At 34.7% G+C, this 72,089-nt stretch overlaps 4 protein-coding genes and 1 pseudogene across 5 annotated transcripts; 2 read left to right on the top strand and 3 right to left on the bottom strand.

Moving 5' to 3' along the window:
* Window positions 1–30,765: 30,765 nt before the first annotated feature.
* LOC146956901 (large ribosomal subunit protein uL6m pseudogene) lies at window positions 30,766–33,149 on the bottom strand (annotated as a pseudogene). Its single transcript, XR_015021440.1, has 2 exons — window positions 33,002–33,149; window positions 30,766–31,475 (listed from the first exon to the last, which is right to left on the bottom strand). The product of XR_015021440.1 is annotated as a large ribosomal subunit protein uL6m pseudogene (transcript).
* A 1,003-nt stretch (window positions 33,150–34,152) lies between these two features.
* On the top strand, window positions 34,153–35,829 carry LOC146956900 (uncharacterized). The gene has a single exon (XM_085749826.1). It carries the CDS (start codon window positions 34,153–34,155, stop codon window positions 35,827–35,829), a length of 1,677 nt encoding a protein of 558 aa, XP_085605952.1.
* Window positions 35,830–44,266: 8,437 nt separating this feature from the next.
* LOC146956899 (aluminum-activated malate transporter 10-like) lies at window positions 44,267–47,179 on the bottom strand. Its single transcript, XM_085721865.1, has 6 exons — window positions 46,861–47,179; window positions 46,194–46,334; window positions 45,805–46,077; window positions 45,468–45,574; window positions 45,223–45,366; window positions 44,267–45,061 (listed from the first exon to the last, which is right to left on the bottom strand). The coding sequence occupies exons 1-6, from the start codon at window positions 47,177–47,179 to the stop codon at window positions 44,597–44,599; spliced, it is 1,449 nt and encodes a 482-aa protein (XP_085577991.1). The 3' UTR covers window positions 44,267–44,596.
* Window positions 47,180–62,855: 15,676 nt separating this feature from the next.
* LOC146956898 (aluminum-activated malate transporter 10-like) lies at window positions 62,856–65,893 on the bottom strand. The gene is made up of 6 exons (XM_085732490.1): window positions 65,465–65,893; window positions 65,145–65,285; window positions 64,349–64,621; window positions 63,976–64,079; window positions 63,696–63,839; window positions 62,856–63,539 (listed from the first exon to the last, which is right to left on the bottom strand). The coding sequence occupies exons 1-6, from the start codon at window positions 65,763–65,765 to the stop codon at window positions 63,078–63,080; spliced, it is 1,425 nt and encodes a 474-aa protein (XP_085588616.1). The 5' UTR covers window positions 65,766–65,893; the 3' UTR covers window positions 62,856–63,077.
* A 1,479-nt stretch (window positions 65,894–67,372) lies between these two features.
* LOC146956897 (uncharacterized) lies at window positions 67,373–67,819 on the top strand. The gene has a single exon (XM_085749817.1). It carries the CDS (start codon window positions 67,373–67,375, stop codon window positions 67,817–67,819), a length of 447 nt encoding a protein of 148 aa, XP_085605943.1.
* Window positions 67,820–72,089: the final 4,270 nt, after the last annotated feature.

Genomic DNA, 72,089 nt, shown 5'->3' with positions numbered 1-72,089 from the left:
CTCTATTTTTTTACATTGTCTTCAACCATCAGACATCAGTCAAACAAAGAAACATTATCTTCAACCTCCATCATCCACCACCACCAACAATGATTTTAATCTCTTCTCCATCTAGATCCGTCCTGCTCTCATTCACCTTTCCGTAACTTCGTTTTCCTCATCATCGAGAACTGTTAGGGCAGCAGGTGGACTTCATCACCAATTGAAACTTTTCCAATTCTGCTCATACTCACAACCATCGTCGTCGACTAGTTGTGGTAGAGGTCGTTTTTTCGCTGCGAAACCACCACACCGGAGTGCGGCGGAGGAAGACGTGGCAATGGAAGTTCAACACATGCTCCATATTTTTTCTTCATGTGCTACTTTTTGTTTTTCTTGTTCTTTTCGACTGGTATCTTCTCCTTTGAGACAGTAATAATTCATAAAAAGTTGTGAAAGATATGGGTAACAATTACCTTGTGGTATTATAATTTTTAGACATTTCAATTTAATTTTTGATACTCCAACCACAAATGGTGTTTTGCAGAATCTGGCAAAATAAGGGGTTCATACTTCATACTATAATAGCTTGTAGTTTCATGGAGATTGATGAAAGTGAAGTTGAAGACAAAGTGAAAAAAGATATAGTGTTGAGAGACCATAATAAAATATGTGCTACTCTTTAATCTAATGGCTAAAATTTATTTTCCCATGGTGGAAAAATCTTTCCCTCACCCACCCTAAATGCCACCTTTACAAAGGCTGGTTTAGTCATTGAACCAAATTATTGTTGAAAAATGCAGGATATCTCTTCTCATTTACTGCACTTTAATTTTTATCATTAAAGTTCAATCATTTTTTTTTTGAATAAAGTTAAATCATTTTCTATCTGCAAAATAGAAAATATTGCCGCAACTTTAATTCAACACAGTCCCAACAATTTCTAGGAAGAAAATCACTAAATCACACGGTAATCAAACAAATATTTTCACTAATTTCTATGAGGATGGTTTTTTTCACAGATTCTACATAGCTTTTTCTGGGTTGAAATTGAGAAATTCAACTAGCTTCATCTTACATAAACCAATAAATTCATCCACAAACCAAATATCCATCTGAAACCCAGAATGAATCTCCAAATCCAGAAAAGAAATCTGCCACAAACTCAATACTCATCTTCATCCCACAAATCCCCATATCCGGATTCAAAGCAAACTATATAGTCATCATCAAATCAAGAAATCCCTAAAGCATGAAATTCTCAATTGCTACATGTCTCCAGTTTATTTAAACTTTGAAGTTGGAAATGTCTATTAGAAGGGAAGAAGAAGAGCAATAAGCGATGAATTGAAACTTGTTTAATGAAAAATTAAAACTTATGATGTGTGTGGACATGGTGTTTTTGCTGTGCGGTACCTCCAGATCTACCCGGACTTCAAAACACGGTTTGATTTCCAAGTCTCCAGCAAGAAATGAAATGGTCACGTAAAACAGCATACACTGTTTCAATTGGGGGATTCTGCGGATCTAAGTTTCAAAGAAGGAAAACAATGATTTGATTAATTTGAATTCCTTAATTGCCCCTGTAATATAAATAGCAACAATATTTAAGTGAAATTATTGTCATAATTATTTAATTGCTTTTTAGTGAAATTATTGTAAAAAAAAAAATTATTTGCTCTCTTACCGTAAGAGACCTATTAAGGTCAAACACGGTAAACGGCGCCAATGATTACGTGTATGTATGGTTCTACTTTTAAAGTGACCATAATTAATTTTGGAGGTGTAAAATTGATTCTAACATGTTTGGCTGTTTTAGAGTAAAATTGATTCTATCTCCAAAATTTATTCTACTTGAAAATATAATTTATAGTTTTTTATTATAGAATTGATTTCCACACACATACTTATAGTTAAACTCACTTCTAAATGAATTTATCTAAATACAAATCAAATCACTTTTAGTCATAATTACTTTTAACGAAAATCATATCAATTGCACAAAATCAATTATATCAAAATCAATTTTCCCGATGCACAACCATACAAGCTACATTTTACCGATATAATGTGCTTAAAAAAAAGAGTTCATTACTCTCTAATTTGTGAACTAGACCACAAATATTTTAATGAATAAATTATGAGTTGCAACCCATTTTTTTTGTTGTACTTGTAGCACGTATAGTTGCTAACACGTTTTGCTTGAAGAATGACATAATACATTTAGTGTAAGATATTGGGTGATAGACATACACTGTCTTTAGAGAGAAATTAGGGAAGCATTGACAGCAATAAACCATGTTTACTCACTACTTGTTGGATATAGAAAGGTTTAACGTGGAAAAGAATATGTTATGTGAACAACATGAAAGGGATATTTTTATTGAATGATAATCATCATATTTATACATAAAGAAAAGCCTAAAATAATGCATAAAGAAACTACTATTTGAAAACTAAATGCCTAAAAACTGGTAACAAATAGAGCATATCAGAGAGTTCCTAACAATAACATAAAAAGATAATGGATCCTAAAAATTAGGATCTTAAAACAGTAGTTTCATAGTCATCCAGTCAACACTCCTCCTTGACTCTGAAACTGCATACACCAAGCATTTGTGTCAAGAATTCATATCTAACTTTGTCATATCCTTCTGGTTCCATGACAGCAACGTTGCACCTTTGGTAGATGTCTGAAAGTGATCTAGTTCCTCTAACAGTTTCATCATCAACATCTTCATTCTCCTCCTGAAATTCAAACTTCTCACAATCTTCCCAATTCCAACTATTTGACTCAAGAAATTTGACATCTCTGTTAACAATTACTTTGTTGCTTTGTGGAAGATAGATTCTATAGACTTTTGAAGATGAGCTATAGCCTACAAAAATTTCAGGTTCTGCTTTCTTCTTGATTTGTTCAAGGACAGCATCCAAGTTTAAAGATCTCTTCTTTGTCGTAGTTTTTGCAGTAGAGTTAGGCTTGCTTTTAAAACTGCTAATAACGTTATTGGACACTCCTTTATTCATTTGTTCCCATATGGCATCAACTTGTGCTTTTACTTCAGTAACATCCTGTTTTGGTTCCAGGCTTTCCCCTGGAACAGGTTCTTTGATAGATTTTGCAGAGTTTCCATTGATTGTATCGACGGAACTCATCACTCCCGCAGAGTTCACGATAGATGGATGGTGGAGGAACGCAACACCAACCTGAATCCTTCCTTCCTTGTTTACAGCAGCATGTTGTTCCTCATTTATCAAATCCAAGGCAAAGCTCTTGCCTTTCATTTGAACATTGACCATTTCTATGTTGTTTGCATCTTTAATCACACATTTTTTATCCTCAAACAACACCTTATAACCATTCTCTAGCAGTTGAGTAACACTCAAAAGGTTTTGATTAATTTTAGGAACATATAAGACATCAGAAATTAGTTTCAAACCTGAAAGGCTTTCAATTGCAACCGTTCCCTTGCCTTTTACTTCGATAAGTGCGCCATTTCCAATTCTGACTTTGGAAATAGTTGTCTCGTCCAGATCATTAAAGAGCTCACGATCATAAGTCATGTGGTTTGTGCAACCACTATATATAAGCCAACTCTCTCGAGTGGTGTTGGTGGCAAAGCATGATGCTACAAAGAGTTGCTCCTCCAAAGTTCTTCAACAACCTTAGCTTCTCCCTGATGTTGAGCCTTGCATATTCTTTCCACATGTCCTAACTGACCACACTTGTGACATTTTACGTCTGGTCTCCACCAACATCTGTCTGGTGTATGGTTATTTTTTTTGCAGTATGGACATGGTGAAAAGAGACTTGTATTGCTGCTCTGGTTTCTTTTCTCATTCCTTCCACCATTGTAGTTCTTTAATTTAGCTTGTAATGCTCCTTCTACTGAACCTTCAGACCTTATCATTCTTCTTTGTTCTTGGGCTTGCATAGCATTTACAAGCTCTGCCACGGTAAGCTTTAACATGTCCTTGGTATTTTCCAAGGAAGTGATAGTTGCTTCAAATCTTTCCGGGACAGTCACGAGAATTTTCTGAACTATTCTTGAATCAGATAATTCAGAACCAAGCAATCTTACTTTGTTAGCAATGCTAATAAGTTTATTTGCATACTCTTTAATTGTTTCAGACTCCTTCATCTTTTGCATCTCAAATTCTCGGATCAAATTAAGTGCTTGCATCCCCCTAATTCTTTCATCTCCTTCATATTCAGTTTTGAGGAAATTCCATATTTCAAATGCTGATTTGATGGTCATAATTCTGGTGAAGATTTCTTCTGAGACAGCAGCAAACAAAGTAGCCCTTGCTTTTGACTTTCTTGTTTTCCTTTCCTTGTGATTTTTTATCTGAGCCATTGTTGGATTGTCTGACAAAGGAAGAACTTCGTAGTCCTCCTCAACAGCTTCCCAGAGGTCATTTGCCTCTAAATACGCCTCCATCCTTGCTGCCCATATATGATAGTTTTCACCATCAAACACAGGTAATGGTAGGGCTTTGTAGGATGTTTCAGAATCCATCTGTTTGATGAATTGAAAATAGTGTTTAAGCTCTTATGTTTATTCTCAATTACTGATTTGAACTTTATTAAATTTGTATGTTCATACTCACAAAATCAGTTTCCATCATCATTTTTTAATATCAACAATGAAACTTAAACAAATATATTTTGGATAGTACTAATAACCCACTTACGCCTCTCTTTCTCTCCGCAGTCATAATATTTCATCACATTCACTGCCACAGAAAAAATAGCAACAACAGAAAACCAATGACACTAAAAAAAACTAATACATGAGTTGTTGAGAAGACCTTTCTCAATTAAAAATTCTTAAATATTTTGTTCAATAAACAATTGAATTCATAAAAATTATCTGGTTCTTATTCAGTTTTTTTAAGATAAACAAGTGCTTATTTAAGTTTTTTTTTTTTTTGAGAGAAATGATAAAAATAAGAACTAAATATATTTAAGTTGACAAAGGATAAAAATACATTATCATACAACAAATATATTTAAGAACTGAATGTAAACCCAGTTTGGTGAATCCCAAACTAAAACCTTGTCACTTGTCAGTAATGATAATCCACCCCAGCAGGTGCACAAAAAACAAGACTTGTTTGTTGTTGCTTGGATGACAAGGCAAACTTGGATTATCTTTGATCTTCTTAAGCTGGAGGAAGGTTGAGATCCAAATCCAAAGAGACATTCGTTTTTTCTGCAGGTGGTTCTTCATCTTCTTTGTCTGGTTCCAAAGCCATTGGTGTTAATGAGGTCGCCTCCACCGGTGCAGGGTGGAAGTTCATATGGCCACCAAGTGCCTGGCCAGATGTGAATTTAGAACCACAAATAGAGCACCCATAAACGTTGGATTTGTTGTTGTTGTTGTTGTTGTTGGTAGTGGTGGTGGAGGTGGTGTTGGTGTTGTTGTTGTGACCTTTTCTATGAGCTTTTCTAGGCTTCTTGTGAACTTTTCTATGGCCTCCAAGTGCTTGAAATGAAGTGAATGTTTTGTTGCATGTTTTGCATGTATACACATTGTAACGTGCACTTTCTCTTGTTCTTGTTCCTCCTTCTCTAGTAGAAGAATAAGCAATGATGGAGAAAGGGATAGGAGATTGTGGGGGGTTTATAACCTTTTGAGTTATATTCACTTTGGTGACATTAATGGTGTGTTCTGTAGAGTTTAGTGAGAGTTGTTGTTCGTGAGATGCTTCCATGTTGATTTGGGTTTGGATTAAGAGAGGAGTTGCAATTTATAGAGATAAGAACAAACTAATTAATAATTTTTTCATATGAAATTTATTCTCACACAATTCCATATAACTTTTAAGATGGTTGTAAAGCATTATGCTCACTTTACTTTGCGTTCGAAAAGTCTGTTTTTCCGTGATTATAGTGCGTGGTGAACACAAAAATTCGGCTTGCAAGAGGTGGAACGCGTGGTGTATGACTTTTAATCGTGATTCCCGACACAATGTTAGAAAGTTACTCTCAAATGTTTTTCATGATGAGAGTACGTGGTGTACAAGAAACTACGTCTGCCAGAGGTGGATCGCGTGGTGGATGAATTTCAATTGTGATTCCCGATACATTGTTAGAAAGTTACTCTCAAAACGATAAATGTTCTAATCAAAGACGTGTCTGTTATAAGATTCACATGAACTTAAAAAGATTGCAAGAGTCATACACACATTTACACAATTATTAATTGATATTGTTTTGAAGTGCAATATATAACAAATAAATGAGCAGTAAAATATAGAAAATTTAATATGATTATTAGGTTATGTAAATTTTGATATAAAAATAAATTGTAAGGTATACTATTGAATTTCTTATCAGTGTGAGAAAACAATCTCTATAAGTTGGAGTTAAGTAAAGGCAAAGGTATGCTTAAATATCTATAAAAGAAAAAAAATACTATATGAGAATGAAGTTTAATGTGTGAATATAATAATATCAATAGTAGTAGTCCAAAAGAAACCAAAGGAAAAGCCGATAATCATTACGGCTTAGGCTATGGTAGGAGACCTGTATAGGTCTCTTACCGTGAGAGAGCATCTTTTTTTTTGTTTCCTTTGCAAAATGAATATGGACCCTAGGATGTAGTTTATTTAATTGAATGGTGGTGATTTACATCATAGGTGACCTGTTAAATTTTTAATGTTGGAAAATACTGTAGATTTACTGGTATCATTTACAAAGGGTGGCATTTAGGGTGGGTGAAGGAAAGATTTTCCCACCATGGGAAAATAGATGTTGGCCATTAGATTAAAGAGGAGCATATACTTTATTATGGTCTGTCAACACTCTATTTTTTTACATTGTCTTCAACCATCAGACATCAGTCAAACAAAGAAACATTATCTTCAACCTCCATCATCCACCACCACCAACAATGATTTTAATCTCTTCTCCATCTAGATCCGTCCTGCTCTCATTCACCTTTCCGTAACTTCGTTTTCCTCATCATCGAGAACTGTTAGGGCAGCAGGTGGACTTCATCACCAATTGAAACTTTCCCAATTCTGCTCATACTCACAACCATCGTCGTCGACTAGTTGTGGTAGAGGTCGTTTTTTCGCTGCGAAACCACCACACCGGAGTGCGGCGGAGGAAGACGTGGCAATGGAAGTTCAACACATGCTCCATATTTTTTCTTCATGTGCTACTTTTTGTTTTTCTTGTTCTTTTCGACTGGTATCTTCTCCTTTGAGACAGTAATAATTCATAAAAAGTTGTGAAAGATATGGGTAACAATTACCTTGTGGTATTATAATTTTTAGACATTTCAATTTAATTTTTGATACTCCAACCACAAATGGTGTTTTGCAGAATCTGGCAAAATAAGGGGTTCATACTTCATACTATAATAGCTTGTAATTTCATGGAGATTGATGAAAGTGAAGTTGAAGACAAAGTGAAAAAAGATATAGTGTTGAGAGACCATAATAAAATATGTGCTACTCTTTAATCTAATGGCTAAAATTTATTTTCCCATGCTGGAAAAATCTTTCCCTCACCCACCCTAAATGCCACCTTTACAAAGGCTGGTTTAGTCATTGAACCAAATTATTGTTGAAAAATGCAGGATATCTCTTCTCATTTACTGCACTTTAATTTTTATCATTAAAGTTCAATCATTTTTTTTTTGAATAAAGTTAAATCATTTTCTATCTGCAAAATAGAAAATATTGCCGCAACTTTAATTCAACACAGTCCCAACAATTTCTAGGAAGAAAATCACTAAATCACACGGTAATCAAACAAATATTTTCACTAATTTCTATGAGGATGGTTTTTTTCACAGATTCTACATAGCTTTTTCTGGGTTGAAATTGAGAAATTCAACTAGCTTCATCTTACATAAACCAATAAATTCATCCACAAACCAAATATCCATCTGAAACCCAGAATGAATCTCCAAATCCAGAAAAGAAATCTGCCACAAACTCAATACTCATCTTCATCCCACAAATCCCCATATCCGGATTCAAAGCAAACTATATAGTCATCATCAAATCAAGAAATCCCTAAAGCATGAAATTCTCAATTGCTACATGTCTCCAGTTTATTTAAACTTTAAAGTTGGAAATGTCTATTAGAAGGGAAGAAGAAGAGCAATAAGCGATGAATTGAAACTTGTTTAATGAAAAATTAAAACTTATGATGTGTGTGGACATGGTGTTTTTGCTGTGCGGTACCTCCAGATCTACCCGGACTTCAAAACACGGTTTGATTTCCAAGTCTCCAGCAAGAAATGAAATGGTCACGTAAAACAGCATACACTGTTTCAATTGGGGGATTCTGCGGATCTAAGTTTCAAAGAAGGAAAACAATGATTTGATTAATTTGAATTCCTTAATTGCCCCTGTAATATAAATAGCAACAATATTTAAGTGAAATTATTGTCATAATTATTTAATTGCTTTTTAGTGAAATTATTGTAAAAAAAAAATTTTATTTGCTCTCTTACCGTAAGAGACCTATTAAGGTCAAACACGGTAAACGGCGCCAATGATTACGTGTATGTATGGTTCTACTTTTAAAGTGACCATAATTAATTTTGGAGGTGTAAAATTGATTCTAACATGTTTGGCTGTTTTAGAGTAAAATTGATTCTATCTCCAAAATTTATTCTACTTGAAAATATAATTTATAGTTTTTTATTATAGAATTGATTTCCACACACATACTTATAGTTAAACTCACTTCTAAATGAATTTATCTAAATACAAATCAAATCACTTTTAGTCATAATTACTTTTAACGAAAATCATATCAATTGCACAAAATCAATTATATCAAAATCAATTTTCCCGATGCACAACCATACAAGCTACATTTTACCGATATAATGTGCTTAAAAAAGAGAGTTCATTACTCTCTAATTTGTGAACTAGACCACAAATATTTTAATGAATAAATTATGAGTTGCAACCCATTTTTTTTGTTGTACTTGTAGCACGTATAGTTGCTAACACGTTTTGCTTGAAGAATGACATAATACATTTAGTGTAAGATATTGGGTGATAGACATACACTGTCTTTAGAGAGAAATTAGGGAAGCATTGACAGCAATAAACCATGTTTACTCACTACTTGTTGGATATAGAAAGGTTTAACGTGGAAAAGAATATGTTATGTGAACAACATGAAAGGGATATTTTTATTGAATGATAATCATCATATTTATACATAAAGAAAAGCCTAAAATAATGCATAAAGAAACTACTATTTGAAAACTAAATGCCTAAAAACTGGTAACAAATAGAGCATATCAGAGAGTTCCTAACAATAACATAAAAAGATAATGGATCCTAAAAATTAGGATCTTAAAACAGTAGTTTCATAGTCATCCAGTCAACACTCCTCCTTGACTCTGAAACTGCATACACCAAGCATTTGTGTCAAGAATTCATATCTAACTTTGTCATATCCTTCTGGTTCCATGACAGCAACGTTGCACCTTTGGTAGATGTCTGAAAGTGATCTAGTTCCTCTAACAGTTTCATCATCAACATCTTCATTCTCCTCCTGAAATTCAAACTTCTCACAATCTTCCCAATTCCAACTATTTGACTCAAGAAATTTGACATCTCTGTTAACAATTACTTTGTTGCTTTGTGGAAGATAGATTCTATAGACTTTTGAAGATGAGCTATAGCCTACAAAAATTTCAGGTTCTGCTTTCTTCTTGATTTGTTCAAGGACAGCATCCAAGTTTAAAGATCTCTTCTTTGTCGTAGTTTTTGCAGTAGAGTTAGGCTTGCTTTTAAAACTGCTAATAACGTTATTGGACACTCCTTTATTCATTTGTTCCCATATGGCATCAACTTGTGCTTTTACTTCAGTAACATCCTGTTTTGGTTCCAGGCTTTCCCCTGGAACAGGTTCTTTGACAGATTTTGCAGAGTTTCCATTGATTGTATCGACGGAACTCATCACTCCCGCAGAGTTCACGATAGATGGATGGTGGAGGAACGCAACACCAACCTGAATCCTTCCTTCCTTGTTTACAGCAGCATGTTGTTCCTCATTTATCAAATCCAAGGCAAAGCTCTTGCCTTTCATTTGAACATTGACCATTTCTATGTTGTTTGCATCTTTAATCACACATTTTTTATCCTCAAACAACACCTTATAACCATTCTCTAGCAGTTGAGTAACACTCAAAAGGTTTTGATTAATTTTAGGAACATATAAGACATCAGAAATTAGTTTCAAACCTGAAAGGCTTTCAATTGCAACCGTTCCCTTGCCTTTTACTTCGATAAGTGCGCCATTTCCAATTCTGACTTTGGAAATAGTTGTCTCGTCCAGATCATTAAAGAGCTCACGATCATAAGTCATGTGGTTTGTGCAACCACTATATATAAGCCAACTCTCTCGAGTGGTGTTGGTGGCAAAGCATGATGATACAAAGAGTTGCTCCTCCAAAGTTCTTCAACAACCTTAGCTTCTCCCTGATGTTGAGCCTTGCATATTCTTTCCACATGTCCTAACTGACCACACTTGTGACATTTTACGTCTGGTCTCCACCAACATCTGTCTGGTGTATGGTTATTTTTTTTGCAGTATGGACATGGTGAAAAGAGACTTGTATTGCTGCTCTGGTTTCTTTTCTCATTCCTTCCACCATTGTAGTTCTTTAATTTAGCTTGTAATGCTCCTTCTACTGAACCTTCAGACCTTATCATTCTTCTTTGTTCTTGGGCTTGCATAGCATTTACAAGCTCTGCCACGGTAAGCTTTAACATGTCCTTGGTATTTTCCAAGGAAGTGATAGTTGCTTCAAATCTTTCCGGGACAGTCACGAGAATTTTCTGAACTATTCTTGAATCAGATAATTCAGAACCAAGCAATCTTACTTTGTTAGCAATGCTAATAAGTTTATTTGCATACTCTTTAATTGTTTCAGACTCCTTCATCTTTTGCATCTCAAATTCTCGGATCAAATTAAGTGCTTGCATCCCCCTAATTCTTTCATCTCCTTCATATTCAGTTTTGAGGAAATTCCATATTTCAAATGCTGATTTGATGGTCATAATTCTGGTGAAGATTTCTTCTGAGACAGCAGCAAACAAAGTAGCCCTTGCTTTTGACTTTCTTGTTTTCCTTTCCTTGTGATTTTTTATCTGAGCCATTGTTGGATTGTCTGACAAAGGAAGAACTTCGTAGTCCTCCTCAACAGCTTCCCAGAGGTCATTTGCCTCTAAATACGCCTCCATCCTTGCTGCCCATATATGATAGTTTTCACCATCAAACACAGGTAATGGTAGGGCTTTGTAGGATGTTTCAGAATCCATCTGTTTGATGAATTGAAAATAGTGTTTAATCTCTTATGTTTATTCTCAATTACTGATTTGAACTTTATTAAATTTGTATGTTCATACTCACAAAATCAGTTTCCATCATCATTTTTTAATATCAACAATGAAACTTAAACAAATATATTTTGGATAGTACTAATAACCCACTTACGCCTCTCTTTCTCTCCGCAGTCATAATATTTCATCACATTCACTGCCACAGAAAAAATAGCAACAACAGAAAACCAATGACACTAAAAAAAACTAATACATGAGTTGTTGAGAAGACCTTTCTCAATTAAAAATTCTTAAATATTTTGTTCAATAAACAATTGAATTCATAAAAATTATCTGGTTCTTATTCAGTTTTTTTAAGATAAACAAGTGCTTATTTAAGTTTTTTTTTTTTTTGAGAGAAATGATAAAAATAAGAACTAAATATATTTAAGTTGACAAAGGATAAAAATACATTATCATACAACAAATATATTTAAGAACTGAATGTAAACCCAGTTTGGTGAATCCCAAACTAAAACCTTGTCACTTGTCAGTAATGATAATCCACCCCAGCAGGTGCACAAAAAACAAGACTTGTTTGTTGTTGCTTGGATGACAAGGCAAACTTGGATTATCTTTGATCTTCTTAAGCTGGAGGAAGGTTGAGATCCAAATCCAAAGAGACATTCGTTTTTTCTGCAGGTGGTTCTTCATCTTCTTTGTCTGGTTCCAAAGCCATTGGTGTTAATGAGGTCGCCTCCACCGGTGCAGGGTGGAAGTTCATATGGCCACCAAGTGCCTGGCCAGATGTGAATTTAGAACCACAAATAGAGCACCCATAAACGTTGGATTTGTTGTTGTTGTTGTTGTTGTTGTTGGTAGTGGTGGTGGAGGTGGTGTTGGTGTTGTTGTTGTGACCTTTTCTATGAGCTTTTCTAGGCTTTTTGTGAACTTTTCTATGGCCTCCAAGTGCTTGAAATGAAGTGAATGTTTTGTTGCATGTTTTGCATGTATACACATTGTAACGTGCACTTTCTCTTGTTCTTGTTCCTCCTTCTCTAGTAGAAGAATAAGCAATGATGGAGAAAGGGATAGGAGATTGTGGGGGGTTTATAACCTTTTGAGTTATATTCACTTTGGTGACATTAATGGTGTGTTCTGTAGAGTTTAGTGAGAGTTGTTGTTCGTGAGATGCTTCCATGTTGATTTGGGTTTGGATTAAGAGAGGAGTTGCAATTTATAGAGATAAGAACAAACTAATTAATAATTTTTTCATATGAAATTTATTCTCACACAATTCCATATAACTTTTAAGATGGTTGTAAAGCATTATGCTCACTTTACTTTGCGTTCGAAAAGTCTGTTTTTCCGTGATTATAGTGCGTGGTGAACACAAAAATTCGGCTTGCAAGAGGTGGAACGCGTGGTGTATGACTTTTAATCGTGATTCCCGACACAATGTTAGAAAGTTACTCTCAAATGTTTTTCATGATGAGAGTACGTGGTGTACAAGAAACTACGTCTGCCAGAGGTGGATCGCGTGGTGGATGAATTTCAATTGTGATTCCCGATACATTGTTAGAAAGTTACTCTCAAAACGATAAATGTTCTAATCAAAGACGTGTCTGTTATAAGATTCACATGAACTTAAAAAGATTGCAAGAGTCATACACACATTTACACAATTATTAATTGATATTGTTTTGAAGTGCAATATATAACAAATAAATGAGCAGTAAAATATAGAAAATTTAATATGATTATTAGGTTATGTAAATTTTGATATAAAAATAAATTGTAAGGTATACTATTGAATTTCTTATCAGTGTGAGAAAACAATCTCTATATGTTGGAGTTAAGTAAAGGCAAAGGTATGCTTAAATATCTATAAAAGAAAAAATACTATATGAGAATGAAGTTTAATGTGTGAATATAATAATATCAATAGTAGTAGTCCAAAAGAAACCAAAGGAAAAGCCGATAATCATTACGGCTTAGGCTACGGTAGGAGACCTGTATAGGTCTCTTACCGTGAGAGAGCATCTTTTTTTTTGTTTCCTTTGCAAAATGAATATGGACCCTAGGATGTAGTTTATTTAATTGAATGGTGGTGATTTACATCATAGGTGACCTGTTAAATTTTTAATGTTGGAAAATACTGTAGATTTACTGGTATCATTTACAAAGGGTGGCATTTAGGGTGGGTGAAGGAAAGATTTTCCCACCATGGGAAAATAGATGTTGGCCATTAGATTAAAGAGGAGCATATACTTTATTATGGTCTGTCAACACTCTATTTTTTTACATTGTCTTCAACCATCAGACATCAGTCAAACAAAGAAACATTATCTTCAACCTCCATCATCCACCACCACCAACAATGATTTTAATCTCTTCTCCATCTAGATCCGTCCTGCTCTCATTCACCTTTCCGTAACTTCGTTTTCCTCATCATCGAGAACTGTTAGGGCAGCAGGTGGACTTCATCACCAATTGAAACTTTCCCAATTCTGCTCATACTCACAACCATCGTCGTCGACTAGTTGTGGTAGAGGTCGTTTTTTCGCTGCGAAACCACCACACCGGAGTGCGGCGGAGGAAGACGTGGCAATGGAAGTTCAACACATGCTCCATATTTTTTCTTCATGTGCTACTTTTTGTTTTTCTTGTTCTTTTCGACTGGTATCTTCTCCTTTGAGACAGTAATAATTCATAAAAAGTTGTGAAAGATATGGGTAACAATTACCTTGTGGTATTATAATTTTTAGACATTTCAATTTAATTTTTGATACTCCAACCACAAATGGTGTTTTGCAGAATCTGGCAAAATAAGGGGTTCATACTTCATACTATAATAGCTTGTAGTTTCATGGAGATTGATGAAAGTGAAGTTGAAGACAAAGTGAAAAAGGATATAGTGTTGAGAGACCATAATAAAATATGTGCTACTCTTTAATCTAATGGCTAAAATTTATTTTCCCATGGTGGAAAAATCTTTCCCTCACCCACCCTAAATGCCACCTTTACAAAGGCTGGTTTAGTCATTGAACCAAATTATTGTTGAAAAATGCAGGATATCTCTTCTCATTTACTGCACTTTAATTTTTATCATTAAAGTTCAATCATTTTTTTTTTGAATAAAGTTAAATCATTTTCTATCTGCAAAATAGAAAATATTGCCGCAACTTTAATTCAACACAGTCCCAACAATTTCTAGGAAGAAAATCACTAAATCACACGGTAATCAAACAAATATTTTCACTAATTTCTATGAGGATGGTTTTTTTCACAGATTCTACATAGCTTTTTCTGGGTTGAAATTGAGAAATTCAACTAGCTTCATCTTACATAAACCAATAAATTCATCCACAAACCAAATATCCATCTGAAACCCAGAATGAATCTCCAAATCCAGAAAAGAAATCTGCCACAAACTCAATACTCATCTTCATCCCACAAATCCCCATATCCGGATTCAAAGCAAACTATATAGTCATCATCAAATCAAGAAATCCCTAAAGCATGAAATTCTCAATTGCTACATGTCTCCAGTTTATTTAAACTTTGAAGTTGGAAATGTCTATTAGAAGGGAAGAAGAAGAGCAATAAGCGATGAATTGAAACTTGTTTAATGAAAAATTAAAACTTATGATGTGTGTGGACATGGTGTTTTTGCTGTGCGGTACCTCCAGATCTACCCGGACTTCAAAACACGGTTTGATTTCCAAGTCTCCAGCAAGAAATGAAATGGTCACGTAAAACAGCATACACTGTTTCAATTGGGGGATTCTGCGGATCTAAGTTTCAAAGAAGGAAAACAATGATCTGATTAATTTGAATTCCTTAATTGCCCCTGTAATATAAATAGCAACAATATTTAAGTGAAATTATTGTCATAATTATTTAATTGCTTTTTAGTGAAATTATTATCAAAAAAAAAAATTATTTGCTCTCTTACCGTAAGAGACCTATTAAGGTCAAGCACGGTAAACGGCGCCAATGATTACGTGTATGTATGGTTCTACTTTTAAAGTGACCATAATTAATTTTGGAGGTGTAAAATTGATTCTAACATGTTTGGCTATTTTAGAGTAGAATTGATTCTATCTCCAAAATTTATTCTACTTGAAAATATATTATAGAATTGATTTCCACACACATACTTATAGTTAAACTCACTTCTAAATGAATTTATCTAAATACAATTCAAATCACTTTTAGTCATAATTACTTTTAACGAAAATCATATCAATTGCACAAAATCAATTTTATCAAAATCAATTTTCCCGATGCACAACCATACAAGCTACATTTTACCGATATAATGTGCTTAAAAAAAAGAGTTCATTACTCTCTAATTTGTGAACTAGACCACAAATATTTTAATGAATAAATTATGAGTTGCAACCCATTTTTTTTGTTGTACTTGTAGCACGTATAGTTGCTAACACGTTTTGCTTGAAGAATGACATAATACATTTAGTGTAAGATATTGGGTGATAGACATACACTGTCTTTAGAGAGAAATTAGGGAAGCATTGACAGCAATAAACCATGTTTACTCACTACTAAAAAAACAAGCCTTTTGAGACGGAATTTTGTGAGTGGATATATTCTGTAGTAAACTGTGACAATTTTTGTGAGGATTTTATTAAGGATACCATTAGCGACGGATTTTGTGACGGTTACCCCAATCACTAAATTGTGACGGATATGATTTTCCATCGCTAAATTTTTCCGAAGCCATATTAAGGATTTTTGGTGCGTCGCAAAATTCGTCAAAAAATCATTTGCGACGGATTTTAGCCTATTTTGCAACGGATTCCTGCTGTTGCTAAAACCGAATTTTCAAGTAGTGACTTCAAGAGAAATTCGGCCTCTAAGTATGTTTGTTTTAGGCATCATGCCTCATGCTATGTTATGTTGGATTAACACAATTTTTTATTCTATCAAATTAGCTTCTCGCACGCCTTACATTATTTTAGATTATAATTTGATAAGTGTAAAAACACATTTAAAACACCCTCCTACATCCTACAATTTTTCTGATTTCATAATCTAGATCAGGAGTGAAGGGTGGAAAACGAAATTGTCTTACTTAATGAAGTGGCATGCAAGTTGTTAGCTACTTGGGCTCATGTGGATATGTTAGCTGTAGTTTCCTTCAAAGATAACTTCTATAACCATGCTTGCTTGTATTAAAGTGTGCAACCCATTTTACTTCATATGATCAAAGCTTTGGAAAAAAAAGGGAGTTCCCTTTGTTATATATTTTTATAAATGTGTCATTGATGTTACTTACAAGTTGCTTCAGACAAAAAAAAAAAATGGTTAATGAATGTCTGTTAAGGTTGAATCGACAAGGAGCACTCAAGTTTTTTTTATTTGTTTTGAGATAGGAGAATACTCAAGTATGATTCAAAAAAGGAGAATACTCAAGTTTGATCACTCACTGAAATAATATTTATACAAACTTTACATACATTTTAGTTAAACTTCATATTAGTAGAGCTGATTTTCCAAAAATTTGGAGGGTTAAAACAAAACAAAAATCGCATTAGTAAAAATCTTTTAAAAAAAGGGTCTAGTTACATCTCATATTTTTATTTTCACTTCAACTAATAAATATAAAATAATGTAAATTTAATATTTCTCTCACCATTCCTTTTACAATCTCTAAAAACAAATTTAGCATTTTCATAAATTTCGAACATATCAAAACATCTTTATTATTTTTTGTGAAATGCATTAGTTCTTCGGCATGTCTTGCATCTTTTGTCTATCACAATTGTTCGTTTACATGTATCTTATATCTCCTTGTTAATAATTTAAAACATGATGCAAATTAAAAAGTATATATTTAAAATTGGTGGCATTGGTAGCTTTAATTAGTGTATTTAATTGATAAATGAATGATTGAAATAAATTATTTTGACGAGAGATAATGATTAATTATGAGAGAGATAGAAACAAAGTCATCAAGCGCAAAGTCACTTTATGACTCGTTCCATACTGATATGAAATAAAACCTTTTTTTTTTCGAATGTCAAATGTTAGTAATTAGTTGTTAGATTAGTTTTTTCTGATCTGTTGTCAGGATTTGAATCTAAGACCTCAAACTCCTAATCTCTTAACTCAAACTAGTTGAGTTATCCAACCTAAGACCTCCAACTCCTAATCCCTTGACATAATAGTTAAATTTCAACCTCCAAAGTTTTTTAGTTCAAACTCTTAACATATGTTCATTTTCAACCTTCGGCTGGAATTTGGAATTATAAATGCTATGCAAGATAATGAAATATGATTGGAACATTAATGCAAAACCTTTTACTATGTAGTATTTAGTCTAATATCATTCTATAAAATCAAAGTCTAACATTGGCCAGAGATAAGAGTTAAGAAGAGTTTACGAAAACAATTGTTACTTCACAACCCGGTTTTGTTAGAATAAATTAGACACAAAACCTAATATAGTATCAACCTGAGTATGGTATCAACCTGAGTATGACCTAACAACAACCTCTATTTGCTAAAAAACTACAACAACTCATAGAATGCATAATATATGGGACAAAGTTAACTTAACATCACAGTAAAACAAAGATAACCACGGATTTTTGTGTGTCTAAAACATCACCCCAGAACTTAGCAAACTTAAGATACAATCATTTAAGTGTAAATTACATTGATTTCCCCTTGAGATTTGTTAAAATACCATTCACATCCCCTCTATTAATTACAGCAAATGTCTGATCCACTCAAAATAAACCATTGTCTTCCTCATTCACTTTTCTAACGACAGTTCTAATTTTTTTTCCCTTTCCTTTCCTTCTTCCACCTACATTCCTTCCACCTTCCTTTTTGTTTTGATCTAAATCGTTTTAACTACATTTCCTCTTGGGTAGAATTTGTATAGAACGTTTTGCCATCATCTCATGACAGTGATTTAGATTAAAACGAAAAGGTAGGTGGAAGGAATGTGGGTGGAAGAAGGAAAAGAAAAAAAAATAGAATTGCCGTTTAAAAAGTTGAGGTGGAAGACACGGACATTGACACGTCGACATGTGTCCTACACTGGGACACGTCTAATCCAAGGAGTGTCCGTGCTTCATAGATGGTTATGAATGTGGAAGCTAAAACTGCCGAACATACAAAGTTTTTCTTTGGAGAAGTGGTGTGCTGCCCACACGTATGCGACTCCAAGATCGAGGGGTGCAATGTACTGATAGTTGTCCCTAATGTGAAACAAATTATGAAAATGATGGGTATGTCTTTTTTGGCTGCGAAGAGGCGAAGAAAGTGTGGAGGGCAGCAGGTTTGTGGGACGTAGTCAGAGATGCTTCTGCTTCAGCCACAAATTTTGATGCTTCTATTTTCTCTTTATTATGCAGGTTGCCTAATAATGGAGACGACGAAATGACAAAGTGTGGAGTGGAGAACTGAACGAAGTTAATGTTGCTGTCCAGCAAGTGCAGCAGCCGGAACCAGTTTGGCAGCCACCATCGGAAGACTACGTTAAATGTAATGTGGATGCAGTTTTGTTTGGTGATCAACAATGATTCGGTATTGATGTATGTGTATTAGGGATTATCATGGCCATTTTATAAAAGCTTTAACGAAATGGTATGACAGCCTTCTGTAATGAGTCAGAGAGCTGAAAAGGGCAATATGGGAATTAGGAATATGGACCCTTATAAATAAGAGAAAAGCCAAGGAAATAGGTGTGAAATATGTGATGATCTCATTTCTCTTCTAATCTCTCTCTTTCTCTTTCATGTACCTCATAGCTCTGTACCTTTATAATTTTCTGCAATTACTTGTTATTGAACAATCCATTAAACATTGTACTAAATTCCCCATTAATCAAGTTCAGTTCCTTTGAATATTTGTACTATCATTACATTGGTGCTTTCATTGTCACCATGGCAAAGCATGATGAATGGGTTTCAGCAGGAGCAAATCGATGGATGCAAATGGAAGCTGAGCATAATGCTCGATGGGCACAACTTGCTTATTTGGATGGACCAGGTTATACTATAATGGATCGAATAGAAGCCAAATTTGACCTGCGACGCCAATACTTCTCCAGAAGCGCTTCCCATGGTGTTCAGAACTCAATTGAAAAAGCTACGATACAGTCATGTTCATCTCACTTCACATCTTCAATGGCTGAACCGAATGAAGAACAAAATTTGCATGTGACTGAATCTGCACGCAAAATCCGAGAGTCGTGTGCAAGAATTCTCAAGTTGTTGCAAGAGGATATGGAAGCTACCAAATCAACGAGCGATGCGGTTCCAACGTCGGACGAAATTCTTCTATCCGTGGAACAAAATGAGGAACATTCAGTCATCGATGAATCTGTTCAGGTGAAGAATTTAATCATGACATCAGTTTCTCCTTCAATTGATTTCAATGGTGGAATAGTAGAACTACCCGAGGAAACAAGACAGAAGCGTATCAACACGCCGGAATCATTCGGTGGTAGAAAAACTGATCTCAAAACTCCTTTCGCGGATTCATTCTGTTTTGAGCCTCTGATCATCGATTTAAAGAGTTTTACTCAAACATCTGTTGATCAACGCGATTGTTGCCGCAAGGAGACACAACTCGATATGAATAACAAGAAACAAAGATCTTCAGTTGTCATTCCAATCGTGCTACCCTCTCCGGAACCGCCTGATCGTGTTTTCATTCCGACGTCACTATTGTCAGCACCGTACTATCCATACGACCCAGGACCAACTGACTCACTACCACTAACCACTGTAAGCTACCCTCATGTGTTTCAACTCTCAATTCCCGTGTGTTTTGTTATGACTCCCATTGTTAGTGTTGGTGTGATTTTTGAATATGAAATAAGTGCATCTGTTACTTATATCAACATTGAATCCTCATGTGAAGCCCACTGTCTGTTTGATAAAATGCCACTAAAACCAATTTCTCTTGTGACAATCTTAAAAGCTTGTTATGTGGGATTGAAATTCCTGCATCTTTTGCACATGCTGAGATTGTCAGGTCTGGTGTAGTGGAACCTATCATGTTTCTCTTGAATGGAAAATTAGATGGTGTTGCCTTTGATTGCCTTCAACATAGTGGGATTGGGCTAGATTTCAAATTATTTGACATTGTTGGCACACTGTTCTCTCATGATGGTTCAAGTGCTAAACACGTTTGTAGGTCTTGTGATGCCAACCTCAATTTTAAGATGCCTTGTGATTTTGTGAATCAATTACTTTACTATGTTAAAATTGAGGACACTACAATTCAAGAGTTGGCTGTGATAGCAAAAATCAAATTGTGTAAGTCATCAAAGGAGTTTAAGATAGTGATGAGCCAACATTCATCTGCAATGTCCTCTGTTCGTAAATCGTGTGTTAACTGTCATGATAAGTTAAATGATTTTGTTATTCAAAGCATGGTGAATTGGTCACACAAGCAAAAATTGATTGAGGGCATGTCTACTGCTGCTAATATGTGCCTCATGCAAAGAAGAGTGACTATTCAAAGAGGGGCTCCTATTCTTGAAATCTTCAAGAGCTGCAATCAACTTCAGTTCATTGAAAATATAATGAAGTCAAATTGCACAAGCATCAAAGGTTTCGTGGTAGATGATGTGAAAGCAGAGAACTCTAATATGGCTATACAATTAATCAAGGTAACTGAGGAGATGTCTAAAATAAGTGGTAGTTGTTTTGATTTTCTGTTTGTGGGATTTATCGCAACTAGTATATTGGATGGGAAAGAATTGCTAGCATATGTGCTTGTTTCTAAATGTTGTGTTGTTGTCGTTAAGCAATTTATATATGCTGTTTTTGATCTTGTGAAATGGATTAGTGATTGTGGCTTTGTTTATGGTACTGTGATGTTTAAGCAAAGAGGCATCAAGCCTTGTTCAAGATTTATTCTTACTCTCTCTGGTGTGATTTTGAAATTCCCATTGAAGGCTCATCTTTCTAGTTGGTTATCTGAATTCAATATCCAAGGGGGTCACAGTGATGATCATGGACTTCATGTTTATGGTAATTGTTGGAGGCTGATTCAATTAGAGATTGCAGTCGATGTCATGATGGTGTTGGAAAGCTTGTTAATCAATAGAATTCACTTAGCTACAATTGTTGAGCTTCTCTTGTATATGAAATATATACAGTTGGCACATGAACCATATCAGATTCAGTTTTTGAGCTACATTAATGATCTTTCTCATGATGGTGCTATGGAAGTTGTGGGATTAATTTCTTTCTCTTCTATAATTTGTGTTGTTGCTGTTACGGAAGGTTTACCTTTGTCCATGACATTGAGTTTTGCCATTGGTAAAAGGTCTTCTAATTTTGGAATTCACTATATGGCTATCAATCCAAGTGACAATCAGGGAAGTATCACATGCAAAATTCCATATGTTTTTGTTGATGAAAGAACTACAAGCAACAACATCCATTTTGTGATTGTTTTATTTGTTGTGCTTGATGTTGTTACATTGCTCAGTGGCTGTTTCGTTCATAAGGGGTCCTCACAATTCAACCAATGGGATCCGGGTGGATGTTCTTTTGTCCATTGGGAACGTTTACTTATGGGAGACTACCTGGACACATGTTACTTGGAAAGTTGCTACCACTCAACATTATATTGTCTTCAACCTTGAGGACAAGGTTGATTTTAAAGGGGATGGTAATGTAATGAGTCAGAGAGCTGAAAAGGGCAATATGGGAATTAGGAATATGGACCCTTATAAATAAGAGAAAAGCCAAGGAAATAGGTGTGAAATATGTGATGATCTCATTTCTCTTCTAATCTCTCTCTTTCTCTTTCATGTACCTCATAGCTCTGTACCTTTATAATTTTCTGCAATTACTTGTTATTGAACAATCCATTAAACATTGTACTAAATTCCCCATTAATCAAGTTCAGTTCCTTTGAATATTTGTACTATCATTACACCTTCCTTCTCCTTTAGAAGCAAATGCAATGGGCTTGTGTGATGCCATCTTATGGCTGAATCAAATGGGACTATTGAAGGTGCAAATTGAGCTAGATCATAAGCTAGTGTTTGATAGCATAGTTGATAGGTTCAATAATCAGTTGGAATTTAGTTATATTATGTCTTGATGTAGATCACTATTGTGTCATGTTTCAAACTTTAATATAAGTTTTGTCCCAAGACAAGCAAATTGTGTAGCCCATAGCCTAGCTAGGGTGTCAAAATGGTATGCTCGTCACTAAGTCTTTGATTTGATTCCATCTTGTATTTCTTCTACCATGATGAATGAAACAATGAGTTTTTGTTGGTAATTTTTTTTATGTATGTTCATATTCACAAAGAGGGGTAACCTTGGCGCAACTGGTAAAGTTGTTGTCATGTGACTAGAAGGTCACGGGTTCAAGTCCTGGAAACAGCCTCTTGTGTAAAAAACATGGTAAGGCTGCGTACAATACATCAAATTAGGGCTGGGCAAAATTAACGGTTAACCGAACCGAACCATATCAAAATTAACTGAACCATTTCACAACTTTATGAACTGAACCATTATTTTGATAACAGTTAATTAACTGAACCGAACCATTAATAACCACAGTTATCCAAACCGAACCGAACCGAACCATTAAGCATATCTATTTAAAACCAACTTATTTTAAAAAAAAACAACTTATTTTAAAATCAACTTATACAAAACAGCTTATTTATGCAAAACAGCTTATTAGGATCTCATTTTTCAAAACAACTTATTCAAAACAACTTATTTATACGAAAGAACTTATTAGGATCTCATTTTAAAAAACAACTTATTCAAAACAGCTTATTTATATAAAACGGCTTATCAAGATCTCTTTTTTCAAAACTACTTATACAAAACAACTTATTTATGCAAAACAGCTTATTAGGATCTCATTTTTCAAAACAACTTATTCAAAACAACTTATTTATACGAAACAACTTATTAGGATCTCATTTTAAAAAACAACTTATTCAAAACAGCTTATTTATACAAAACGGCTTATCAAGATCTCTTTTTTCAAAACTACTTATTCAAAACAGCTTATTTATGCAAAACAGCTTATTAGGATCTCATTTTTCAAAATAACTTATTCAAAACAACTTATTTATACGAAACAACTTATTAGGATCTCATTTTAAAAAAAAACTTATTCAAAACAGCTTATTTATACAAAATGGCTTATCAAGATCTCTTTTATCAAAACTACTTATTCAAAACAGCTTATTTATGCAAAACAGCTTATTAGGATCTCTTTTTTCAAAATAACTTATTCAAAAGAGCTTATTTATGTAAAACAACTTATTAGGATCTCTTTTTCCAAAATAACTTATTCAAAACAGCTTATTTATACAAAACGGCTTATCAAGATCTCTTTTTTCAAAACTACTTATTCAAAACAGCTTATTTATGCAAAACAGCTTATTAGGATCTCTTTTTTCAAAATAACTTATTCAAAATATCTTATTTATGTAAAACAGCTTATTAGGATCTCTTTTTTCAAAATAACTTATTCAAAACAGCTTATTTATACAAAACGACTTATCGAGATCTCTTTTTTCAAAACTACTTATTCAAAACAACTTATTTATGCAAAATAACTTATTCAAAAGAGCTTATTTATGCAAAACAGCTTATTAGGATCTCTTTTTTCAAAATAACTTATTCAAAATAGCTTATTTATGTAAAACAGCTTATTAGGATCTCTTTTTTCAAAATAACTTATTCAAAACAGCTTATTTATACAAAACGACTTATCAAGATCTCTTTTTTCAAAACTACTTATTCAAAACAACTTATTTATGCAAAATAACTTATTCAAAAGAGCTTATTTATGCAAAACAGCTTATTAGGATCTCTTTTTTCAAAATAACCTATTCAAAACAGCTTATTTATGCAAAACAGCTTTTTAGGATCTATTTTTTCAAAATAACTTATTCAAAACAACTTATTTATGCAAATAAGTAATTTTAAAAAATGAGATCCTAATAAGTTGTTTTGCATAAATAAGTTGTTTCGAATATAAAAAAAGAGATCTTAATAATTTTTTGCATAAATAAGTTATTTTGAAAAAATAGATCCTAATAAGCTATTTTGCATAAATAAGCTCTTTTGAATAAGTTATTTTGAAAAAATAGATCGTAATAAGCTGTTTTTCATAAATAAGCTATTTTGAATAAGTTATTTTGAAAAAAGAGATCCTAATAAGCTGCTTTGCATAAATAAGCTCTTTTGAATAAGTTATTTTGAAAAAATAGATCCTAATAAGCTGATTTGCATAAATAAGCTGTTTTGAATAAGTTATTTTGAAAAAATAGATCCAAATAAGTTGTTTTGCATAAATAAGTTGTTTTGAATAAGTAGTTTTGAAAAAAGAAATCTTGATAAGCCGTTTTGTATAAATAAGCTGTTTTGAATAAGTTGTTTTTAAAAAGAGATCCTAATAAGCTGTTTCGTATAAATAAGTTGTTTTGAATAAGTTGTTTCTTAAAAAGAGATCCTAATAAGCTGTTTTACATAAATAAGCTCTTTTGAATAAGTTATTTTGCATAAATAAGTTGTTTTGAATAAGTAGTTTTGAAAAAAGAGATCTTGATAAGCTGTTTTGTATAAATAAGCTGTTTTGAATAAGTTATTTTGAAAAAATAGATCCTAATAAGCTGTTTTGCATTAATAAGCTGTTTTGAATAAGTTATTTTGAAAAAAGAGATCCTAATAAGCTGTTTTGCATAAATAAGCTGTTTTGAATAAGTTATTTTGAAAAAATAGATCCAAATAAGTTGTTTTGCATAAATAAGTTGTTTTGAATAAGTAGTTTTGAAAAAAGAAATCTTGATAAGCCGTTTTGTATAAATAAGTTGTTTTGAATAAGTTGTTTTTAAAAAGAGATCCTAATAAGTTGTTTCGTATAAATAAGTTGTTTTGAATAAGTTGTTTCTTAAAAAGAGATCCTAATAAGCTGTTTTACATAAATAAGTTGTTTAGAATAAGTTATTTTGAAAAATGAGATCCTAATAAGCTGTTTTGCATAAATAAGCTGTTTTGAATAAGTTGATTTTAAAATAAGTTGTTTTGCATAAAATAAGTTGTTTTTTTTAAAATAAGTTGGTTTTAAATAGATATGCTTAATGGTTTGGTTCGGTTCGGTTAATAGGCAAGCAAACGGTTAACCGAACCATAACTTTGGTTCGGTTCGGTTACTTCCAAAACTTAAACGGTTCGGTTCGGTTATTCCGAACCATTTCACCAATTCGGTTCGGTTCGGTTCGGTTAATATGGATAACCGAACCATGCCCAACCCTACATCAAATGGTGGGACCCCTTCCCGAACCCTACGTATGCGGGAGTTTTAGTGCACCGGGTTGCCCTTATGTTCATATTCACAAAATCGGTTTTCATCATCATTTTCTAATATCAACAATGAAACTTAAACAAATATTTTTTAGATAGTACTAATAACCCACTTATGCCTCTCTTTCTCTCCGTAGTCATTAGATTTCATCATACTCTCTGCCACAGCAAAACTAGCAACAACAAAAAACCAATGACGATAAAAAAAATACTATACATGGGTTGTTGAGAAGACCTTTTTTTTTTTTTTCAAGAATTGTTGAGAAGACCTTTGTCAATTAAAAAATCTTAAATATTTTGTTCAATAAACAATTGAATTCATAAAAATTATCAGGTTCTTATTCCAGTTTTTTTAAATAAACATATGCTTATTTAAGTTGATAAAGGATAAAAATACAAGATCATACAACAAATATATTTAAGAACTGATGTAAACCCAGTTTGGTGAATCCCAAACTAAAACCTTGTCACTTGTCAGTATTGACAATCCATCCGAGGTGCATTGAAAACAAGACTTGTTTGTTGTTGCTTGGATGATAAGACAAAGCATGATTCTCTTTGATCTGCTTAAGCTGCAGGAAGGTTGAGATCCAAATCCAAAGAGACATTCATTTTCTTTGTGGGTGGTTCTTCATCTTCTTCGTCTGGTTTCAAAGCCATTGGTCTCGATGAGGTTGCCTCCACCGGTGCATGGTGGAAGGTCATATGGCCACCAAGTGCCTGGCCAGATGTGAATTTAGAACCACAAATGGTGCACCCATAAACCTTGGTTTTGTTGTTGTTGGTGGTGGTGTTATTGTTGTTGTTGGTAGTGGTGGTGGTGTTGTTGTTGTTGCTACTAGCATATATATTTCCCATACCATTGATACTATTCAATTTAAGGGAAATTGATTTATTATTGATTTTGAATTGAAACTCTTGAACCTGACTATCATCTCTAGGTTTCTTGTGAACTTTTCTATGGCCTCCAAGTGCTTGAAATGAAGTGAAAGTTTTCTTGCATGTTTTGCATGCATACACATTGTAACGTGCACTTTCTCTTGTTCCTTCTTCTCTTGTAGAAGAATAAGCAATGATGGAGAAAGGGGTAGGAGATTGTTGTTCTATAGAGCCTAAAGAGAGTTGTTGTTCATGAGATGCTTCCATATTGATTTGGATTTGGATTAAGAGAGGAGTTGCAATTTATTGAGATGAGAATAAACTAATTAATAATTTTTTTCATATGAAATTTATTCTCATACAGTTCCATATAACTTTTAAGATGGTTGTAAAGCATGATGTCCATTTTATTTTGCGTTCAAAAAGTCTGTTTTTCTGTGATTATAGTGTGTGATGAACACAAAAACTCAGCTTGCCAGAGGTGGACCGCGTGGTGTATGACTTTTAATCGTGATTCCCGACACATTGTTAGAATTCTCAAATGTTTTTCGTGATGACAATGCGTGGTGAACACGAAACTACGTCTGCCAGAGGTAGATCATGTTTGGATGACTTTCAATCGTGATTCCCGATACATTGTTAAAAAGTTACTCTCAAAACGATAAATGTTTTAATCAAAGACGTGTCTATTATAAGATTCGCATGATCTTGAAAAAAAAATGTAAGAGTCATAGACACGCACATTTACAATTGTATTGAAGTGCAATATATAACAAATAAATGAACCGCAAAATATAGAAAATTTAATATAATTACGGGGTCTTGTAAATTTACTATAAAAATATTTTGTAACGGAAACTATTGAATTTCTTAGTGTGAGAAAACAATGTCTATATGTTGGAGCTAAGTAAGGGAAAAAGTATACTAAAATAACTATATATAAAAAAGACTATAAGAATGAAGTTTAACGTGTGACCATAATCATGTCAAGAGTAGTAGTTCAAAAGACAGCAAAAGGAAAGCCGGTGATTATAATGTGCTTTAAAAAAGAGATGAGGTGAAACATGAAGCTAAATTCTTCAAATCCCCCCACTCTCTACTTTGTGATCTAGACTAAAGTTATCATCAATCAACCTAATGATTTTTCCAATTTTATGGACCGATTTTTTTGTTGTAGTACGTAATGTGTTAACATGTTTTGCTTAAAAAATGACATAACACATGTAGGGCGTAGACAGAGGGTGACACTTAGAAAAACAGTCGATTGAGCTTAAATGATTAACTAGTTTCAGTTAAGATTAAATCGACTAGAAGTATTTATGTCTGATCTTTATCTAAAACAATTATTGTTAATACTTTACTTACGTCCGGGATAAACTCCGGATCATCTGAGCTTTTTTCTCCTTGAACCAATGGTTAAAAAAAAACATAGTAAAATCATTTAAAAAAAAGTAAGGACCTATTTATTTCCCATGTTTTTTGTTTCATTTTAACTTCAACAATTTTTTTTTTTTTTTTGAAACAAACTTCAACTAATAAACATGAAATACTATAGATTCAATATTTCCCTCACTATTTTCTTTAACAATTTTTAAAAACAGGTCTAGCATTTTAATTTTCAGAAATAAAAGTTAACATTGGCTAGAGATAAGACTCAAAAATAAGATAGGATCCAAACATAAATCCAAATCCAATCTTCCGAACAGCAAACAATTGAAGCTCTGAAGATGCAACGAAGGACATTTACAGATATGATCAAGCGAGTGCAGAAGAACATTGGAAGTCTGAATTCAGGAATACATGGCTTATAAACTATGGAGCACAGACACTCCTCGAATTAGACGTTCCCGGTGTCGGAAATGTGTCGGACATGTGTCGTGTCCAACACACGTATATAATTACACTAAATTATGTGATTTTTTCAAATTATTAACGGTGACGGCGTGTCATGTCCGATGTCCGTGTCTGTATCCGTGCTTCATAGCTTATAAAACAAAAGAATTCAGGATAATGTGGCAGTAAGCAATAGTTCACAACACAAACATGAATGCAATTAAATCAGATTGTGTATTGCTTGACTTAGCCATTTAAAACATTGATATGGCACACATGTAATTTTCCTACCATCAACACTAAATATCCCCTTTAACCAGAACCAAACAATTACATAAAATAACTACCACTAATAACATCTCATGTTTTAAACAAAGAACCTACTACCACTAATAACATCTCATATTTTAAACAAAGAACCTTTTTGACATTGCTTTCATTAATCTCCAAATATCCATTTTAATGTTTACAGCAATCTGATTCTTTAGTCTATGACTTTGTAGAAGAGTTAAATATCAACCACCAAAGTGTTTTAATTCAAAGTTTAACATACGTTCAGTTTCAACAATCAACTGAAACATTAAGCTAAAGAAAGTTAATCAGAATATATAGTACATGGGACAAAGTTAACATCGTAAGAAAACAAAGTTAACAACAGCCACAATCTGTTAAACAACTACAACAACACAGAATGCATAGTTACTAGTTCTAAATAGACCAATGCATGTTCAAATGCTATTTACATTTCAAGTAACTGAGTGATATTAAACAGAAATAAAGTTCAAAATAATTTATGTTGCATAAAATTCCAAATTGATAATTGATTTCATGAGATTTCCAAACAAATGTAAGGACTTGTATGTATCCCTATCTATATCAATTATCATCCCTTGAAACGAACTACAGTGCATGAAATTTCATCCCTAATCTCACTTTTAATGCCTCTGCTAAGTTGTTTAGTTGTTTCTATTCTTGTTAATCAGATTTTCACGTTCAATTGAAGAGTAACTAGCACTGTTAATGGCTTTGTTGGATGATTTGGGGTCATACCCTTATATAGAATTCTTTAAAATACACACAGCAAAATGAGTTCTTAATAGTTAATACTTAATACTGAACAACAACAACAAACACAAAATACATGATTCTCAGGAGTTTAACCATTTCATGAAGATGCATAAAAACACAAATAAGTTAAGAAATGGGGCAAGTTGAACAAAAAAGAAATTATCATTACTAGTTACTACATCAGTTCTAGAGATAAATTGACACATGGTGTCTTTGTTTTAGCTTTAAAAAAAAAATAGATTTTGTGTTATTTTTTTTTAGAGATTTTAAAAAAGATCTGAAGCTATTTCTATTTGTTTACTACCCAAAAAAAAAAAATCATTTTAAAAAAAAGTTTATTTTTAACTGGTTTATGTGTTACCTCCTTGTTGTTTTTGAAAAAATAAATTTTAGGAAAATCTAAAGCTTTTCATTTTAGAGTCAATGATTTTTTTGACAAAAAGTGATTTTTTTTTTTTATGAAAAAATCCTTAAACAAACGCACCCACAATCTTAAACCATATCACAGATACCGATCATGGGTAAGAATAAAATGACAACAATATAGTAAAGCAACAAACACAGTAATGACACGTTCAACATCATAAAAACACAGCGAAACAACATAGTTCAACATCACAAAAATGAAGGAACACAAACACAGTGAAAAAGGCAAAGCACATCATCACAAAAACACAGCAAAACAACAAAGTTCAACAGTACAAAAACAAAGCAAAACAACCGCAGTGAAGGCAGTTTGAACCCAACATTCAGAGAAAGAGAAACAAAGCCGAAATGGAAGAAAATGATTTACAATACTCCAGTGTCCAGTTAATGTAGTTGGTTTACAACTACTTCATATTAGTATTGTTATTACACTGTTTGTACGTCAATTGGAAAATTCTTTAGTACAATAATCTCGCATAAATTACTTGTTCAATGAACTTAAATGTGCAATTGGACTCAGACTTTTGCACTTGAATCATAAGTGAAATTAGCGGCAAATTTTTGGTTGACTTCTGAGTTATATAAAACATACAATCACATTCGTTAAAAAATATGTTTATGTGGTAGAAGTACATACATGTACGTCCAACAATACAAAATCATAATGAGAAACCGGTAACATCAAAATGTCCGAATCTTTTAGAAGCACAAGATCAAACTGAAGCAGGTTATAACTTCCAAATTTTAGAGATGTACACAAATGCTTAGTTAAGTATCACGAGATCAAGAGAGGCAAGTTTGTATCGGAAAATTGTGTATTTATTACATTTTCAAATGTTTAACGTATAGTCTCAGGACAAACTTTCATCAGCAAAACCCAACTAGATCAAGTAAATTAGAATTTATGGAGGGAATGAAAACGAAGATGTGAGGCAAGATTCAAAATGAACCATGTAATAATATTTCAACTGTCAATAGAAGGGAACAAGAGGAGAATGGTTAGAAACCCCCCACCCCCATTGCACATGGGACATTCTAAAGTAGCCAAAAAAAAAAGTCATAACTCTATAACAATCTTATCCTATTAAATAGATAAAATGTCTCGACAAAGATAAACTTTAAACGATACATATCAATCATATTGAAGCAAAAAAATGCTGTTATTTGAAACTTGATTATCCATGATGATCTGTTTAAGCATTTTAACACTGAAGTTGTCCAAAGGCTACAGGTAAAAAAAAATTGCAGGGTCTAGCAAATATGCACCTGAGTCGTAGACTTCATGAGATGGACCAAGACTATATGATCATTTAGACTTCTTTCCTTGTTTTTTCTTGATAACTTCATCAGTATACATTATGCCCTTGCCTTTGTAAACTTCAGGTGGCTTACAATTGCGAACAGTAGCTGCAAACTGATGCACCCTTTGTTTGTCTATTCCGGTACAACAAATTACATTGTTTTTGAAGCAGAAAACACGGACAGCAGGAGGCGCAGATAATTCCACCTCATGACTATACCCCAACTTGAGATACAATAGACGCCCTGCAGATTCAGCTCTAGCTTTGTACCCAACACCCACAATCTTAAGAAAGCGAAAATATTTGGCCTCCATTAATTCTAAAGCAAATCAGTTTCCTAACATTGCCACAGAACAAACAAATATGGAAAAAATGTTTAGATAAATGAATCACATTGGATGCAAGAAAATGCAGAAGAGTATTGGTGTGGAATCTGGATCCTTTTTTGTATAGACAATGCCAAACCTATTATAACATAAAACACATTTACTATCATTTGTGAGCCAAAGCAAACAGACACAGGTTAAGTTGTTGTATGCATAATGTGTAAGAGTTAATGTAAATTACCACACAATATCTAGCATACGTATTATCTCGAATTGCATAACCAAAGGTGTTTATAATTACCGTATGAAAAATGCTGTATGTTATAGCTATACCAGAATTGGGGCTGTGCATGGCTAAAGAAACCATATCCGTTAATAAACCACTTACATGGAGTAGGATTTATAACCAAATCAACTTTTTGCTCAAAACCAGTTACGGTTATATAACAAGTTATTTCTACAAACCCGGTTTAAATTTGTATAGGGTCTTGTTAACAAGTGCCCCCGTGGCACTCTTTAAGCATTCTAAATTAAGTAATTATTCTTTAAAAATGTCAAACTTTTCAATTTTCAATACACTGATTAAACAAACTTTCATAAAAATTTACCATTTAAGGTCTTTAACTAGTGCCCCATTTCCCATTTGTTTATTCTCTCAAACCCGGTTATTTCTGTCCATATAGTGACATAGAAATTGCATTACAAGAGAACAACTACATCATAAAAGTTTACACTCGCTGTAGAGAAAGCTCAGTATTGAGCATTGAAATCAATTGAATAAGCTAATACCACATTACAATAAACTAATTAGTTGACAATGCATCGATTCATTAATATTAAACCATATTTTAATCTTATGGTAAAACCAGAATCTTCAGAGTACCCTCAAACCTCTAACATACTTCAAAGAGATATAACAATGCATTACAATGTTAGCATCGTCTTTTCTCAATTCCTATTGTAATGTTGGACTTTAAAAGAAGTTCAACATAGCTACATCACTTTCCGAAGTTCAAATACACCGAGAAACAGTTAATAAAGATACCCAAGAAATATGAGAAGCTCAACACAAAATTGGTTCTGAAAAGACACCGTCATTGTTACCAAATCCTCATAATTCTAAAAATACACCAAAAAAAACAAAGTTCCATCTCAAAAACAACAAGAACAAGAAAACACAAACAACAATGATGAAAATTTTAGCTTTGAGCCTGTTAGTAACTTCACTCATTATCGTCGAAGACACAAAATCGTTGTGAATATGATCAAGATGGTTACCAAAACACCTAAATCTCAATCTCACTAAGTGGGGTCGGCTACAAGGATCAAACAAAACTATAATTCGTAAACTCTAAACCATAAATCTATTGAACTAACACTTAAGAAATTAAAATAAAAAAAAAATATACTTTTTTACAAGTAATGACAACATTGAGTAGTAGTGTTTGTTGAAGGTATATATGTATGAGTTCATTGAATCAAAAAATGAATGGAAAATGTAAACTTTATTCGATAATAAATTGAAAAATAGAAAAACCTGGAAGTGTTTATCACTGTTTCTGGCGGCGCCAAATGACCCCGCTCGATCTGCAGGGTTCAACGAGGGAAGGGAAGGGAAGGGAATGGACAGTATCTCCCCTCTCCAAACAAACAAGGGTTCACTCTTAAAATGTGCTTATTTTTCATAGTCTTTTAACTTAATTTTAATTTTAAGTAAAAAATTTATCCTTTATTTTTTTTTCACATCATTTTTGTCATTTTGATCAATTTGTATATGGATTTTCAAGATTCAAATATATTGTTTTATTTTGATTTATGATCTTAATGTTTGTCTTGTGAGCTTACCTAAGCTGGTAAGGACAATACATAATATATGCAAGATGCAAGGTTCGAACACCGGACACCACCATGCAAGGTTCGAACCCCGAACACCACCAAAAAAATGTTTAAATATTTTAAATATATGATATTTTCATATGAATTTTAGATTTAATACTTAAGAATTCATATATATAAAATTAAGTTAAGGAACGACAACTTTAATTTTGCCAATTTAACACCGATAGGACGAGCAGGTCCTTTTCATTTTTTACTCTCTGCATTTGTTTTATTATCTCATATATATAAAATTAAGTTAAGGAACGACAACTTTAATTTTGCCAATTTAACACCGATAGGACGAGCAGGTCCTTTTCATTTTTTACTCTCTGCATTTGTTTTATTATCAAAATTCTGAAGATAAAGATTCTTTTTTTTTTTGGTAACAAAGCTAAAAAAACAAAAACAGAAGAAAACAGATAGCAGGGGAACATAATTATGCTCTTAGGAAGCAAGCTCCCATAGCATCATTCTTGATCATGTCGATGAGACCATGAGGGGGTGACTGATGCACCAATAAATCATTCATTAGATGAGACTCCAAGCTTGGCTAGGAAGTCTGCGCAATGATTTCCTTCTCTAAGAGTGTGAAGGATAGTATCTCCTTCTCTAAGAGTGTGAAGGATAGTATATCCATAGGAAGCTATGATCTCCTTAATATTTTGAATTGTAACCGCATAGGCATGAAATTTGGATGCCTCCCCTGAGATTAGATTGACAGCAAAGATTCAATTAATATCTCCAATTATAAAAAATATCTACATTTACTTATTTTTAAACTACTACCTCCGTGATACAGAGAATAGAGAAATGAGCTCTGAGTTTGTCTTCTCCGCTCAAAGTGACCCTAACCTTCTTCACACAAAGAAACCTCCCGACCCATCTAAGCCTCCAACCCCTAAGCTTTCATTCCGAGATAAACTCTTGGGATCCTCCCAAGAGATTCCTATCCGAGAAAAACAAGACTTGATTGAAAATAAGCTTGTCCGCATCGAGCACGAAAATGGAAACCGGCTTCTTCCCAAGGTCTTTGTGGATCCTTCAACCTTTCAAGAACTCTGCACACCATGGAGAGATGCGTTAGTTGTGAAACTCTTGGGGAAAAATCTTGGTTACAACACCATGAAGGACCGACTCCATAAAGTTTGGAAAACCCAAGGGAGCTTCGAAATTATGGATAACGACAATGGCTTCTATATGGTTAAATTCGACCAAGCTGCTGATAAAGAGAAAGTCATTATTGGAGGGCCATGGATGATATTCGATCACTGCTTGGCTGTAACACACTGGTCTCCTGAATTCGCCTCACCAGACGCTAAAGTAGAAAGCACGGTGGTATGGGTTCGTTTCCCTGGATTGAACCTAGTTTATTATGACGAGAGTTTTCTCCTGGCTATGGCTTCAGCTATTGGTCGCCCAATAAAAGTGGACACAAACACCTTGAAAGTTGAAAGAGGAAAATTTGCGAGAGTCTGCGTAGAAGTCGATCTTACAGCACCGGTGGTCGGAAAAATTTGGGTTAACGGTCATTGGTACAAGGTCCAGTATGAAGGTCTCCATTTGATTTGCACAAATTGTGGATGTTACGGTCACCTGGGAAGAAATTGCCCTCGAACAGCAGCCAACATTGAAAAAACGACCCCAAGCCACCACAACACCGCAGCCAGCCACCAGCAAACCACCAATCAGCAGCCTACAACCACCATGCCTTCTCAATCAGTTCCGGCGACCAGTAACAGCAACGGTAATGTCTTAATTCCCAGTCATAATGATTTGCCAACAGTTAATGAAAAATTAATTAGCAATGATGAAGGAACTAATGAATTACATGGTGACTGGCTTCTTGTTACTAGAAGAAAGAAAACAGCTAGTAACGCACCTATCAATGCCCATAAAAACGTGACCCATAGAACTAACAAATTCTCTGCATTGTCAAACCTGGCCCCACAAAATAGACCTAATCCACCCAATCAAAAATTTCCAGCAAGGCCCACACCTAGTGAAGTATCACGTGGACCCTCTATTCCTATTCCAAAACGGCGCAGACAAGAGGAAGCCACACAAGCCCCTATCATCAAACAATCATTAACCAATCCAAAAGTCAAAACTCCTATGAAACCATCAATTGATCAGCAGGACCCCACAACAATCATTGTCACGCCTTCCAATCCCAAACACACAAACTCCCACCAGAATGTTCCCATTGGCAGCACACTAAACCATGTGACCCAAATTCTGGCCCCACACACTCATGAAGTCCAAACCAACCATAACCCTAATCATGAAAAGAATTACGATAATGCCATTAACCTCACAACATCTGCCCTTAGCCTCACGAGAGACTCTGATACTAATGCCAATATCAATCGAATTAATGAAGAACCCATGATAGCTCAGGATATGAATGGAGATTCTGAAATTAACACCACTGCCAGTAATGAAACTCATGAATCACCCTCTCAGACTGACGAAGACATGGTTACTTAAAGTGTCCCTCCTGAGACACTTAATTTCTATTAGTTTTGTTATGGAAGCTTTCAAAGATACTTCAATTCTCTCCTGGAATATCAGAGGAGCTCAGAATAGCAATTCTAAAAGACACTTGAAGGACTTAATTCGAAAGTTTAACCCAACTTTCCTATCCATCCTTGAGACTCACACTCCATTTGCCAGACTTTCGGCTTTTTGGAACAACAATGGTTATGCTCCAGTTCATATTATAGAAGCCTCAGGCCATTCAGGAGGTGTATGGCTCTTACAACAATCAGCTTCTAACATTAACTCTTCTGTCCTACATACTAACCAATACTCTATAACCTTCTCTCTTCATCGTGGAAATGCAACCACTACCTGCACTTGTGTCTATGCTAGCCCGAACTCCACCATGCGCCCTAACCTTTGGACCTACCTCACAAACATCAGCCACACTATTAATAACCCTTGGATGTTAATTGGTGACTTCAATGAAACTCTTCTTCCTAGTGACCAAAGAGGGGGAATCTTTAATTACAATAGAGCTGCCCTCTTCTCCAACTTCATGGATAATTGCAATCTCCTTGATCTCACAACCACAGGTGGTCGCTTTACTTGGCATCGCAATCATAATGGTATCCGAATTCTTTCTAAGAAGCTTGACAGAGGGCTAGCTAATGTAGATTGGCGCATATCCTTCCCAGAAGCTTTTGTTGAAGTTCTTTGTAGATTACACTCTGATCATAATCCTCTCCTTCTCCGTTTTGGTGGCCTCCCTCTTGCTAGAGGGCCTAGGCCTTTCCGATTTGAAGCAGCCTGGATAGACCATAGAGATTATGCTGATTTGGTAAGTCATTCTTGGACTTCTTCAAACCATGACACTATTGTTGCCTTGAAAAATGTTATGGAAAACTCTATCATTTTCAATCAAGAGGTTTTCGGTAACATTTTCAAAAGAAAGAATCGGGTGGAAAAAAGGCTTAAGGGGATCCAACACTACCTTGAGAGAGTTGATTCTGTTAGACATACTATTCTTGAAAAGGAATTGCAAAATGAGTACAATCATATCCTTTTCCAAGAAGAAATGTTTTGGTACCAAAAATCTAGAGAGAAATGGATTAAATTTGGGGACAAGAACAGTTCTTTCTTCCATGCTCAAACTATCATCAGAAGAAAGAAAAATAGAATTCACAGGCTTCAGCTCCCTAATGGTATTTGGACAACTGACAGCACCGTTCTCCAAGAAGAAGCTCAAAAGTATTTCAAGAACCTCTTTGCTAACACCCAGCCGCATCACAACCGAACTTTCCTTACCAACCACCAACCAACCATTGATGACACCGGCAAGCTTTCACTCACCAAACCTATTACTAAGGGCGAAGTCTTCGCTGCCCTCAACACCATGAAGCCCTTCAAAGCCCCCGGCCCTGATGGTTTCCAATGTATCTTCTTCAAACAATACTGGCACATTGTTGGAGATGATATTTTCCGTTTGGGTCACTCAGCCTTCCATACAGGTCACTTTGATCCGGAGATCTCAAACACACTCATTTCTCTTATTCCCAAGGTGGATCCTCCAAATACTTACAAAGACTTCAGGCCCATTAGTTTATGCAACATCATCTACAAAATCATTACTAAAGTTTTGGTCCAACGTCTCAGACCCATCCTTAATAATATTATAGGCCCTTACCAAAGCAGCTTTCTGCCTGGTAGGGGAACTTCTGATAACTCCATTGTTTTGCAGGAAATAATCCATCACATGAGAAGATCTAAGAAGAAAAAAGGATTTGTGGTTTTCAAGCTTGACCTTGAGAAAGCCTTTGATAACGTTAATTGGGATTTTCTTATTTCTTGCTTGCAGGATTTTGGTTTTCCAGACATCACCATCAAGCTCATCATGCATTGTGTTTCCTCATCTACATACTCTATTTTGTGGAATGGAAACAAAATGCCTCCCTTCAAGCCTTCACATGGTCTCAGACAGGGTGATCCTCTTTCACCATATCTCTTTATTCTTTGTATGGAGAAACTCTCTCTTGCTATCAACAACGCTGTTTTTCAAGGAGATTGGGAACCAATTCAAATCACAGGCACAGGGCCCCAAGTATCTCATCTTCTCTTTGCAGATGACGTCCTACTCTTCATCAAAGCCAGAAACTCTCAGATTAGATTTGTTAAAGATTTATTTGACAGGTTCAGCAAGGCATCCGGGTTGAAGATTAATCTTTCAAAGTCCAGAGCTTTTTATTCGACAGGTACTCCTCAAAGGAAAATCAATAGCCTCACCGCTATATCTGGCATCCGGAGCACTACTTCCCTTGATAAGTATCTTGGATTCCCCATCTTGAAAGGGCGGCCTAAGCGGAGTGATTTTCATTTCATCATAGAAAAAATGCAAAACAGATTGGCTTCTTGGAAGAATAGGCTTCTGAATAAAACAGGGAGATTGGCTCTAGCTAACTCTGTGTTATCGTCCATTCCTTCCTATGTCATGCAAATTAATTGGCTGCCTCAAAACATATGTGATAGCATAGACCAAACTGCAAGAAACTTCATCTGGCGTGGCACTAATAATAAGGGAATCCACTTAGTAAATTGGAAGAAAATTTCGCAACCCAAGAAACTTGGTGGTTTGGGCATTCGAACAGCTAGAGAAGCAAACACTAGTCTCCTTGGTAAACTTGTTTGGGACATGGTTCAGTCAACAAGTAAACTTTGGGTGTCCCTCCTTTCAAACAAATACACAAGCGACCACAACATCCTTCACGCGAGTGCCAACAGAAATAGCTCCCCAACCTGGTCTTCAATTATTCGCGCAAAAAATATTCTCAAGGATGGGTACACTTGGCGTATTGGTTCGGGTTCCTCTTCCTTTTGGTTCAGCAATTGGAGCTCTCTCGGCCCTATTGGTAACTATGTTCCTGTTATTGATATTCATGACCTCCATTTATCTGTTAAAGATGTTCTTTCCGCTTCTGGTAACCACACTCAGGTTCTCTACACCAATCTCCCATTAGCTGTAGAGAATCACATCAACAACATTCACATCCAGTTTAATGATAACATTGAGGATGCTTTAATTTGGTCTCAAAACAAAAATGGTACTTATTCTACAAAAAGCGGCTTCAGTTGGCTTCTCACCATCAGAGACCCAGCAGCTGATCCCATTCCTCACCCATCTTGGTCTTGGATTTGGAAGTTGCAGGTTCCGGAAAAGTACAAGTTTCTTATCTGGCTCGCCTGTCAAAATGCTGTACCAACTCTTTCCTTGCTCCACCACAGAAACATAACTCCCTCTCCCACCTGCACTCGATGCGGAGAAGAAGATGAAACCTTCCTGCACTGTGTCAGGGACTGTCGTTTTTCTAGAAGCATATGGCAGAAAATTGGATTTACAGGTAATGATTTCCTCTCAGCTACATCAGCTCACGATTGGATCAAGATCGGTATGTCTGGCTCCCTTTCGAATATATTTTTTGCCGGACTTTGGTGGGTTTGGAGACATCGTAACTTAATGTGCCTTAATAATGAAAACATGTCTCTCATTCGGCTGTGCAACAACATAAATTCAGCAGCTGCAGATATCAATTCGACCTTTGATAGTGGGGAAAATGCGAATCATCCTGACCGTTTCGTGCAATGGAACAACAGAAATCACCATGACTACATTCTGAATGTTGATGGCAGCTGCTTAGGCACTCCTCCCCGCACCGGTTACGGTGGTGTTCTCCGTAATAGTGCAGGCTTGTTCATCTCAGGTTTTTCCGGTTTCATCCCAAATCCAACGGACATATTGCAGGCCGAGCTAACAGCTATTCACCAAGGGCTGAATATGATTATTGATTTGAATATGAATGATGTCATGTGCTACTCGGATTCTCTTCTTGCAGTTAATCTTATCATGAATGACACTCCGAGACACCACACCTACGCCGTCCTCATTCAGAATATAAAGGATTTGCTAATTGTTCGGAACATCTCTCTCCATCACACTTTAAGAGAGGGGAACCAATGCGCGGATTTTTTTGCTAAGTTGGGTGCTAATTCAGATGCTCATCTTGTCGTCCATCAATCGCCTCCAGCTGACCTCCTCCCTCTGCTTAGAGCTGATGCCATAGGCACTGTTTTTATTAGGAGATAGCTGCTTGTTCTTTCTCTTGTTTCTGTTTCTTTTTCTGTTTGCTGTTCTTTTTCTGTTTTTCTTTCTTCTGTTAGCCCATTGTAACCAAAAAAACTACTACCTCCGTCCTTAACTATAAAGAAAAAATATTACCCTTTTTATAAGACTTCTTTGGCATTTTCAATTACATTAATTATTTTTTTACCAACATGCCCTTATTTATTTTGCATCTTGTTCTTTTTTATAAGACCCCTTTGGTGTTTCCAATTACATTAATTATTTCTTTAACAACATACCCTTAGTTATTTTGCAACTTTTTCTTTAATCAACAATACATATTATGTTGAAAACATAAACCAACTCTCTCTTAGGATAAAATCGTAAACAATTACTATTGGTTTTACGATTTTATCCTAAGAGAGAGTTGGTTTATAATTGTATACAAATCGTAATCGTAAAACCAATAGTAAAACCAATAGTAATTGTATACAATTTTATTTTTTTTATTTTTTATGTTGTCTGGGATTCGAACCACAGACATTGCATATATTATGCATTATCATTACCAACTGAGCTAAGCTCACGGGGACAATTATATACAAATTTAATACTACTATCAACTTTCTTAATTCCCGTGATTTTGACAAAAAAATCCTATATTTAGGGACGGAGTATTAAATATAATTTTTTAATAAAAAATTGTTGTTTCCAATAAAAATCGTTTTTTTTTTTTAGAAATCAAAATGATATAAAAAACCAAATGACTATCCTCCCGGCACAAGGTGAACCTGAGAAGAAAGCCAAAAAAATTGGTTTTGCCTTTGGAAATAAGTTGTTTTCATCGTTTCTAAAAATAAATGGCATTTAAAAAGAGATGAACACAAAAAATAGATGAGGTCTTACCATTAAATTGGTCCCACGATCATTAAATATTAATATTATTTTTTTCAAGTTTTTTTTTGTCTTTATTTTTTTTTTCAAATGAAAGGAACTGAGAAAACTTTAAATGGATTATTGCACAAATCTTTAATATTTCCATTTTATTTAGTAAATGAAGAGGATCTCAACAAAGTCCTCTTAATCTTAGTTGCCAACTTCAATAATAATAAAAATATGCAGAGGCTTTTAGGAAAATACTTGGGTGACATAATGTCACCGTGACATTAAATCTGGGCCACACAAAGGTGTTGTGTTGTGTGGCCCAGATGTGTTGTATGTGGTATGTCACCCATGTGCTTCCCAGGCTTTTAATGTATTTTGCGCAAACCAAGAAAGCATTAGCTGCTACTCCTAGTTCTAATAGGACGGGGATCCATCTGTTAGTCTCATTCTCAAACATATCTCCTTCTAATTTACTCCATTCGGTCTTTGTTATAAAAAAAAAAAAAAAAAGGAAAACACATCAAAACCAATACAATCTTTAATTATTTAAACGTTTTGATTATTTTAACAAATACACCTCCGGTCACAAATATAAGCAAAAATTCACTTTTAAGGTTCATTCAATAAATGATGTATGTGAACTATTAATAGTCCACATACATCATTTATTGAATGAACCTTAAAAGTGAATTTTTGCTTATATTTGTGACCGGAGGGTGTATACTTTTATAAAAAAAAAATTGTAAAACATTAAACCCATCTGCTAGCGTTAAAAAAAATAACATTAATTGAGGAGTTGAAGAGTCTTTTAAGCAATAACTACAACTTAAAAGTTAATAAATTTGACCAATTGTTTTCTTCAAAATTCTCCTATAATAAGGACCGAATGGAGTACAATTTTAAAGTTCTGAGTTAATTGGAAATTGAGGGAAGAGGGACACAATAAATGAATTAATTTTGTTTCCCTAAAAAAATAGTTAAATATATTTTTGGTCCCTATAAATGTATCAACTTTTTGTGTTAGTCCACTTAAAAAAAATTCAACTTTTAGTTCCGTAAAAGTTTTTTATCACCAATTTTAGTCAATACTTTTTAAATTAACTCATGTCTAGAGTTCATATTTTTTTAATGTAATTTTGCATGAATGTTTTGAATAATATAAGAATATCTCTAAAAAAAATAGAATTTTTTTAATAAAACATTAATTATATATGAATTTTTATATTTCTGGTGCTTAAAAATTCATATTTAATTTATGTTTCGCTACAAACTTGAATTTTTTCGGAAGAGGTTGTCGTAATATACACCTTTATGAAAAGTTTCATTCAAAGGCTAGACATGATTTGACTAAAAGGTATGAACCAAAAAAACCAATTTTAATATTTTGGCGACTCTACGATAATCGTCAGCATAGCTCTGGTGGTCCACATAGGTCGGTAGTGGAGCTTTGGTTGTCGGCTACCATTATTAATAATGAATAATAACTAAAAATATAATAAAAACAATTTTAATTTTTTTTGGGAAAAAACAAATTTATTATATAAATAAAATTACTATTTATTTATTAAATTATTTTCAAAAGGTTGTCAAATGGCCATATAGGTTATGGGGGGTGTCTGCCAAACATTAACATTTGAAATTATCTTCCCTAACACCAATTTTAGCCTTTAGACTAATATTTAAGCAATAATGTTAGGCAAATGCCTTAAGAAAACATTTTAAGACAGATCAAAATAATTTTTTAATATTGAAAAATGGGTTGAAAAGAACGATTTTTAAACTTACGACTGCTCATTCTGATATTTTTTTTATATTATTTAGAATAAAGCAATTTCAGCGAAAGTCTCTTTGTTTGTCTAGTGTCTTTCTCGTAGTCGGATTCCTACTAAGAATAACTTAATAAGGTGAAGTATCCTTCAATCTAATTCACAACATTGTATAAGTGGATGTGATATGGAGAAAAGCGTTGAACACCTGTTTTTTAGGTTGTAAGTCCTTTGGGAGTATATGATATTTTGTTCGGCATCGGTTACACATCTTCTCAGTCAATCCGTCATGGTTATCAGATCATCTCTTTCAGTTTGATCAATTGAGAGGATCTTCTAAATCTCTACAGTCTTCTTTACATTTGATTTGGTGTGTTTGGGTAATTTGGAAGAAAAAAAACAACCGTATTTTTCAGCACAAGGAGGAATCATTGCAGCAATTATTAGGCAAAATTAAGCTTCTATCTCTTTGGAGGTTGAAAGCAAAAAAAGCTACTTTTATTTTGAGATCCATAATTGGTGGCTTAATCTCTTATTGCATTTGAGATTTCTTACTTAGTTTGTTAATTTGGTTGGTTGTGTTTTATTTGTTTCGTCACTGTATCTAACAGTTAAAACTTATGTGTTCTCGCCTGTCACTTATTGTGCTGAGTATAATTCATTGTTTGTATTAGTATATTTCATTTTGTCTTATTAAAAAAAGAATTAAATACACGATTTACAAGATAAAGAGTCTATCGTTGATATCTCAATTCACAAGCGTAAGACTCTACCTGGGTATTTCTTTTGAACAAGCGTAAGAAAATAAGTCCCAAGTCCCAAAATTCTTAATGAAATCGAAGTTAATACTTATCTAGTCTGTGATTCTTGCTTAAGAGTTAGTTTGGGAGTTTAGTAGAAGATGAGAGAACTTTAAAAAATAAAGAAAGAAAGACTTTGAGAAGATAAAGTTTTGAAGAATTTATTTTGATTCTTAGTCATTTTATAAAGGCTAAAATATGGTTTTAGTCCCTGCAAATATATATCGTTTTGGTTTTAGTCCTTGTAAAAAGAATTGTAGAAAAAGGTCCCTGCAAAATATTTTGTTTTTTAAAATAATCTCTGCAAAATATTTTGTTTTTTAAAATAGTCTCTGGAGGGACTATTTTAAAAACTTGACTTCCAGGTCTGCGAGAGGTCAATGTACTAGAGCTCATGCCCAAATAGGGGCTTTCTTTTCTCTTGCATGTGCCTTCTCTTCCCCCTCATTCAAATCAAAGGAAGCTTCATCGGGAAGGGATAGGGATGGCGCATTGGCTTGGTTGGCGGCTTGGCTTCACTATCGCTCATGACTTGGTATAGAGTCCGTATAGTCGGTGAGTATGAGTACAACCTATGAAACAGGCTTTGAGTTCTATTACATTGCAACAAATAATTCCCGCCACTCTCACTTTCAGTGAACCCCACGTGTCTGCAAATCATCACAAAAGTAGGGTCAGAGACTATTTTAAAAAACAAAATATTTTGCAGGGACCATTTTCTACAATTTTTTTTATAGGAACTAAAACCAAAACAAGACATATTTGCAGGGACTAAAACCATATTTTAGCCTTTTATAAATATATAGTAAATATATTTAATGGCTTGAAAGTAGTGAAGGACAATATAATTAGGGGTAGAATTGAAAAAATATAATAAAAATTACATTAAGAAATAACACTTATATTAGATTTTTTTTTTATAAATGGTAAACGACATTTATATGGAGAGTGTATATAATTTTGATCTCTTATACATTTTTTTTGACAAATTGATCTTTTTTTTTTTTTTTGAGTAACATATTGATCTCTTATACATGAAACATGTAATATGTTATATAAATATACTTAATTATTTGGAATTGAATTCACTCATGTATAATCTCCACATAAGATAGTAAAGTGTGATTTAGCACCTATAAGATGGTAAATTGTGATCACACTTTAACCTCTTATGTGTAAATTACACACTAGTGGATCCATTTCCTAATTATTCAAACAATCTGGAGAGTTTTGATTGTTGCTTCCTCATGCTGGTCTGGCAAGATCTTATTTTGTGTTGAACGTTGTTTAGATTTGTCACACTTGGACATTTCTGTTTTGAACTTGGCTAATGTTGATAATTCTTCAACACTTTTCACAATGTCTTCCACACGAGCTACAGTTTCAGTAAGCAAAGAAACTACCGTGACCACTTGAATTACTTCCATTATTGGGATTTCCATTTTTGCATCACCAAGGGATGTTTCTTTTGCATTAACATTGTGTGTGTTTGAATATGATTTTAATAAATTTTGGAGCTCATGTGTAGCAATATTCATCTCTTTGACCAAACTATCAAGTTTATTTGACTTTGTCATATTATTGATTGTAATTGATAACTCTCTTAAGACACTTGCAGAGTTGGCTCCCACTTTCATTGATGTTGTGCTCATAATCTTCTTGATTTCATCCGAGGACTGCAAAAAATAATTAAATGTACCTTAGGGTTATTATCTTACTGTATATCGATCGAGAAGGATGACCAAACTGCAGCAATGTTCCGTAGAGGTGATGCTCAATCGATCACCTCATATCACTATCCAAAGTTATTTTGTATAATTGCTGGCTATCTTGTTACCTTGTTTTCTGAATTTATACATCCAACAAGAGCATCAATACAGGAAGCACATCTACGCATTGTGGCTCCAATTTTAAGGTATTGCTTCCATGGGTGACGAAAATTGAAGCGACCGTGGGCAGGCTCCCATCTTGCTAAATTAGCCTGAAATTAATCAATGATATTTTTTTTAGTAACACTCAAAAAATTCATATGAGGATATACATATATTGAATTTATTAGAAACCCTAGGAAGCTGTTTATACCATTGATACTTCTGTTGCTTTGGAGTTTAGCACACACTTGTAATCCATCAATTTTTTGTTAGACTCCTCACTTGCTGATTGAGCTTCAAAATACTGAGCCACACAACCTAAAACACATTTGTACACCATAATTATATATATGAAATAAACAAGACCTTCTATAAAAATAAATAATGTAAAGAGCGCCTTAACATACGTCTCTAGGGCATAAATTAGTAAACCCCATAATATACTTAGTCTTTAAATAATAACGTGTCTATCTATTAAGGGCACAAGTATCTGTATGACACTTGTTAGCAAGACCCTTAAGATAAGTCTACACCATCTTTGAACTAACCTTCCAAAGAGTTGGCAAGTTTGTCGAGGTTTCCGGTGACTAAAACATAGAGTTCTAGACCAGCCCAAACAGGTCGAATAATCATGCTAACTATTATGCACAATGAAGTACCAATTATAATAGTAGAAATCCTTTGTCGTGCCATATCAAACAATTCATCAATTCGATAACCAGATATTGAAACCAAACTGAAAGTTAGGATAAATATCATAACACCATAATCAAAACGAGCTTTTATGGTTGGGATGAATCTTGAGAATGTCGCTGCAGAACCTAAAAACAAAGATGAAATAATGTAATCAATGATCAATATACCAAGATTCATATACATTGTAATTGTATGTGTGTGTACATACTAATAATATTATTGTTGGTTATAAATATTATACCTAGTAGAAAGAGCAGGACTCCAACAATTATGGGTTCCAATTGCTTTCCTGCTTTACTAGCAACCCAATGTACGCCAAAGGCTAGAAATCCGGCAAGGGTAGTTCCACATATTCTATTTATACTTTTGTATATAGTAGAACCTGCAATTTGATAGTCTATATATCAAAAATGTCTTACGAGATCTAACTTTCTCTATTCCGTGACACATGGTTAATCACATGTAAAATTATGATTAATTTAGATTGCATTGAAAATTGTGAATGAGGTTAATCATATAGTTGAATCAATTGTAATTCTGACTATGAATTAAATTAATCATCTATTCAATTAAACTAACCACATTTTTTTAACGTGATTAACTAGATATATAGTCTTTATATCAAAAATGTTGTATGGACATCCGACTTTCCCTAATCTGCAACACATGGTTAATCACATGACGAATTATTGTTAATTTAGACCACGTTAAACAGTGAATATGGTTAATCATGTAGTTGAATTAACCATAATTTTGACCTTAAATTAACAGTTAACTCTGAAAAGAATTCATTAATTAACAACTAAAATTAGGAATTTGAAGTTTGTCTCTAGTTTTGATGTCTTAAACCCTTACTCCTAGAATAATGAAATTATAGACGGATTTCATATTTTGTTAGAACTACGTACCAGCAGTGTACTCAAAGACTACTACCACGGTCATGACTGCCCACATAGCATTTCTTCCAACTCCATCATACAAAGGATTCAAGTAGTAGAACAGTGACACAGCCGTAAGTGCTATTCCTACCTTTAAACAATGGATGAATTTTCTTGGATCATTCATACCCACCTCCCAAGCTTTCTTCAAAAATTTGCAAAACTTGAAATAAAGACCTACGGTAAATGCAAACATGCTGCAAGAAATTTTAGCTCTCTTCCATGGACCATCTTCTACCTTGATACTCCATTCTACTACTCTTACCACTCCCTTGTCATCATGAGCCATATTTTTTAAAAATAGTAATCCCTTGCCAAATGCTCTATAACTATAATGTGACGATTTGCCCAAACTAAAGGAGTATAGTTTCTATTTATATAGAAAGAATGGGGATGTGTATATTAATTACTTGAAATATAAGCAAATTTAACTCATGATAATAATTTGATAAGTGCATCGAATCGTGCAAATAATATACACACACTTGCTACATTCTTCATGCAAAACTACACGTGTAGTATTTCTCATATTAATCACATCATAATAAGTTAATGTCATTTTTTTTAAAGGATCATAATAATTTAATGTCATTGTACACATAGGATCTCTAATTGCAATTTTAAAATTGATTACATTAATATTAACTAGGCAAGTTTGAAATATCGTGGTGATGGTTCGTGCCAGTCGTCGTGGTTTCCGTCGGTGGCCGTGTAACTGTCTTTTTTAGATTCGGGTGGCGTTGTTTGTTTGATTTGGTGGCAGACTCCCTTCGGGGTCTTTGTGTTTTTGTTTGTTTATGAGGGATCGTCGACTGCGTCGTCGGATCTTCGCTGACGAATTGGTTTGGTGGTCTCGGTGTTGGTGGTTTGTTTGGTTGGGTTGATGGTGGTTTTCGTGTGTGGCTGATTTCATCGTCGACGTGTTGTTTGTTTTATGGGTCTACGACTGTTTGGTATGTGTTTTCTTATGTTCTTGATCAGCTTGGGGGTGGTTGAAGATCTAGTCTCTTTTTGTTGTGGTACAGTTTCACAAACCCGAAAGGATGTGGTTCTGTTAACCTGAGAGGGTTTCGAAAACTCGAAAGAGTCTGATTCTTGTAACTCGAAAGGGTCTGTGGTTACTAACGTATTGATTTCATCCCTTGATCTGAGTTCTTACATGTAATCGAAAGAGCTTTTATGATTGTTGTTGTGTTCAAGGAGCTGTTGGTATTTGAATGTTGATACCGTGTTGGCGGTCGATCCATTCGCAATTTTAAAACCCTAACGTTCTTTGCAAATTTTCATTTGCTATATTTTTTTTAACTTGGTTTTGCGCCCGTACGCGGATTCACTGGGTTGCACCTGTAATGAGTGAATATTTGTTAGGATAGTTTAGGGCTGGTCCACTTGGTCTGTTTTTATCACGACGTACTCCTGTTTGGATTACACATGGGTCATGTCTTATGTCCCCTAGTCTTTGTAGCTCTTTATTTTAATTTATTTTATTTTTTGTTTTGCCTAAAAAAAATGAAATAGCTTGCAGTCTCCTATGTATTTTTGAATGGAATTTTCTCATTGAGTATGGAATGTAACATTACGAATTTCAGTGTCATATATAAAATTTACATCTACATATATCTATACAAATGCAACCATCTCATGCCACAATACACATGTACAATTTTCCATATGAATCACACCATAATAATTTAATGTCATTGCAACCTTCTCGCACCATAATAATTTAATGTCATTGTACCCATGAAAATTGCAACCTAATAATTTTTCAATGTACTTTTGTAAAACAACTTTTTATAATATCTTAAAGGTGCTTGCCAAAGCCATTCAAAAATTTAAGAGTGATTAAACAAAATTGAAATTAGGAGGGACTAAAACTAGATGCTAGAAAATTTTATATGGAGGCAAAAATGCCACTTTTTTGTTAAGAGGAAAAAAAAGTAAAATTTTATAATTTTTTAAGAACAAATTTAACCCATGTGTGCGCGCGCGTGTGTATTATATATATGTGTGTCTGTGAGTAATTTCGCTGGTGTATTAGTTGACGCCCTAAATTGTAATTTTATTTACTGCGATTAACGCTAAGGAAAGAACTTTGTTTCTTAGTTGTAGATTCCTTAACTACTTAAATAGAGCATTAAGTACATTTGCTTTGTGTTTTTTAAAATTCATTCCTATATCAATTCAAGTGTTCCATGAAAACTTGATTAATTTACATTAAGATCTAACGACTCTCACTTGATAGGATATACAATAAAGTTTTAGACCTTAAATTCATGACTTTTCTGAATATATCAATGATTCAATGCACTTGTCTTGGGCTATGTTACCATCAAGATATCATCCATATATAGAAGTAGGAACAGAATGATTTTCTCATCCCTTTTTAATATGTAAACATAACAATCATATCATCTTTTCACAAAATTTGTGTTCAAAAGAAACTCATCAAACCCATGACACCATTTCCTTGGGCTGTGTTTCAACCCATACAAAGGTTTGTTCTAAAGACACGCCTTAGATTTTTCCTCTACAAACCCTCTAAGTTATCCATTTAGATTGTTTCGTTAAAGTAACCATGTAAGAACGTGGTCTTCACATCCATTTGTTTCAACTCAAGAGTAACAATCGCCATAAGCACCCTTGTAGAACAATATTTTACCATTGAGAAAATCTCATTGTATTAAATTTTCTCAATCTTGAAGATACACTTGCATCACACTACCCTTTGTTTCTAAGGTATCTCCACAAGCTTTAAATTTTGGTTCATCTCCAATGAATTCATTTTCTCATTCATCGCCTTTGACCATTCTTTGATTTCCTTGTTCTCAAATGCCTCCTTGAAGGTATTTGGTTATGAGTTTTGCAACCCTTAACCCTAATTTAGAGCATAAATATAAGATCAACATAATTGTATTTTCTTGGTACAAAAATATTCCCCCGATCTCCCGCCAACTGATAATCATGAGTTACTGTCGGTTTTCTTCCACTTGAACTTGATGTCAGAGTCTAGTCCTCCCCATCTTATCTTGTCTCACTAGTTGAAGGCCCCACCTCAAACTAAGTTTTTACAAGTGATGCAAATAAGTTACAAGAAATTAGCTTCAAGTGCTCTCCAAAAGCAAACCTTAATTTCCATCTGTCTCAAAATAATTGTCTCATTTGCACCTTTTCTTAATCTCAAAATAATTGTAACTTTAGAATATCAATGCAACATTTATTATTTTTTCCATCAATATATTATTGTTTATTGAATTTCACTCCACTTAACTACTCAACTAACTACAGTTAATAAGACTGGTTTAGTAAATGATACTAATTTTGTCATTTAAATCAACCAAATTAATCATTTCATCAAGAACCGTGTTGGAACAAAATGTGTTTAACAATGAACCTTAAAGAGTTTTGATGATAACAAGGTATTAAAAATTGTAAATTGGACTAGCTAATATTTGTTCAAGTGTACAGGACCATAATTAAAAAGTTACATCATCATTGGTTCTGAATGAGCAAATAAAGAGCAAAGGAAACAACAAAATTTGAAGCTTGGTCGCTCCTGAAGGCAACTTGCTACTGAAGAGAAAACGCGCTCCTGAAGTTAAGTCGCTTCTGAAGTAAGAATAGTGCTCCTGAAGAATAGTGCTCCTGAAGACAAGAGGTCCAGAAGTCGTATCATCAGAAGTTGTATCATCAGAAGCTGTGTCATCAGAAGCTGCATCATCAGAAGCTGCAGAAGCTGCCTCATCAGAAGCTATTTCACCAGAAGCTGAATATCAACTGGATTTGCAAAGATTCAAGAATTGAAGAATTATCACTGCAAAAGCTGTCTATTGGATTCGAAAACGCAACAAAGGATTAGTGGAATTTTGCAACGGTCATTTCAAAGGTGTTTGAAGGCATGTGCTTGCAATTTGGACGAAAGCGTTGACATTTGTACGAATTGTACAACCACGTTCTCCACTACTCTGTTTTGTGTCCACGCTACAAGACAAGAAAACAGCTCCAGAATACGGCTTCGCCTGCATAGATGTTCCTTTGGATAAGGAATGGATTTCAAATTAGTTCTTCATAGGACAACAACCAAATCAGGCAAAAGATCAAAGGTGAAAGATCAAGCTTCAACAACGACTCTTTGGTGTGCTGGCAATTTCACAACGTCTCTTTCACACCTCTATATAAAGGAGTGAAGACCTAGAGATTTGGTAATGCTGAACAACAGACTCTCAATATTTTTACAAGTGCCAAATCTCTGCTGAAATTGTTCTGCATCACTTAGAATTTATGTGTCTCAAAGTCATTTCTTAGAAATTCTTAAGTTCATTGAGTCTGTATCTGATTTGTATTGTGAGCACCTCTGATTGTATATCAAGTGTTCAACCTAAACAATTTTCTGTGTAATTTTGTTTAGTTAGGAAGTCTCTTGCAGTTGTGCTTGAGCAGGAAGTCTCTTGATTGTGTTCTTGAGCAAAGGAAGTCTCTAGCTTGTGTGCTTGAGCAAAGGAAGTCTCTTGCTTGTGTGCTTGAGCAATTGTAATCAGATATTACTCTTAGTGAAATCTCCTTGGAAGTGCAAGGGGGACTGGACTACTTCCGGATTGTGGAAGGAACCAGTATAATTGCTTTGTGTCGTTCTTCTTCTCTCTCTCTGTTTTATTCCGCTGCATTTAGATTCTGATTATCACTTCAGAAGCTGCCTCACTTAGCTTCTGATCAGTGTGTTCAGGTTTTAGGAGAAACGAAGAATTTTTCAAAACACAATTCAACCCCCCCTTCTTGTGTTTTTCTCACCTTCAATTGGTATCAGAGCCTTGGTCTGTTGTGAAACACTTAACCGTGCAACAGTCAAAGATCTGAGAAAAACATGTCTACTCCTCCTCCTACTGGTTCTGGTGATACTAGCTATAAAAATGTCTCACATGATTATAGTGATAGTAAGAAATCCAGTGTTGGGAAGATTCCAAAATTCAATGGAGATGCTGAAGAATTCTCTTGGTGGAAGACCAACTTTTACAGTTACATCATGAGCCTAGATGAAGAATTATGGGATATTCTGGAAGATGGTGTTGGTGATTTAGTCCTTGATGAAGAAGGAGCTGCTGTGGATAGAAAGAAACATACTCCAGAACTGAGGAAACTCTACAAGAAGCATCATATTATCAGAGGAGCTCTTGTCACTGCCATACCCAAAGCAGAATACATGAAGATGAGTGACAAGTCCACTGCCAAAGCTATGTTTGCTTCTCTCTGTTCAAACTACGAAGGGAGCAAAAAGGTCAAAGAAGCAAAGGCTCTCCTGCTTGTACATCAGTATGAGTTATTCAAGATGAAGGATGATGAAACTATTGAGGAGATGTACTCAGGGTTTCAAACCTTAGTCTCTGGGCTACATATTCTGAAGAAGAGCTATGTTGCTTCTGATCATGTAAGCAAGATACTCAGAAGCTTACCTGCCAGATGGAGACCAAAGGTGACTGCCATTGAGGAAGCTAAAGATTTAAACACTTTAAGTGTCGAAGATCTTGTTAGTTCTCTCAAAGTTCATGAGTTAAGTCTTAATGAACATGAGTCCACTAAGAAGAGTAAATCAATAGCTCTTCCATCCAAAGGCAAGTCATCAAAAGCTCTCAAAGTGGTTGAATCTGAAGAGGAAGAACAGTCAAGTTCAGATTCTGAACCAGATGCTGCTGAAATGGCCATGCTCTCAAACAGACTTCAGTATCTGGCCAAGAAGAACATTAAGTTTCTTGCCAGAAGGGGTAACTCCAGAAGCTCAAGGAAAGAAGATCAGAAGGGATGCTTCAACTGTAAGAAGCCTGGACACTTCATTGCTGAATGCCCTGATCTTCAAAGAGAAAAGTCAAAGGACAAGTCAAAGAGGTCTACATTCAAACCAAGCAAATTCAAGAAGCAGATTAAGCAGAGTTTAATGGCAACCTGGGATGATTTGGGAAGTGAATCTGGATATGATAAAGAGGAAGCTGATGAAGATGCAAAGGTAGCTGTTGGGTTGGTAGCAACAGCAACTTCAGAAGCTGGATCAGATTCAGACTCAGAAGATGAAAACGAGGTATATTCCAAAATTCCCAGAGATGAACTTGTTGAGTCACTTAAAGAACTCCTTACACATTTTGAAGTAAGAACCAATGAGTTGAAGGATTTAAAAGAAAAATATGCTGATTTGGTAAAACAGCAAAAATCAACTCTATTGGATCTGAAAGCTTCTGAACAAAGACTTAGGGGCTTTGACTTCATGTGTAAAACGTATGACGATCAGCTCAGGTTCTTATGTCAGAAGCTACAAGATAAGTGTAATGAAAAATCTTTAAGTAACCATGAAATTGCTCTTGAAGATTTTATTATATCTGGCATTGACAGAAGCAGAGTGGCTTCTATGATTTATAGCATTTACAAGAACAATGGCAGAGGAATTGGTTTTCCAGAAGTGAAACTTGAGAAAACCAACCTAAAATCTTGTTGTGAATGCATCAAGGAATGTCTGAAAACCTTCTTTGTACCAGAAGGGGCTGAGTTGGAAACTGTTGTTCAATCAGAACCTGAAGCTTCTAGTTCTAAGGCTAAGATTACTTCAAAGCCAAAGAACTCTAAGTCAAAGGCTATGATCAAATCTGATTCCAAGATTTCAAAGGTTAGGATCCTGAAAAGATCAGAACCTATTCCTCAGAGTCTGGTGAAACCAAAATCTGAGGTTCTGAAGTCTAAGTTTCAGAAGAAGACAGTTACTGCTTCTGAAGTACCAAAACCTAAGGTGATGGTTAATCAGAAGCAATCCAACTCACAGCACAAGGTACAGGAAGTGAAGAGTAAAGCCTCAAGTACTAACCTTCCAGGACCCATAGGACAATGGGTACCTAAATCTAAAAATGTCAATGATGCAGGTATGTCTAAGAGCAGTGCCAAAGCAAAGATCATGGTACCTAGACAGCGGTTGCTCAAGACACATGACAGGAGACAAGTCCATGTTCCTCAGCCTAACAATGAAAGAGGGAGGAAATGTGAAGTTTGGAGGCAACCAGTCAGGCAAGATCATAGGTACAGGAACTATTGGTAATTCCTCTACCTCAATTAATAATGTATGGTTGGTAGATGGTCTTGAACATAACCTTTTGAGCATTAGTCAATTTTGTGATAATGGTTATGATGTGCTTTTTGAAAAACCCAACTGTACAGTAATCAACAAGGAAGACAAATCCATTGTGTTCAAGGGAAAGAGAGTTGACAATGTCTATAAAATCAATTTTTCTGAACTGGCTGATCAGAAGGTAATTTGTCTACTATCAGTGAATGATAAGAAATGGATGTGGCACAGAAGGTTGGGACATGCTAACTGGAGGTTAATCTCTAAGCTTAGTAAGTTACAACTTGTGAAAGGGCTACCAGACATTGACTATCATTCAGATGCACTCTGTGGTGCATGCCAGAGAGGGAAAATAGTGAAATCATCTTTTAAAACCAAAGACATTGTTTCAACCTCAAGACCTTTAGAATTACTCCATATTGATTTATTTGGACCAGTGAGTACTGCATCCTTATATGGAAGTAAATATGGATTAGTCATTGTTGATGATTACAGCAGATGGACTTGGGTGAAATTCCTGAAAAGTAAGGATCATGCATATGAGGTATTCAGTAACTTCTGCACACAAATTCAAACTGAAAAAGAGTCAAAGATTTTGAAAATCAGAAGTGATCATGGTGGAGAATTTGAAAATGAGCCATTTGAAGCTTTTTGTGAAAAACATGGAATTATCCATGAATTTTCTTCTCCTAGAACTCCACAACAAAATGGGGTTGTAGAGAGAAAGAATAGAACTTTACAAGAAATGGCCAGAACCATGATCCATGAAAACAATTTGGCTAAACATTTTTGGGCAGAAGCAGTGAATACAGCATGTTATGTTCAAAACAGGATCTATATTAGACCTATTTTGGAGAAAACTGCATATGAACTCTTTAAAGGAAGAAAACCCAATATCTCTTACTTTCATCAATTTGGATGTACATGTTACATTCTGAACAACAAGCTCTACCTAAATAAATTTGATGCCAAGGCCCAAAGAGGAATCTTTTTAGGTTACTCTGAAAGGTCAAAGGCATACATAGTGTATAATTCAGAAACACTCTGTGTTGAAGAATCTATGCACGTTAAATTTGATGACAAGGAGCTTGAAGATAAAACTTCAAAGCAAGATGAAAGTTTTGCAGAGATACAGGTTCCTGAAGTTACTCCAGAACCTGATCAGATAGCTGAATCTGAAGATAGTCCAGAAGCTGAACCCACATCAGAAGCGCAAGATGAAACTGCTTCTGATGAAGCACAAGATGGCTCACATCAAGCAGATCCTCCCAGAAACACATTCAAACACAAGTCTTCACATCCTGAGGAGCTAATCATTGGAAACAAAGATAGTCCAAGAAGAACAAGATCACATTTCAGACAAGTAGAGTCAATGATTGGACTAATCTCAATGATTGAACCTACAACAGTTGATGAAGCACTTTCAGATGATGGATGGATCCTAGCTATGCAAGAAGAGTTGAATCAATTTCAAAGAAATGATGTGTGGGATCTGGTACCCAAACCTCAGCACAAGAACATTATTGGAACAAAATGGGTATTCAGAAACAAGCTGAATGAGCAAGGTGAAGTAACAAGAAACAAAGCCAGACTTGTTGCACAAGGGTATAGTCAACAAGAAGGCATTGATTACACTGAAACGTTTGCTCCAGTTGCAAGATTGGAAGCAATCAGGTTACTTCTTTCCTATGCAGTTAATCATGGCATAATATTATATCAAATGGATGTCAAGAGTGCATTTCTAAATGGTGTCATAGAAGAAGAAGTGTATGTCAAGCAACCTCCTGGATTTGAGGATATTAAATATTCTGACCATGTTTTTAAACTGAAGAAATCACTATATGGCTTGAAACAAGCTCCCAGAGCTTGGTATGATAGACTAAGTAATTTCTTAATCAAGAATGATTTTAAAAGAGGACAGGTTGATACAACACTCTTCAGAAGGACCCTTGGGAAAGATATTCTTGTTGTGCAAATATATGTTGATGATATAATATTTGGTTCTACTAATGCATCTCTTTGCAAGGAATTTTCTGAGTTAATGCAGGATGAATTTGAAATGAGCATGATGGGATAGTTGAAGTTCTTCCTGGGCATTCAAATTAATCAATGCAAAGATGGAGTCTATGTTCATCAATCTAAGTATACAAAGGAGCTTCTGAAGAAGTTCAAGCTTGAAGATTGTAAAGTGATGAACACTCCAATGCACCCTACGTGCACCTTAAGCAGAGAAGTTGAAGGAGCTAAAGTTGACCAGAAGCTGTATAGAGGTATGATTGGTTCTTTGTTATACCTCACTGCATCTAGGCCAGATATTTTATTCAGTGTATGCTTGTGTGCAAGATTCCAATCAGATCCTAGAGAATCTCATATGACTGCTGTCAAGAGAATCTTCAGGTATTTGAAAGGAACAACTAATCTTGGACTCCTTTATAAGAAATCCTTAGATTATAAGCTAATTGGATTCTGTGATGCTGATTATGCTGGTGATAGGATTGAAAGAAAGTCAACCAGTAGCAATTGTCAATTTCTGGGTGATAATCTTATATCCTGGGCTAGCAAAAGACAAACAACTATTGCTATGTCTACAGCAGAAGCAGAATACATTTCAGCTGCAAGTTGTTGTACACAACTACTTTGGATGAAACATCAGTTGGAAGATTATCAGATAATTGCTAACAGTATTCCCATTTATTGTGATAATACTGCTGCTATTTGTTTGTCTAAAAATCCAATTTTGCATTCAAGAGCTAAGCACATTGAAATCAAACACCATTTTATCAGAGATTATGTTCAAAAAGGAATTTTAGATATACAATTCATTGATACTGAAAATCAATGGGCTGACATATTTACTAAGCCTTTAACTGTTGAAAGATTTGATTTTATAAAGAAAAATTTGAACATGCATTTTGTATCTGATTAAATGCTTGCTTGCTCCTGAATAGGATTTTAGGTTCTGAAGTCAGTTCAGAAGCAGTAGTCCATCAGAAGCTCCTTATTGAGGTTCTGAGGAAAACTCGCTTCTGATAATAATGACGTCAGCATCTGAAGTCCAGAAGCTGGATTTGTTGCTTCTGAATAGTTGAATTAGTGGAAACGTTGGGAGTTACTTTTTAAAAGTAACTTCTGGCCCACTAACTTGGTAGTTACTCTGTGAACTTCTGACGTGGCCTGTATGTATTGGTGTATAACTAAAAGGGCAATGATGATTTAATAGCTTTGAAAGTACTTTTCACGCGCCCCCAATTTTGTCATTAATGTTATGTTTGTTTGTCTCTTTTGAATTGCAATCGTTTTACTTTTAACACTTTGTCAATTCACACACTACTCACTCACAACAAACATATTTGCTTTCAAACCTCTTGCGAAGTAAGCGCATTCTCTCAACCCTAGAACCCTAAAATCTTCATCTTCTTCAAATCTTCTTCAATCATCAAATGGCATCATCAAGCTCAAAAGTTTCAGAATCTACCTCAAACATGCATAGCGTACCAGAATTTGGGTCCGTCTACAAAGAGAAGACTATGGATATTCCATGGAAATCCTTAATAGTTCAAGTAGAGTCACCGGTGGATTTTGCTTCACTCAAGAAGTACGAAGTGAATATGGAGGAATTGATAGAAACTCAGAAGCTGTCTGAGTATTTCAAGATGCTAAATGGGCCAACATATGTGAACTTGGTCAAGGACTTTTGGTTAAAAGCTGAAGTGTAGAATGAAAAGCCTGCAAAAGTCGCAAGCAAACAAGCTGGGTCAAAGAAAGGGAAAACGACCATGGATATGAATCCTACATCATTTGATAGCTTAGAAATAAGGTCTGAAGTGATGGGCATTCCTATAACCATCACTGAGGGCGTTATAGCTAAAGCTTGTAGAATGAATGCAGAAGGAAGATTCCAAGAGATAGTCAAGAAGGAAGATGTCCTGCTAAAAGGCTACTACAACACTCTTCTGGGTGGAAAGAAAGATGCCAAGCCTTCAGAAATGGAGATTCACAACAGGATGTTGGTGAAATTCAGTAATGATTGCTTCTTTCAAAGAGCAGGAGGGTCTGATCAACCCAACAACCAACAGAAGCTAGCAATTTACTTCATGGCTATTCTGGAAAAGATAAACTTCCCCAGATATGTAATGGATCATCTCTGCTGGGCTATAAACGAAAGCACTATTAGAGGAAGGAAACAAGTGCCCTATGGAAGATTGCTCTCTGAGATCTTTCATCAAGGAAGGGTGGTGGAGTTCTTAAAGAGGACAAGGAGTGCTTCTGATAGATGCTTCGAAGTAACTACTGCTGAAAGGACTATCAGTAGCAGGAGTTTATTCTCTATGAAGTTTATCAAGGAAGCCCCTCAAGATGAAAAGTGGTTGGAGATGACCACAGAAGAAACTGAGATTATCAGGGACTTTCCTTCCATCTTTAAGGAAAGCAATCCTGAAATCTTAGCCAAATCAGTAGCTGAGTACGTCCTGGAGGGAGATGCTAGCCCTCAGAAGGAAGTTGCTCCTGGAAAAGGAAAGAAGGTTAAGGGTGCTACTGCATCAGAAACTGCTACAGATAAGGGCAAGCAAAAGAAGGATGTTAAAAGAAAGAGGGGGAAAGCTGAAACAATTTATCACAAGGAAAAACTGGATGAAGCTTTGGATGAAGTAGAAAAAGAGGAAGCTGAGCCCAAGCTGAAGAAGAAAAAGGCACCTGTTGATATGAAAAGCTCTACGGTTGAGCTGACTCCTGCCAAGGCCAAAATGGCTAAGGAAATTGCTGCTTTTAAGTTAGCAGATTTACTGGAGAAGAAGAGAATTAGGGCTGCTTCTATTCCCGAGAAAAGAAGTAAGGGCAGTTCAGAGTCCATCATCACAGAAGAGCATCTGAACAAAGCTCTTGATGGAATAAAGGGAAATGAGCATAAGGAGAAGGCATCTGAACTAACCTTCACTCCAATGGTTGTAGTGACTTATGATATGGAGAAAGAAGCTGATAAGCAAGCTGTTCAGATGCTAGCTGAGATAAAGAGGAAAGAAGCTCAGTACAATCTGGAAAGGGATCAAAGGCTCAAGGCTTCAGGACTGGAGAAATGTGATGAATTCTTCAAGAAGAAGTCTGAAGAAGTCAAGGAAGTGGCTGTTAAAGCTTCAGAAGCGGTTCTGAAAGCACCTAGTGCTACCACTTCAGAAGCTGGAACTAAAGTCAAGGTATGTCAGATTCCAGTCACCTCTACCCCCATCTCACCCTTTTCACCACAAGCAACTGAGCAAGAAGAAGACACTTCTGTCTTAGAAAATCTTGCTCTCCATTATTCTGGTGAATTACCACGTGTCAAACTCACCTCAGAGAAAGCCTCTGAAACAACTCTAGAAGCAGCTACTTCTGATAAAGTTGCTTCAGAAAGCCCCCATCAACAACCACCTGAACCACACAAACCCACATCACCCCCACAATCATCAGTAGCTACCATTGACTCCCAACTCAACAATCAACCATCAACTTCACCACAACAACCACCAACTGAAACTGAAACCCAACCAGAGCACATTGAACCCCAACCAACTCCATGGATATTGACAACTCTCAAGTCAATGTCCAAGACCTAACCTCTACCGCACACATTGCTTCTGACCAGCCTTCATCTTCAACCACACAAACACACATTACCATTCCAGTTCCTAACCCTGTTCAGGACCTTACTCACAATGATTCTGATCTTGAAACCCTTGAACAACCACCCACAAACATCCTGGAATTTGGATATATTAACGTTGAGCTTCTCACAATCCTAAGTCAAATGCATAATATGGTGGATCAAAGAAGGTCAATTGATCTCACCAGTGCATATGAAGATTCTTGGGCATCACTTCAGAACCGGGCAGCTGAGCTTATTGAAGACATAAAGGCTAAGTGCATCAGAGTCAAGCAAGCTTCAGTCAGAAGGCTTATGGAAAATCTGAATCAGAGTCTCAGAGTTAGAAATCCTACACTGCTCCTGGCAAACCAGCCCTTCTTCTTAGAAATGGACTACTTGACCAGAGAAGCAAGGTTGTGTAAGCTTCTGAAGAAACAGATGGCACAGCAGCAGCAAGAGGCTAGAGAAAGGGAACAGGCTCTTCTCCAAAGGCAACAATTTCTTGAAGAACAGTTGCAGAAGAAAATTGAAGAAATGGAGAAGATGAAGAAACAACAACAAACCAACCCTTAGTTGCACACCTTAGTGTTATCTTTTGTTTGTTGTTTGTTTTAAATTCTTAGTCCTTGCTTCTGAAACCATCTTGTTTTATTTCTCTATGCTTCTGAATGCTTAATGGTTCTGACTGCTTAGCTGCTTCTGATTTATGCCTGGATATTCTTGTTCATATACATTGCTCTGATTGACTTAGTTATTTTCCTATTATACTCTCTTCATGTTTGAGTTTTTCTCAAATCTTTTTGTCTTTTATGCTTATTTTTTTTCAATTTTTTTTGATAATGACAAAAGGGGGAGTATATGTGACAAGTATTTAAAGGCTCTGAGCCCCATTAATGGCATTTGAAATTTTTGAAAAACTTCTATCATTTTTTACCTTATTGGTATAAGCTATGAACGAAAGAATGAGTATCAAAATTCAAGTAAAATTAATTGAACCATTCTTCTTATCTATAAGTTAATTCTTTCAATGATTCATTTTTAAAGCTCTGATAATTTTATTGTGCGAAAAATGAATTTAATTAACCTGGATAGAACTTAGGAGGAGCTTACAAACCTCACCTTAAAGACTATCAGACTCAGGGGGAGTTTGAGCTTACAAACCTCAGATTCTGAGCTTACAAACCTCAGAACCCCAAAGTCAACTTGTTAATTAGATTAACAACAATTGATCAATTTTTAAATACTTCTGTTTGTCATCATCAAAAAGGGGGAGATTGTTGGAACAAAATGTGTTTAACAATGAACCTTAAAGAGTTTTGATGATAACAAGGTATTAAAAATTGTAAATTGGACTAGCTAATATTTGTTCAAGTGTACAGGACCATAATTAAAAAGTTACATCATCATTGGTTCTGAATGAGCAAATAAAGAGCAAAGGAAACAACAAAATTTGAAGCTTGGTCGCTCCTGAAGGCAACTTGCTACTGAAGAGAAAAAGCGCTCCTGAAGTTAAGTCGCTTCTGAAGTAAGAATAGTGCTCCTGAAGAATAGTGCTCCTGAAGACAAGAGGTCCAGAAGTCGTATCATCAGAAGTTGTATCATCAGAAGCTGTATCATCAGAAGCTGCATCATCAGAAGCTGCAGAAGCTGCCTCATCAGAAGCTATTTCACCAGAAGCTGAATATCAACTGGATTTGCAAAGATTCAAGAATTGAAGAATTATCACTGCAAAAGCTGTCTATTGGATTCGAAAACGCAACAAAGGATTAGTGGAATTTTGCAACGGTCATTTCAAAGGTGTTTGAAGGCATGTGCTTGCAATTTGGACGAAAGCGTTGACATTTGTACGAATTGTACAACCACGTTCTCCACTACTCTGTTTTGTGTCCACGCTACAAGACAAGAAAACAGCTCCAGAATACGGCTTCGCCTGCATAGATGTTCCTTTGGATAAGGAATGGATTTCAAATTAGTTCTTCATAGGACAACAACCAAATCAGGCAAAAGATCAAAGGTGAAAGATCAAGCTTCAACAACGACTCTTTGGTGTGCTGGCAATTTCACAACGTCTCTTTCACACCTCTATATAAAGGAGTGAAGACCTAGAGATTTGGTAATGCTGAACAACAGACTCTCAATATTTTTACAAGTGCCAAATCTCTGCTGAAATTGTTCTGCATTCACTTAGAATTTCTGTGTCTCAAAGTCATTTCTTAGAAATTCTTAAGTTCATTGAGTCTGTATCTGATTTGTATTGTGAGCACCTCTGATTGTATATCAAGTGTTCAACCTAAACAATTTTCTGTGTAATTTTGTTTAGTTAGGAAGTCTCTTGCAGTTGTGCTTGAGCAGGAAGTCTCTTGATTGTGTTCTTGAGCAAAGGAAGTCTCTAGCTTGTGTGCTTGAGCATAGGAAGTCTCTTGCTTGTGTGCTTGAGCAATTGTAATCAGATATTACTCTTAGTGAAATCTCCTTGGAAGTGCAAGGGGGACTGGACTACTTCCGGATTGTGGAAGGAACCAGTATAATTGCTTTGTGTCGTTCTTCTTCTCTCTCTCTGTTTTATTCCGCTGCATTTAGATTCTGATTATCACTTCAGAAGCTGTCTCACTTAGCTTCTGATCAGTGTGTTCAGGTTTTAGGAGAAACGAAGAATTTTTCAAAACACAATTCAACCCCCCCTTCTTGTGTTTTTCTCACCTTCAAACCGCATTTAATCCAAATGTGACAATTATATTGAGACGGAGGGAGTAGCTAATTGTTGATACAAGTACAATAGCTTATGTTGGAATTAGGTCTAAATAAAGATCAATTTAAACCCACAAGACGTTCATAAGAGAAATCAAGAGGGAAAGCTTAGACATTCCTTTAATGATATCTCACTATCCAGGTGTTTAGAATGAGTTTCCCAATCTATGAATCTCGTCCCAAACACACTCAACCCTTAGTTTTTAAGTTTTTTTTACATGTTTCATCTTTTAGTCTCAAAAAAATAAATGAAAAACTGTTTAAATATGCTCCAAAACACAAGACAGGTGCCTCGCGCCCTGCTGTGATAGGACATTGTGTGCCTCGCGCCCGAGTCCACCCACCTAGCAGCCCATGCTAGGCGCCTCGTAGTTGGGACATAATTGCATCAATTTTCGAGATTTTGCACAGTGAGATTTTAAGGCGCACACAACGATGTATCTCTTAAATTATCACCTCTTATTACATTAATATTTATTATTGTATGTAAATTCTAATTGATTTCTCCATAAAAAGAAACTCATTAGTAATGCAAAATTAATGATAGTTGGAGGTAAGTACGTTTACACATAGACACACACATAATTGGCTCATAATTATTACTTCCATTTTTTCTTCTTGTATATATAATATAACTGATCTCTTATACATGTATCATGTAATATGTCATGGATCGAAGTTTATATACACAAATAGGTGTATTACTTATTGCTTCCTCATTATTCAAACCATCTGCAGTGTCTTGATTATTGTCTCCTCATCATTCTGTTGGTCTGGTGATATCTTGTTGTCTGTTGAATGTTGTTTGGTCTTGTCACATTTAGACATTTCTGGTTTGAACTTGGCTAAATCTGATAATTCTTCAACACATTTCACAATGTCTTCCACACGAGCTACAATTTCAGTAAGCAATGAAACAACTGTGACCACTTGAATTAATTCTATTATTGGGATTTCAATTTTTGCATCACCACCTTCTTTTGCATTTTTTTGTGTGTTTGGATAAGATTTTAATAAATTCTGAAGCTCTAGGGCTGCATTATTCATCTCTATGACTAGAATATCAAGTTTGTTTGATTTTGTCATATTCTTTATTGTAGTTGCTAACTCTCTTAAGACATTTGCAGAGTTGTCACCTACTTTCATAGAGGTTCTGCTCATAATCTTCATGATGTCATCTGAGGTCTGCAACAAAATAATTCAATTAATCAATTTAATGTGCCTCAAGATTAAGTATATAGGTAAATATTAACATGTAAAATTAATAAATTTTTAGGACCAAAAAATAATAGTAATGACTTATAGATAATTAATTAATTAATTAAGGAAGTCATATATTACCTTGTTTTCTGAATTTATGCAACCAATAAGAGCATCAATGCAAGAAGCACATCTACGCATTGTAGCACCAATTTTAAGATATTGCTTCCATGGGTGACGAAAATTGAAACGCCCATGAGCAGGCTCCCATCTAGCTAAATTAGCCTGAAATCAACAAAATATTAATTTAGTCATGTTATATAAATTAGGGTTAAATATATTTTTTGTCCTTATAAATATCCGGTTATAAATTAATTTAAGGGTATATGGTAATTAAAATCTCTTGGAAGGTAATGTATACCAATGATTCTTCTGTTGCTTTGGAATTTAGCGCACACTTGTAACCCATCAAATTTTTGTTAGACTCACTTGCTGCTTGGGATTCAAAATACTGAGCTGCACAACCTGCACCACATATGTACCAATAATTATAAATTATAATTATAATCATAATCATATACATTTATTTACACTATTGTAAAGTAGTGCATGAGACTGTCTTGTGATCAATATATGCAAATATTTGATTAGTTTTTAGGGTTTGTCTAATATGTACAGTATTACACATGTTAAAGCAATTAAAAGTGGAAACCTTTTATTAAAAAACAACAATTATTTATTAAAATGATACATATTTAATATTAAATGCACAAGTCTTCGGTTTTTAAGCTGACCTTGCAAAGAGTTGGCGAGTTTGTCGAGGTTTCCCGTGACCAAAACATAGAGTTCTAGACCAGCCCAAACAGGGCGAACAGTCGTGCTAACGATTATGCACAATGAAGTTCCAATTATAATAGTGGAAATTCTTGTTCGTGCCAAATCAAACAATTCATCAATTCTATAACCGGATATTGAAACCAAACTGAAAGTGAGGATAAATATCATAGCACCATAATCAAAACGAGCCTTTATAGTTGGTATAAATCTTGAAAATGTGGTTGCTGAAGCTGAAAACATAGATCAAATAATGTAATCAGTTATCAATAATTGCCAAGATCGATAACTAGTGTGTATATGATGTAAATATATATATATATATATATATATGGGTTTTGCTAGAAGACACCTTTTGTGAAGGTGTCTTTTAGCAAGTTACTCTATGAGCATTTGCGAAAAGACACCAACTTACTTTTATGAAGGTGTCTTTTAGCAAAGTTATAACTAAAAAGTGAAAATCACACCTTGAGGTGTGACTTGCTAAAAGACACCACCAAAGGGTGGCTTGTAGCAAAACCCTATATATATATATATATATATATATATATATATATATATATATATATCTACGCATACACCAACCATGACACCGACACGTAAATACCAGAAATAACTATTAAATAAAATTGAAGTTATCATATGTGTAGTGTAGATAAGCTTGAAGAAAAATGAACCTGTACACTGTATATATGTATGTGTCGAGTACATTATAATAATAATACAAATAATATTTATATATAGTAAATATTTTACCTAGTAGAAAAAGTGAGGCTCCAACAATTACAGGTTCCCATTGATCTCCTGCTTTACTAGCAACCCAATGTACACCAAAAGCTAGAAGCCCGGCAAGTGTAGTTCCACATATTCTGTTTACACTTTTGTATATTGTAGCACCTGCAAATTAACATATAGTATATATAAATATCACAAGGTTTTAATATTTCAATTGTTTATATATGTGTGTGTGTGTAACGTACTAAAATTAGTAAAAAAAAATCGTCTCAAATTTTAACGTCTGCAAGGGTATTTTAGGAAGATTCACATTTTAACGAACTATGGTTAGCACTACGTACCCGCAGTGTACTCAAAGACTACAATCACGGTCATGACAGCCCACATAGCATTTCTTCCAACACCATCATATAAAGGTTTCAAGTAGTAGAAAAGTGACACAGCTGTAAGTGCTATTCCTACTTTCAAACAATGGATGAATTTTCTAGGGTCATTCACACCAATCTCCCAAGCTTTTTTCACAAATTTGCACAACTTGGAATAAAGACTTGTAATAAATGCCCACATGCTGCAAGAAATTCCAGCTCTCTTCCATGGACCATCTTCTACCTGGATTCTCCATTCTACCTTTTCATTAGTCATCTTTAATTGATACAATATATATGTTTTGTTTGTGAAAATTCCAGGTAGTTGTACTCTAAAATGTAGCTGGAACAATTAATGGCAAACACCTCACTCCAATGCTCTATGACTAACGTGTAGATTTACCTAAACTAGAGGAGTATCATTTGTATTTATAAAGAAATAATTTGGATGTACCGCATGTCTCAACATGAGGATATTATATTAATCAGGATTCAGGACAAAACAACCTATTTTTAATTCCAGTTTATTAGAGATAATAGAATGTGCTAACTTTTATTTAATTTCTATTCTTAGACTAAGATGATGCAAGAGCACAACTAAAGTGCTATATTTTTTAGTAGGTTCAAATTTTTGAGTAGGCTCATGTAGTACCCATTAAGAAAATACCATAAAAATGAAAGAAGAAGTATTAATTCTATCAAATTATTCTTATTAGAGATCGATGTGTGTTCATCATTATCGTTATGATAAATGCAAAGTGAAATATAATGACTTTCATCTTTGAAGTGATGTGCATAGTATTAATTACAAATATACAATTGGACAAAAGTATTCTCTCCATCTCTAATCCTGGCAGATCTGAAATCCTTGAGTGAGGGCGTTGAAATGTCTTAGAGTAAGGTACTTTAGTTAACAACAACCTCTTCTCCGGCGAATGAGGGTGTGGTGTACATGCATACTCCGACATTCAAGTCAGTAAATGTCGTGGGTGATAAGGTATTTAGAGTAAGGGTATATGCGTACTTGAGCTAATGTCTTGGAGTTAGTAGTTATAGTGTAGGTTTAAGGTTTTGGTTCTAGAACCCTCTCCTGGACAGTTGTCCTCAAAGGACAGTATTTTTTTTTTTTTTGAAGAAGCTAAATAGCCCACCCAAATTGGTACTAGAGAGAATCGAATCTGAGACCTTACGGAGGAGCACACTCCCAAGACCCAAGCCAATACCACCAGGCCAACCCAAGTGGGTTCTCAATTGTGAGCAAATTATGAGAAGATGACATTCGATCTGAAATGCCTTCAAGGTCATTGTTCCAAGAATTTTGCTCTCCACCCAGCACATTTTGCTCGCACCTGCAGCCATGCCAATTATGCCCTTGCGCAAGTTAACTCAAGCTGCGCAAGTTAACTCACTCTACGCAAGTTAACTCACGTAATGTTCCTGTTTTTGAACAAAACCCATCAGTCCGAACTCCAACCACCATTTTCTTTCCCTCCACCTTCAAAAACCCAAAAGGTGAGATTTTTTGGGTCTAAATCATCATCCCAAATCATTGCAAATCGTCAGGAAGCAAGTTTCTATGCTCATCAAGCATCAAATATCAGGTATTGTACCATCTAAACTCATCTCATTTTGCTGGTTTTCTTGCTTGGTTCGTCTGGTTTTCGTAGGGACTAGGGCATGGTACGCAAGTTAACTTGCGCAGGTTAACTTGCTGCGCGACTTAACTGGCGCAAGTGCATTAGTGCTGCGTGACTTAAGTCACGCCACTGTGCAGCCATGTTTTTTGAATTTTTTGCGCCACTTTTGTTCTTGGTTAGCTTGTTCCGCAAGTAATTTATTTATTCTTCCTTTGTAATTTTTTTTATTCAATAGATATTTAGGGAGATGGTTGACAACGTCGCAGATGATGGCGTTGAACCGAAACCGGCCAAAAAAGAAGGTTCCGGTGAAGGTTCCGGCGATGTCAAACCAAGCTTTAATTTCAAACCATTTAAAGTCCAAATTCCAATTCAAGCTCGAATTGGTAAAATTCAAGAACCTAAACCGGTACCTACCGGTGTTATTTGTGAAGCTCGTGACACCGCCTCATTTTTTACAATAAATGCAAGATGGAGAGAACGAGAAGAGTTACTTACTTGGGTTCGCAAACAAGGGGTGAAGGCCGGATTTGGTGTTTGTATAGATAAATCCGTTATAAAAAGGTTGTACTTGACGATGCAATGTGAAAGGAGTGGGGTATACAAGCCACCTAAGACAAGGAAGAAACCGAACCTTGAAGGGTCATTACCGGCGAATTTATGTAATTTGGACCGTTTGGATCGTTATGTGTGATTATGTGATTATGAAGAAAAAAAACGATGTTTTGGTGTAATTTTGATGCACCAAGTCGTATTATCCAATAATATTGTTAAACTGGCGTAAGTAGGTTCAATTACGAGCATATTAGGGTTTGGACCCAAACTGCATTCAATGCACATCAGTACAGCATTTAATGTTGTACTGATATATCAGTAGTGCGTGAGTTAACTCGCGCAAGTGTAATACTATGTGTGAGTTGACTCACGTAGTGCTTTATTTCATACATGCCTATGCGTGAGTTAACTCACGTAGTGCTTTATATCATAAATGACTATGCGTTAGTTAACATGCGCATAGTTTTACACTTGCGCATCTTAAGTCACGCAACGTTACTTAACTAACGCATAGTATTACACTTGCGTTAGTTAACATGCGCAAGGGCAAAATTGGCATGGCTGCAGGGTGCGAGCAAAACGTGCTGGGTGGAGAGCAAAATTCTTGTTCCAATGTGGTACTGAGAAAGGTCCATGTCATGACCCATATGGGCCTTGTAGGAGGGGTATCCGAAACCTATCGAGGGTATAGGGCATAGGCCCAGACTGGAACAATATCATATTATGTTTCTTGTTTGAAATATTTATTCACTTCATGTTTTTTGTGATTTTATTAAAGAAGGTAAGACTTCAGCCGACACTAATTTTTAGAGAGATACTCCATCTTATCTCTAACTATTTTTTTTTTAGGAAATCCTATCTCTAACTTCTCTCATTCTTTTTCCTCATCCATCATAGACGACCATTTTAAGCATCTTTTATATATAGAGAGGCATGTTTACTAACGTAAAAAAAATAAAATATACAAAATTGTATATTATCTTTCTTAAAAAAATGTATCTTATCTAAAAGGATATTTTAACAAAAAATAAATGAAAATACAATCAATGATATAACTGTAATAATATTAATAATACTTCTCTAAAAGTTTTGGTTTTATACAAAAAAAGATCAAATATCATCTAATTAAAAGGCTATATTTGTAAAAATTATAAAAATATTTATTGACAAAGCTACAAAAAATATAATAAATTGTTGTTTGTGACTCAAAATCTTGTTGGATTTTTTTTTTAAAAGAAAGTTGACGACGTTACTTGTTTATCAAGAAAGCATAAATATAAGGCTTTTTTTTTTTTTTTGCTTGGAAAGGCATATGGGTTGCATAAATATAAATATAAGGGGGAGCCTTGTCACAACGGTAAAATTGTTGTCATGTTACTGAAAGGTCGCATGTTGAAGTCTTGGAAACAACCTCTTGTGTAAAAAACAGGGTATATGGTTATGTACAATACACCAAATGGTGGGACCCCTTCTTGAACCCTTTTTAAAGGCATATGGGTTGGAAGGCTATTTTTTGAAGGGCAAGACACACAAGGAGGTTGCTTCACTTGTTTACCTACTTGCTTGACAATTAGTAGTCCACAAGTTTGTTGCTTGGAGTGCAAGATAAGGTGAGTGACACCTATATATACAAGGCTTTGGTTTCCAATTTTAATAAGAGCATCAAAATAGGTGACTCTTGGGTAAGGATTGGTGTCATTTGGGGAGGGATATGGGATGGAAACACATGGGAAACACATGAGAGTTGAGATTGAGACAAACTAGGATTCACTAAAAGATGAGATCTTTAGAAAATCAAAGGCTAGTAGAGAAATCATTGAGTCTCTTGCTCACAAGAAAAGATTCGAGAAAAGGGTAGAAATTAGGGTTTTCTCTTAGAGAGCTAGTTAAAAGATAATTTTGCGCACACAACTGTAGCGCGTGTCAAAGTCCTGATGCTTCACCAACATCCACCGAGCATGAAGGGACAAACCAAGTGGTTTTTGCAAGTACTAACACCTGTCGGCATCTCGAATGCATATGTCAATACCAACCTTATTATGAGAAGAAGAGAAAGAAGCATCGACATTACATTTAAATCTACATAGGGCGGGTTTCTGCCATTGTACGGTGTTTGTATTGCTCGGACCTAGTGAAACATTTGTAGATGGTATATATGTGGTTCTTCTCATCTCTTGCGCAAGCTTTCGGTTTTCTAACATACGAGTACAAATATTTATCATTGATAAATATATACTACATGACATTAAAATTTGTACCTGCAAATATAAACATATAAAATTTGCAACGAACGCGGTGTAATTATTTAACGGCTTTTTGCATATAAAATAATTAATTATTTTATAGAAATACTATATTAATGTTGTTACTTTAAAAATACTCATGAGTACTCAAAATTTATAATATCAACTTTATCATAACTGGAAATAAAAATTTGTTTCTGCATATATAACACACAAAATCCGCAAGATGCACAATGAAAATATTTAATGGATTTTGACATATAAAATAAACTTTATAGAAATACCATCATTACTATTGGTATTTTGAAATGCTAATGAGTTTTCTCCATTTTATAATATCAATCAATTACAAATGAACGGACATGTGCAAATGCATGAATCTTTTACTACTAGTTTGTATCGAGAGAATACTAAAAAGAAGATATTTTTTTCTGTCAAAAAAAAAAAAGAAGTTATTTTTATTTTGAGGGAATACCAAAAAAGATATACATATTTATTAAATTTGATTAAATTTTTCCTTTAGTTTATGACCTAATTAAAACCACAGATTTGGTATCGTAAAAAAGACGAGTTAATTAATAACAACTTAATTATAGAATCTGATATAGGAGCATGCATGGTGGTGAGTTGGATGGAGCACCATGGCTAGCATTGCTTGCCTGTTGTAACGCACACACAGTCTTCACCTGATTCTTAGTGGTCAGATACTCTCCTGATCTGCTATCTCTCTACTATACAAAAATATAAAATAGGATCCAAAAGGAATCACAGACATTAGAGGAATGAATTAGGTCATGAATAGAACCTTATAATATTTTAATTTTTTTCAACATTTTGATAACAAATGAGTGCCGTGAAATTTAATATAAGGACGTACTCAATATTGGTCTCTTCTGATAACATTTAGAAAAAGAGCCCTTATCTTGCGCACTATACATACATATATTCTTCAAAAAGCCAATCCATAGGTTAGTATAGTAGAAAGTTGCTTTTCTTTATATATGTCCTAACTCAAATCTAGCATTTAAAATTGCTTGTTGCAACAACATCACTTAATTATCCTACTTTGTTAAACCATTCGTACATATCACGCGTCCGGACCCAATTTACGTACGTGTGGATGACTCATGTTAAATTCTTTTGAAACTGTGGAAATAGGGAAGATATGCTTAGCTAGCAAATAAGAAGATTGCTCTTTAGGCGCACTCTAATTCCTCTAATTTGCAACTATTGTTAGTTGAGTGGTAGTTAAGTGTCGTTCGTCTATCTAAATAATGTTAAATGATACTTCTTAGTTTTTCAGAAGTATCATTTGACATTATTTAGATTGATGCAATCACTTTTCAAATCTGTTTAACTAATTTAAAAAGTGTTATAAACGATTGTTAACTGTTGTTGAGATATTTTTACCATTTTGGGTGCTTGAGAGCAAACCATGTGTGCCTAAATAAACAATTTTCAAGATGTAATTAGAATTTTGTGCAATGAGCACAAACTTGTATTCACGAAGTCAGGACAACGTGAACAATCCCGATCTTAACCCGACAATTAAAAAACACGCAGATTTAATTTTTTTTACTTTATAATTTAAAATACCTAGATTGTGCGATCAAGATGATCCCCATGCCTGATCAGGTGAATGTGTGTTCCTACAAACTATAGGAAATTCGAGTCTAGGGACTATGCATTTTAAAAAATAATCAAAATAACTCTTAACATTTTTATTGTTTCAAAAACTGCAAGACAATTGTTCACTTTAAGAGCTATTTCCTCTTTATTAACAAGTAAAACTAACGTTTAGGGTAAAATTCTAGCCGCTAGACTATTTTAAATGTGACCTCAACTACAATTGTGACGCCGTTATGGAGATTTTTGCAATCCTTGTATTATTGTCTCAATTGCAATTGCGGATCATAATTTAAAACTACCATGAAGAATAGTGATATATTGCAGTCAAATCAAGCTGTTTTTTTTTTTATATAGAAAGAAACAAATCAAGGTGCTAGAAAAATAGTCTAATATATAGTTTAAGTTCCCAAGTCAATTGAAAAGGAAAAACATGTATAGTATTAACCCACTGAATTAGGTCATGAATAGGACCTTTTGTTATTATTTTACAAAAACTTTGGACCTTTGAAGATAAATGAAGGATCAGAATTTAAAAGA

The sequence above is a fragment of the Medicago sativa genome, chromosome 1 (assembly GCF_051527215.1).
Source record: "Medicago sativa cultivar Bolivia chromosome 1, Bolivia_mono, whole genome shotgun sequence".
In the NCBI taxonomy this organism is placed as follows: domain Eukaryota; kingdom Viridiplantae; phylum Streptophyta; class Magnoliopsida; order Fabales; family Fabaceae; genus Medicago; species Medicago sativa.
The sequence above is the reverse complement of the archived record's forward strand: the minus strand, read 5'-3'. Positions and strand labels throughout refer to the sequence as shown.

Excerpts from the sequence above, each read along its gene's own strand:
- LOC146956900 (XM_085749826.1), top strand. The coding sequence starts at position 34,153 with ATGAGCTCTGAGTTTGTCTTCTCCGCTCAAAGTGACCCTAACCTTCTT.
- LOC146956899 (XM_085721865.1), bottom strand. The coding sequence starts at position 47,179 with ATGGCTCATGATGACAAGGGAGTGGTAAGAGTAGTAGAATGGAGTATC. Across the intron at positions 46,078-46,193 it reads AGTCCTGCTCTTTCTACTAG|GTTCTGCAGCGACATTCTCA; the intron begins GTATAATATTTA and ends CTTTGTTTTTAG. Across the intron at positions 45,575-45,804 it reads ACTTGCCAACTCTTTGGAAG|GTTGTGTGGCTCAGTATTTT; the intron begins GTTAGTTCAAAG and ends AATGTGTTTTAG.
- LOC146956898 (XM_085732490.1), bottom strand. The coding sequence starts at position 65,765 with ATGACTAATGAAAAGGTAGAATGGAGAATCCAGGTAGAAGATGGTCCA. Across the intron at positions 65,286-65,464 it reads AGTCTTTGAGTACACTGCGG|GTGCTACAATATACAAAAGT; the intron begins GTACGTAGTGCT and ends GTTAATTTGCAG. Across the intron at positions 64,080-64,348 it reads ACTCGCCAACTCTTTGCAAG|GTTGTGCAGCTCAGTATTTT; the intron begins GTCAGCTTAAAA and ends TATGTGGTGCAG.
- LOC146956897 (XM_085749817.1), top strand. The coding sequence starts at position 67,373 with ATGGTTGACAACGTCGCAGATGATGGCGTTGAACCGAAACCGGCCAAA.